We start from the raw sequence: 51,013 nt of genomic DNA on the forward strand, positions 1-51,013 counted from the left end.
AAGGGGCAGCACGACATGCCCAATTAAAAGGGGGTGTCACGCCTGAAGAATTTACAATATCCACCAAAATAACAGGACAACAAGACAAACACAGAACACAATGTTTTGTTGCGACAGGGGACCCAGGGCGTTCTGGGTTTTCTTCCACTGGTGCCAGCTTGCCCCGAAAGTGTCTGAAAAAGAAAATAAACATTCCCCAGCCCCTTGGTGGGGACAGATGATTGCTTAAAAATACCCCTTTCTTTTTACATTTTTTTGGCTGACTGCAGGAAAACGGAAGAATTACCTTTATATTTTGTTTGTTTGTTTTCTACAAAGGATACTTGCTGCATAGGTAGGCAGAGGAGGCCTGTCTATGTAAACACGGCCTGTTCCTGAAGTCTTTCCCCCAGCTCATCTCTAGATGTGAGGGGGGAGGTCATTCAGACCCTGCTTACACTTGGTACTTAAAAACTCCTTATTGTCCCTACCTCTGCTGGCCTTAGATTTCTCCTCCTGTCCCTTCTTTGGCAGCTCAGATGAGGTGGCCAAGTGGTTAAAGTGGTGGGCTGCTAATCATTGTGCTTTGCATGCATGGGTTTGAATCCCATCCTCATCGTGTGCATCTTGTCTTCTCCCCTCCTTCACAAACAACCATCTCCCCTTTGGTACAAGCCACATTGCTTCCTGCAAACAAAAACCTTCTCAGGAACTCAGCCCTCCCTTGCTTTCAATAAAACATGTCGAAATCCCAGATTTCTCAAATAATTCTTTTTGTTCCGTATTTCTTAGTTTTTATCTCAAAAGGTAGCATCCTCATAGTCTCCCCCAAACACCCTGGGACCTGCCCAAATAATTAAAATGCCCCTGTTCTCAGCAAGGCCACGACAGTGACCCACAGCTAGAGTGTCTAGGCCAAGCTGTTCTGAAGGAGGCAACTCAAACATTTTCTCTCCGCTTCCCTTGGCAAGGTCTGACTGGGAAAACAAAATCCCCCACATGGAAAATTTTCTGCTGAGAAACCAATACTGGTCTGTTTGGGGACTTTGATTTGAATGGATTATTATTATTCTTTTCTGATCTCTGAATTATTTCAGTTCAGTCTTTGTCCTCCAGATGTGTTGCCAGGTGTTGAAGTGCCGGGGAGAGAGGCCAAGTCATACCGTCTCTTCCCCTCTTCCAACTTGCTAGGAAGTTCCTCTGCTACGTTGTGAGTCAAGCAGTGTCCATTGTCTCCGGGCTGTCTCGGAGGAGTCCGCATTGTACACGGTTCCTGGGAGAGTCCTTGGGAGCGTGGATACCTTTACTGGGCCAGCAGCTAGTCTGGCTCCTCCAGCGTCGCACCGGAAAGGCTGGTGGTGGCCATTTCCCAGCCTCATCACATATTTCAGTGATGCACCCAGAGCAAAACTCCACCACTTCCCAGACACGGCTAGCACACACCATCCACCCAGGTATTAGCCTTCAACAGATCACGACTTTTACAATGATAGCTCGCCAGGCCGACTCTGTACAAATCCTACCTTAATTCTATGAGAGTGGTGACTATGGGGCTTCCAGGGTGCTGCTTTGAGCACAGCCTGCCACCCCTGGGCTGACACTGCAATGGAGACGTCCCCGTAGAGTCCCTCTCTCCCGGGACAAAGATGGCAGCAGGGCTGGCCTGGGTCACCTGACGTGGGCTCCTGGAGCTCAAGCCGTGGGGCTGAAAAGTGGGGTGCAGATAGCGGGGTTCCTGCTGAAGCCTGGGTTTGGAAACCCTCCCCCCTCGTGGGGCCTCAGAGGTTGGGCTCAAGCCCATCTGTCTCCACTGCCATTTTATAGCCCTGCAGCCCCAGCCCCAGAAGCCTGAGTCAGCTGCCCCGGGCTCTGAGACAGGTGCCCTGGGTGTTTTAATCGCTGTGCAGACATAACGTTAGGATACGTCTACAGTGCAATGAATCACCCACGGCTGGCCCGTGTCACCTTAATCCAGGACAGCGGCTTGGGCTGTAAAGTTGCAGTGTACGTGTCTCGGCTCAGGCTCAGGACCCTGCTCTAGGAGCCCAGGAGGTTGGGCGGGAGTTTGGCAAGTGAAAAAGGTAAAACCGCAGTGAAGTATTCCCCTGGACTCAATGACATGTCTCCATTTCTCTGTCTGCTTTGGGGCAGGGACAAAAACAGGTCCTCCTGCATTCGTTATTTCAAAGGGAGGTTTAGGATTTTCATTCTCAGACACGGTGCACAAAGCAGGACTCAACCCTTGGCGGAAATTAAATGAGCCGCCCACAGATTCTGGCAGCCCCAATGAGCCACTTGGTGTGAGAGCTCGGACCTGCCCCTGTCCCAGAGGGAGGGGGTCATCTGCGAGGGGACTGCACCACTGACCTATCAGCCCTTCACACCCAAACTTTCAGTCACTCTATTATCAGTGCCTGTGAGTGTAATTTAAAAAACAAAACCAGCATCACTGGGCTAGACCAAAGGTCCGTCTAACTCTGTATTTTGTTTTCTGACAGCAGCCAGTACCAGGTGCCCCGAAAGCCACTCAACAAGGCACCCCTGGGAGTTGAACCCAGGATCTCCTGTTTACAAGGCAGGTGCTTTAGCCAGCTAAGCCATGGTGCCCGTCTCTGGCTAACGTATGGTGTCTGCCCACCCCTGACTCCCTGCCAACCCCCCGCACGGCCGGACAAGCGTTGCTTGTGTTGGATTCTGTAAAGCAGAGAAGCAGGTGAAGTTTTGCTCCCAAGGTGTGTGTGTGATTCTTTGGACAAGTCTGCGCTACAAAATTAGGTCAGTGTAATGACATTACTTTGGGGGGTAAAAAATTTAACCCCCCTGAGCAATGCCGTTATACCAACCTAATCCCAGTGTAGATAGCACTGGGTTAACAGGGGGATTCTTCCCACCCCACTCTGCCTCCTTGGCTGAGGCCTGATGGTCCACCTTTCGCTCGCTCCTCTCTCCCCGAGGCCTCAATGCCGGCTGCTCGTGCCTCTCCGCCCCTTACCCCACGGTCTGCCTGCCACCCACACTTCTCTGCCCCTCTCCTGAGACAAACTCTGCCCGCCACCCACACCTCTCTGAGCCCTCCCATGAGACCTGCCCAGCCTGCCACACACTCCTCTCTGTCCCCTCCCCTCACCTGCCCTGAGGACCGCTCACACCTCTCTGCCCCGCCCACGAGGCACCTGCCGGAGGAAGTTGTGGCTCTTTAGTTTCAGTGCCTGAGCATCCTGGGCCCCAGTGGGAGCCAGGCTACGTCTGCACGACAGAGTTATGCTGCTTTAGTTAAAGCGTTTTAATTAAGCCGCTGTTGCATGTCCACACTAGGCTGCTTGTGTCACCGGAGCGCATCCAGGCTAGCAGCTCTTGGATCGCCCCAGAGAGCAGTGCATTGTGGGTCGCTATCCCATTGTGCAACTGGCCGCAGGGTGCTGTGAGAAGGGCTTGCAATGCCTCGTGGGCCGGTACAGCATCACGAGAGGCAGGTTTCTCTATCCCATTGTTCCATGGGCATCCGACTCGATTGCCAGCTGCTTTTCAACTGCCGTGGGTGTGGCGGGCAGAGAGTGTGTGTGTGTTGGGGACAGACAGTGTGTGTGTTCGGGGAGTGTGTGTGTTGCGGAAGAGTGAGTGTGTCGGCACGCTGTCCCTAAGTTCAGACAGCTGCTGGAAGCAACCAGTCCTGAGTCAGGGGGAGGGGGACACCCCAGTCCTGAGTCAGGGGGAGGGGGACAGCCCCGACATCAGCCCCCACTTCCCGCACTGGCTCAGCACAGCCCAGCTGTCTCTGTCACATACACTCACACACACGCTGCTGCCTGCCTGGCTGTGTGTCGGGGTGCAGGAACACGGGGGTTTAGAGGGCCACGGGCCCAGCACTTTTTACCAGCCGTAAGGGTGGACAACGGAGGGGGGAACACGGTGGAGTCTTGGGGGGGACGAGGCGTTCTGTGGCTGTGGCCTCAGGGGGAGGGGTGTGGCGAGGCATCAGGGAGAAGGGGTGGAGTGAGTGAGGGGCCTTGGGGAAAGGGGTGTCATGGGGGCACCACAGTTCAGACGCCGGTGGCCCCCCCCCGTAAGGAAGATTCTCCCACTGTTATTAGTGCTGGTTAAGAAGAGGGGAAAGTATCTGCATCTACCAGCCTTTTATGGCTGTACAAGAATCAGGGACAATACAGAGGAACCCACCTGCAAGTGCCAAATGGCTGGACTGGCTAATGCAACCTGCAGAAGTCCATGGCACACTGGGATATAGAGTCGAGTGTACATCACCATCATTATTGCAAAGGGATAATGATAGGAAGGTTCACAATTGACGAAGTAGTTACATGCAGAGCTCATTGGCTATTCCTGCTCATTAGCGTCACTGTGGACTGAGCCTTTCCCCCTCTCTGTCTCCCTTCTCAAAGATCAGAAGTACCTCGAGCAGGGATATGACTCCTTCACACACCCGCTTAGATTTCAAGATGCTGGGAAGGTGCCTGGAGACTGTGCAATAATCAAAGCTCTGTCCAGTGACGAATAGCCAACTGTGGGCATGTTCCCACCTTAAATCCCAGGCTTTATACCCTTTAAAACAAAGAGACTTGAGCAAATAATTTAATTTTTTGCTTGCTACTGAGCCAAACCGAAATGATAACAACAATAATATTTCCGGTTGACTCAAGGTGCATTTTTTGGAGAAAGTTCCCTGAAAAAGCCTAGCATCAGCTGGAAACTGTCACTTCCCTCATGGTCTTTTGGTTAGAATGGGTTCCATTCCCGGTCAGGGAAACTTTTCATCAACACATATCGAAACAAGCAAGCTTTTCTAGACCCTCAGAGCAGAAATTAGGCACGTTCCCAATGTGGATGGTTTATACAAATAGAGCTGTGCGAATCATTTGTTGTTTTGCTTTCTAGCGAGACAAACCAATAACTTCATCACCATCCTCATCATCATTCACGTAGACCCCAGATGTAGACCCTGAAACATGTAGACCCTGAAACATCATTCACGTAGACCCTGAAACAAAGCTAAAAAAAATTTCACTTTCCTCAAACCAAAATATTTCAGTAAATAAAACAGTCATCCAGAAAACCTTTCGCCCAGGGCTATAGACAAGTCTTTGGAATTAACCGTCTGGAGAGAAGGCTCATTAGCCTCTTAATTGTGGGTTAAGTGGCCGATCGATTTCTAGCCCTCTGTCCAAATGCCCAAAGTGGTGTGCTTGTTTCACACAAAAATAAATGATGTTGAAACCTAACGCTGCGATCACGACACAGCATTGTGATTGTAAGGAAAGGAGAAAATTTCGACGGAGTTCAACAGAAGGAAGGTTTTCTCATCGGCTTCTAGCAAATGCTCAAAGTGCTGACGGTTCTCGGAACTTCCAGACGTATCGGCCAGAATTTTCCAAAGGTCTGGCACTGGCCCCCACCTCTAGAGCCAGATTTTCCAAAGGTCTCAACACACTGAGTGCTGAGCTACCTTGAAAAATAGCTGGTTCAGATCGTGGGTGCTGGACGATATGGTTCACGGTGCAGGAGTCTGAGGTTCACCGTTACCTTCTCATAAAGCTGGATGTCTGGATTCTGCCTCAGCCCTGGTGCACGTCTTTTCTTCACATAATAAGTCAGCGGTAAGACGGGAACACCTCGCTCAAGGGACTCCAGGAAACCTGCAAATTGCTCTCAGGGTGATTGTGTATAAAAATGAACTATGCTGTAGAAGGGCCCTAGAATTGGTTAGAAATATGGCCTCTTGGCCTCCCCAAACAGCTCATAACACTAAAGAAAACAAGGAGTGTTAAACGCATGCTTTTGTGGTGTCTGAGTGGTCTAAGGCACCAGACCTCGAACTTTCTTTTCTCCTCACTTGGGTGTTCTGGAGGCTTGGGTTCAAATCCCACATCTGAAAAGCGACAGTCTTTCAACCCCCAGCAGCGTGTGTGTAGACGTGGGATCGTTTCAACTCAAGAACTAGCACTAAGGGATAATAAATTTATCACTGAAGTGAAAAATGCACTGAGGTGATGGATAACGGGGTTTGTAGAAACAAGCTGGGAAAAACCAGCCAAATAAACGTGACTGCACAAACTTCCCACCTCAGAGACTTGTTGCCGGATTTCTACTGCATTCATAGCCAGAGTCACTTCAAAACTAGCCCCAGAGTAGGCCACTCTGTTTATTGAACCAAAGATGGTTTATTAACACATTGCTCTATACCTTTGAAAAGCATCACTATCTGGAGTATAATTCGATGGTGGATGTGAGCAGCTTTGCCATTTTCTTTTTGTAGCCGGCACCTGCCCACCTCCAGTCTTGTTTTCAGTCACATACCAAGGCAACGTACTTACCAAATGTCACACAAACTTGTCCATTCCTCCCCGTAATCAATCTATCTCCAGAATGTCAAAACGAGGCAGAGCACTGGGAAAGTATCACAAGAAGATCCAATTAAAAACTTGCGTCAATCAAAGCTGAGATGCAGACACAGCCTATGGTACAGCTGGTGAAGTCCCAGGGACACACTCCCGCTAGGGCTGGTTCTGAAATAACCGCAGAAGCAGATCAAAGAGAAGGAGCCCATGTGGGAGCTCTGGGCAGCTGCCTTCTGAGTGCATCACTCCCCTGGGAGGTGTTTCACAAAACACAGCACTTCCCCTCTGGGAGAGAAACAAACTCTCTCCCCACCAGTCACTGTACTTTCCATGGGGCCGTTTGTCCTGAGGGACCTGGATCTCTCGGGCTAGTCCATGGTGACTCATAAAGAGCCATTTGGGGAGCAGGAGTCATCCCAATGGAAATCTCGTCACTTCTTTCTCGGTGCCACCTTCTCAGCCCTGGCTTTGGGTGCTTTGGATTCGGCTTTAGCCTTGTTCTCTCCTGTCTTGATTTTAGGTGGGATCTTGACCACCGTCTGGGTCTTGGCAGCTTAGAACTTTTGAGGGCTTTTCCCTGCATTTTTTGGTCCTGCTGCAGACACCACCATCTAACGACTATTCCTGGAAATGGGATGGTGGCATTTCCGGGGATCCTGGCAGCTCTAACCAGCTTCTAGGTGGCTATTTTCCTTCTCAAAGCCACTGGCTTCTTCTCATGCCTTGTCCTGGGAGCCCAGATGTTGTCTGAATGTGAAGGAGCCAAGATGCTGGTGTCCTTTCCCTCACCAAGGAGTCTTTGCTCATCAGAGTCCTGAACTCCAGCTGGATGTGGTTCTTGTTCTTCTACACAGCATAGGCCCTGGAGAACTGGGATCTGCAAATGTGCATTCATATTATACTTTTGTTTAATTGATGAAAACATAAACTAGACACTTAGAGGATGGGAACTGATTTCAGCTGCTGGACGGGTTAGCTGGGTTTTTATTCTTTTGCACAGGAAAACGCTGAGCGTTCAAATTCATTTCAAGGATCCCGATTCAGTGGAACTCCTGCACATACTGGAAATTGATACAAATATGTTTTCATTTAAAAAAGGCTTCTAAAGGGGTACGTGGATGTAAACAAAGGACGATTTGAGCTGCAGTCAAACACGCTACCACTGAGCTATACCCCCATGACATTTGCATAAGCAAGTCAGTGATCTTAAGGATTTTGAAGGACAGGCCCTGCTCAGAGAGCTCCTCTTCCACTCCCAGACCACAGTGGTTTAATACTGGGGTTCGATTAAGCTTTAAAGATGCATGTAGACACCCCAGTCTGCACCCCCACGGAGACAGCTTCTCCCACTGACATTGCTACCGCCTCTCCGGGGGGTGGATAAACTACACGGAGGGGACAGCTCTCGCCCATCCCCTTAGAGCATCTTCATTAACGAGCCGCAGCAGTGCAGAGGCATTCGTGCGGCTGTGCCACGGCAGCATTTCGAATGTCGCCTTGCCTCAGAGGAAGACCAGACTGGCTCCATTTGGCACCTCGGATGGCAAGACGCCCACACTGACTGCTGTGCGGTTGTGTAAGCGTGTCCATGGCTGAACCGCAAGAATTCCTGCCCGTTTCCCTGCCGGCTGGAGCACGAGGAGAGCGTGTCTGTGGTTGAGGACGTTGCTGTAGATTGTCCATTCCCTGCCTTGACAATTCAGACGGTCCCTGTCCCCAACGTACCCCCAGCACCTCTGTGATTCCAACAGCAGGTTTCCTCTGGGGCACTGAGATTTTTGGGGGAGTTGGTGGCTCCTTTCCTTCCTCGCCCTGGAGGAAACTCAGCTTTTTATTCCATCCTTGATGATTCATGGAATAACAAGAGCGGCATGAAGAAAGAGGAGAGGGAACGTCTCACGGCCGGGGGGAAGGTGGCCGTGTCCCCTCTGTCTGGCCCTTGCCGGAGAGAAGGTTTCACTGGAATTGAATGCCCTGGCTCAGAGGAGAGACACAGGAAGATTTTGCTGTTCATGGAGCCACACAAAGGAAATGTTTCTCTGTGTGGAAATGAGGAGGGAAATGAAACACCCACATGGTGGCACCTCAGGCATAAGGGAACCCTGTAGGATTGGACTAGGATACGTTCTCAAGCAGCATGTTTCTTACTTTACCCATCTGTCAATTTTGATTATTATGGATGGAAATATTTTGCCATCGGGTTGTGTGTTTACACCAAAACTGACAATTACCAACAAATACGTCGTTCTTCCGAGCCTGCCTAGTCTGCAGTTGGGGGGTTTCGAGGGACACAGTCACTCTCCCCAGGCCCCAGGCCAGGCCTGTGCTCTCCATGCTGCCCACTTCCCACCCTGCTGGGATCCTTCCCTCATCCTCCCCCCCCCGCCCCGAGAACTCTGCCCCCCAGCCCCGCTTCTGGGATCATCTCCCCTCCCCTGCTGGCAGGCTCCCGCCCCGTTCCTTTCTTTTCCGGCCTCCCCTCTGAGCAAAAGCTCTGCCCTCTTCCCACACCGGGAATTGAACCCAGGCCACCTGGGTGAAAACCAGGAATCCTGACCACTAGACCACATGGGACTGGCCCTGCTGCGCTTCTCTAAGCCAACCCCTCGTGAGAGCAGCAGTGCCGCCCAGCGGGGCCTGCGCCCAGGGCTGCATGAACCCTCCGGGTGCTGAGGTTTCCCCTCTCTCCATTCCCGGTGCCTGTGATCAGGAACCACAGATCGGGGCTCTCAGGTGCTGCACAGACTGGGACTGAGATTGGACCCCCTCTTGTGCAAGGCGCTGTACAAACCCTGGCCAACACTGGGACACCCATGGGGTTCCCCTCAATTTCCCTCAGCCTCTGCTGCCCAACTTCTTCTGACCCTCCCAATAAACCCACCTTTCCAAACAGTCCTTCTTCCCCTGCCCCCTCTCTTGGCTTGCACACCCCGGGCCCATCTGCTCCCGCCCCCCAGGTGAAGAAGCGATGGAGGCAACTTCAGCCACTGGAGACAGCCCCAGCCAGCGCTGCAGCCCGCCCCGGGGTGCTCTTTGCAAGACGCAGGAAGCAGGAGCGGTGGGTGCTGGGCAGAAGGAGGCAGGAGCCCGGAGAACAAAGCCCAGAGATCGGGGGCGGGGCAGCGCCTGGGGGCGGGGCTCGGGCACAGCTCTGGGGCGGGGCAGCGCCTGGGGGCGGGGCTCGGGCACAGCTCGGGGGCGGGGCAGTGCCTGGGGGCGGGGTTCAGGCCCAGACCAGGCGCTGCTGCTGCCTCCCTGTTACCCGGGAGCCCGGGCTGGGCAGCTGCGGCTCCCCCCTGGGGTCCCTGCTGGGGGGGCCCGTCATTAACCCCTCCGTGCCCGGCCGGGGGGGGCTTTCTCCAGCCGGGACCAGCCCCTGGGCAGCCCCGGGCTCTGCCCGCCCCCAGCCGGAGCCCCCCGATGAGCGGCAGACCCCGGTGGGGGGGGGAGCGCTGGGGGGGGCAGAAAAGTGACTTTCTGCCCCCCTGGCCCCGGGGAGAAGCCTCGGAGCTGCCTCAGCCCCAGCGGAGCCGCCGCCAGGATCTCCCCCTGGCACGGCTGGGATGGGGGGGAGAGACTGGGGCCCTGCAGGGGGGGGTCCCCTGTGGGGTGGGGGTGTCAGGCAGGGAGGGGAAGGTTGCGGGGGGGGGGGTTTGAACTGTCTCTGTGCAGCCAGGAAATTCCTGGGGCAGAAGTGGGGGGCGGGGGAAGGGGGGGAGTTAATTGGATCCTGTCCCTGTTTGTGCCCCTTGCCTCTCACCCCCGATACAAATTCTCCCTAGTTCTTTCCCTTTTCATTATCACACGTGGCTGTAAAATCCAGGGAGATCCCCCCCCCTTCCCCTCAACTGATCCGCTCTCTCGTCTCTCCTGATTCCCCCCCACCCCCGGTCTCTCCCTCGTTCTCAAATGTCCATTTAAAATCTCCTCCCATGGGGGGATTTCCCCCCCCCGCAGTTTTATCCCCAGCGATTTGTCCCGGTGTCGGTGGGAAATTGTTGCCCGGAGCCATCCCCCAACCTGGCTGCCCCCGGCGTGGGGGTGGGAGGAGACGCCGGGTCTCTGCTCGGGAAGGGAGAAGCAAGTGTCCCCCATGGGGACTGCCCGGACCCCGGTTTCCCAATCCCAGCTGCTGTCCCCTACCTACCAACACAGTTGCCCCCAGCCCTCAGTTGCCCCCCACCTGCTCATCCCCCACTGCAACCCCTTTCCCTCATCCAGGGAGCCTTCCCCCTCCTTTGCCCTCTTCAATCAGCTCCTCAGAGGGCTCCCTGCTGCCCATCTGAACGGGGGCAGTGGGGGGGACCATCACTTTCTGTTTATGTGTTGGACAGTCGCATAAAATCCAGCCCAACCGTCCCCCTTTTCCACCAGTTAGTTAATAGCAATATAAAATCCCCTCCGGTCTTGGTGTTTTTCTCTGGTGTTATCCATTGCCTAGTTTGTGACACATTTTCTCGGCTAATCTTATAGAAAATATCCGAAACGTTTGCCTCACTTTTCCTCTAGTTGTCTATTTCTGATTAAATATACCCTGAGATTTTCTTACTATTTCATCATTAGAGAGACTGGGAAAATCTCACATTTACACCTTTTCTCAGATTCTTGAACATGGATCTAAAACGTTTGCCAATGTTGCCCATTTCCGCTGTGTTGATTTACCAAATATTGATGGGAAATACACTCAGCTGTTACCTGATATCAAAAACTGATAGAAAATCCCTCCGATTTCCACCCTTTCTCTTTCATTTCTGAACACTGATCTCAAAATTCAGGTTTTGCCTCTATGTCGTTATCAAATGTCAATTAAAAATCCTCTCGGGTTTGGGGCTCTTCCCCATGTCTCTAAATCCCAGCAACTTCTCCTTCCTTGGGGGGAACCTGTCGCCCTGAGTCCTTCTCCATCCTGGAGGTTGCAGGGGGATAAATTGCCCAGTGATCATCTTTCCCTTCTCCTTTGAGAATCATTTGTTCCCCCCTTTATCTCTGTTAAAAACCTTTACTGATGAAAGAGATCAGCCATGTATTCAATACCCATTAAAGCCAGAGGCCTCCCCCTGTTTGGGGGATCGGTGGTTCCCAGCTGGTGACAGGAGAGTTGGCTGGACCCTTTTCTTTTCCCCAGCCGGCACGGGATGGGGAGGTCCCTCTGAGTGCAGCGTGGGTCCAGAAGTATCCCAAACCCCATGACAAAGGGTCTCTGTGAGGGGTTGCTTCCCACAGTGCTAAGATGCAGCCACCTCTGGGGTGGATCCATGGTGGCCATTATTTGCTGATGACAGGGCATGGAAATTTCTTACCAATTTTTTGGCCCCTCCAGGCCGTCCATTCTCCTGTTAAATAAGAGTCCCCCAGGGCTCCCTCTGTTTGTGTGACTGGCCGTCAAGGGGTGGTGATAACTTTCTATCCACTTATTAGACACTGTGAGGGAACACTGTTGCTGGGGGGGTGCATGTCTGTGTGGGGAGATTGCAGCGGGAGCTGAAGGGGCATTGTGGTAGGGGGAGGCCTCTGGGTGGCTGGGCAGGGGGGACCCTCGTCAGGTTGGTGGGTTCTGGAGGGTTTGGGGTTTCAGGGGGTGGTTGTGATGTGCCCAGCCCTGAGGCTATGGGTCCTGGAGGTGGGTATTGCGGTGGGCCTGTTGGCTGCAGACCAGTGGGGGTGGGGGTCTCTTGGGGAGGGGGGGCAGGGGGTTAGAGGGTACCTGGTGCTGTGCCAGGGGCTCTGTCTGGGATTGCCCAGCTGGCTCCTGGGATCATTGCCATGCCCGGTGCACAGAGCTGTGCGGGGGGGATCCCCGGCGTGAGGTCAAGGGATGCCAGGCAAGCAGTGTGAGGGGTCCTGCTGTAAAGCATCAGGTGGTCCAGCCGGGGGTGGGGGGGTCCCAGGCAAATGGCCTGGCAGATCCTGCTGGAGGGCAGGCAGGGGTCCGAGGCAGGCAGTGGGGGACTGAATTCCCAGAGGGGGGTCCCCTTGGGGTGGTTCCTGGCTGCTGGGGCTCTTGGTGGGGGGAATTCTGGGATTCCCAACCTGGCAGTAACAGTCTGGTGGGGGGTTCTGTTGGCCAGTGGGGCTCTGAGGGGTATCTGGGGTCCCTGGCCAGGGACTCTGGGGGCTGGGTCCCAGGGAATATCTGGTGGGACCCTGGCTGGGGGGGTCTGGGCTCTGGCTACTGGGGGCCCTGGATGGAGGCTCTGGGGGCTGCTACTAACCATGCCACTTATCTCTGATCACCTTGTGCCAGAACCCTGGCTCCAAGCACTGCCCGGCGGCATTCCCCGGCCACGCCCAGTCACCGTGATAACTTTCTATCCACTTCTCAAACACTGTGAGGTGAAATCACAGGTTTTGATTTTCTCCCCCCTTGAAAACTGCAGGAAATTCTGGTTCCATCGGGAAAATTCATGACCCCCAGTCCTTGTCCTAGATCTGGGGGGGTGAGGGAGGTGGGAAGGGGGTTAGCACTGCCACACAATGGTCTCTTCCACAGCGTTCTGGACTCATTCTTTCTGAAATCTGGTTTCATTGAGACCATCATGACTCCAGTCACTGCATGGAAAGACAAGGACTGACTCCCGGTGAACAGTGGGGCAAATGAGATTAGCAATTCTCCCTGTGAGGAGCGGCTCTCATTAGCTGCTCTCCCCAGAGAGCTAAGGGAGGGAAGGCTGCTCATACGCTCTGTCCCTCTCCGCTCAGGATATTGGGGTTCAGCTTCCTGGTCAGACCCTGCAGCCTCCATTGAGATCTGGGAGACCGGGCTGAGCAGCTGCTGCTCCCCCAACAGGGCTTCTGTGCTGGGAAGTGACCTTAATTAAAGCTTCTTCTCTGCTGAGCCCAGGTGAGGACTTTCTCCAGCTGGTTCTGGCCCCCTGGGGCAGCCCTGGGCCTTGCTAATACTAAATTCTCAGCCAGAGATTCCAGGTAACTGAAAGAAATGAAGGGAAAATGCTGGGGTCTGGCCTTAAAATGACTCTACACAAACAGCCCCTCCTCCCCCAGTCATTTCTCGTCCCATTAGCAATTGCAGGATCAAATCCAGCCATGAGGGAGCAACCAACCCAGGAATGGGACTTTCCTACCAGATGGGCAGGGAGAGGGGACAGGGCAAAGGAGATAGGAGACAGACTGAAAGGGGCCGTGGGAGAGAAGAGTTTCAAGAGAGATTTCCAGATCGCTAATCTGCCCAGACAGAGGTAACGCTGCACCCTGGTTAATATCACTTTCATGTGGACAAAATGAGGATCAGAGAGAGGAAAAGCCAGTTCCTGACCCCACATCCCTCCTGCTGGGGTGTGGCTGCCCTGGGGTCAGTGTCCGAGGGAATCCTCGAAAGGGACTCTTTTGGTTCTGCTCTTTTACAGCATTGTGTTCAGAGACTTTGTTGCGGAGTGGTGGGGAGGGAGAAGGGAGGCTTAGAAATGTGTCTGTGGGCTTAGCCTGGCAGGAGAAGCCAGGTCTACGCTGTAATGAAGAGAATATAAAGCATTTTCCCAGCACGGCAGACTGTAGGATGTCTGTCTGTGGGGAAAGGGTCTGGGGGAAGCGTAATGTGAAATGAACTGAATCCTGGTCTGAAACCTCCACAACGGCCCTTCTCGCCCTGCCAGGCTGCAGAATGACGTCCATGTTTTGCTCCAGCTCATCCCGTCCTCCCATGGGACAGGGGAGCGACATGGGTGCAGAGGAGCCAGCTCAGGTAGGGATTATTGGGGGGGTTCTGATTTGTTCCTGCAGGAGGGAGAGGGACAGCAAATACACCGGAGAGGGGAAGGTTTGCACTGTCTGGTTTGGAGGTTGGAGCGAAAATGCACAGGGTGGAGAAAGGGAGGAGGCCAGGGGGTGGCAGACCTGCTGGGAGTTGTTTAATAAGTGGCCTAGATTCGAGGAAGAGACCCATGGGGTTCAGAGGTGGAAATGCCCTAATTTGTGGAACAGAAAATAACCCACCAACATGGGGCTAGGAAAACTGACCAGACTCCCAGTGCTGGAGCCTGACCCGACTAACCAGTGAGATATGAAGGGGGCACCCACCCATCAGGCTTAGGGGAGATTCCCCTCCCTTCAGATCCAGCTCCTCACAAGGAGGAGGGTGTTGGGCTTCCTACAAGAGATCTTTCCCTAGACCCTGCTCGGGGCAGCATCTCCTGTATCAGTCTGTGGCTAGTAGGTGTGTGATGGATCTGCTGGGAGAGAGGAGGGGCTCTCTCTTCGTCCCTCACCCTGGTGTTTCCTGGGTGCTCTGAGCAGGGTGGGGGTGGGCCTCTGTTGACTGCGATCCACCCAGAGTTTCCGTTTGATTGGCTCCTCTCCCCCACGAATAGTGGGGTTGTGAGTGGGGCAGCAGGTCCTGAGTGTGGGGCTCTTGCTCTTTCAGGGGCCGGTGACCTTCGAGGAGGTGGCTGTGTATTTCACCAGGGAAGAGGGGGCTCTGCTGGACCCCGCTCAGAGAGCCCTCTACAGAGACGTCATGCAGGAGACCTATGAGACTGTGACCTCGCTGAGTAAGGGTTCCTGTCCCCTCGGTTCTTGGAGGGGGAAATGAAGAGATGAGGTTCACCCCACCCCTGCAATGCCCCCTCTGCTCTGCCCTGTTCCAGCATCACCCCAGCGTGCCAGTGACACACACACGACCAGAGACCCTCCCCGGCTGCAGAACACTGTGGGGACAGAGCACAGGGGCAGTACCGCACAGTGTCCAATATCTCCTGTTTGCACAAGTAAAACGGGGGGGTTAGGTCCAGCATAACGAACAGAAGCTTCCTACCCCTGGCCTTCTCTCAAACCCTGACCCTTCTCCACCCAAACGAGGATGTGCTTGGGGTGTAAGAAGCAGGCTGCTGGAGTCAGGGCTGCTGGTCCAGGGTTACTGATCACACAGAGACTCGGGGCGTCCTTGAATGCTGGCTGGGGGAATCCAGACAAGGGAGCTCCAGCATCAGAACATTGAATCTCACCCAGGATTACAGATGACACAACTCCTCACTGGTCTGGATTGCCCCCGTGCATGGGAAAATGGCCTAGGTTGGTAGTGGAACTTCCTGAAACGTGGAGGGTGTTGCTCCCCCATCCCCATGTGTAATAGCCACAATCTCTCTCTTCTGCAGACTCCTTGGATTTTGGGCTCCATCATTCCTGAAGTCACATGACCTGATTCTTATGTTTCACATTCTGCTTTTCCAGACTAATTAGAGTCTGTTGCTCCTGAATTGTAGCTTCTAATTTCCCAGTGTTCTCCACACCCAGGGACTTTCATACTCTTTCCCATTACGGTGGACTCACTAGATTCCCTAGTACATAAGAACGGCCACACTGGGTCAGACCAAAGGTCCATCTAGCCCAGTATCCCGTCTTCCAACAGTAACCAATGCCAATTCCCCAGAGGGAATGAACAGAACAGATAATCATAGAATCATAGAAGATCAGCGTTGGAAGGGACCTCAGGAGGTCATCTAGTCCAACCCTCTGCTCAAAGCAGGACCAATCCCCAACTAAATCATCCCAGCCAGGGCTATGTCAAGCCTGACCTTAAAAACCTCAAAGAAAGGAGATTCCACCACCTCCCTAGGTAACCCATTCCAGTGTTTCACCACCCTCCTAGTGAAAAAGTTTTTCATAATATCCAACCTAAACCTCCCCCACTTCAACTTGAGACCATTACTCCTTGTCCTGTCCTCTTCTACCACTGAGAATAGTCTAGAACCATCCTCTCTGAAACCCCCTTTCAGGTAGTTGAAAGCAGCTATCAAATCCCCCCTCATTCTTCTCTTCCGTAGACTAAACAATCCCAGTTCCCTCAGCCTCTCCTCATAAGTCATGTGCTCCAGTCCCCTAATCATTTTTGTTGCAATCCGCTGGACGCTTTCCAATTTTTCCACATCCTTCTTGTAGTGTGGAGCCCAAAACTGGACACAGTACTCCAGATGAGGCCTCACCAATGTCAAATAGAGGGGAACGATCACGTCCCTCAATCTGCTGGCAATGCCCCTACTTATACATCCCAAAATGCCATTGGCCTTCTTGGCAACAAGGACACACTGTTGACTCATATCCAGCTTCTCGTCCACTGTCACCCCTAGGTCCTTCTCTGCAGAACTGCTGCCGAGCCATTCGGTCCCTAGTCTGTAGCGGTGCCTGGGATTCTTCCGTCCTAAGTGCAGGACTCTGCACTTGTCCTTGTTGAACCTCCTCAGATTTCTTTTGGCCCAATCCTCTCATTTGTCTAGGGCCCTCTGTATCCTCTCCCTACCCTCCAGCCTATCTACCTCTCCTCCCAGTTTAGCGTCATCTGCAAACTTGCTGAGGGTGCAATCCACACCATCCTCCAGATCATTAATGAAGATATTGAACAAAACCGGCCCTAGGACTGACCCTTGGGGCACTCCTCTTGATATTGGCTGCCAACTAGACATGGAGCCATTGATCACTACTCGTTGAGCCCGACAATCTAGCCAGCTTTCTATCCACCTTATCATCCATTCATCCAGCTCATACTTCTTTAACTTGCTGGCAAGAATACTGTGGGAGACCATGTCAAAAGCTTTGCTAAAGTCAAGGAACAACACGTCCACTGCTTTCCCCTCATCCACAGAGCCAGTTATCTCGTCATAGAAGGCAATTAGATTAGTCAGGCATGACTTGCCCTTGGTGAATCCATGCTGACTGTTCCTGATCACTTTCCTCTCCTCTAAGTGCTTCAGAATTGATTCCTTGAGGACCTGCTCCATGAAAATCCTGTGAGGTTCAGCACAGACCAGAGAGAGAGCAGGGAAATCAGCCAGGGGATAAAGTGGGTAAATTAATTTCCTGTCGGGGAACTCAGAAGGACCTCAAGGAAAGCACAACACAGCAGGAAATCCTCAGGGGAAAGACAAAAAATACATGCACTGAGTGTGGGAAAAACGTATATGACCAGTCAGCCTTTATAAAGCATCAGAGAATCCATGCTTTGTACCAGCCCACGAGGCATTGCAAGCCCTTCTCACAGCACCCTGCGGCCAGTTGCACAGTGGGATAGCGACCCACAATGCACTGCTCTCTGGGGCGATCCAAGAGCTGCTAGCCTGGATGCGCTCCGGTGACACAAGCAGCCTAGTGTGGACATGCAACAGCGGCTTAATTAAAACGCTTTAACTAAAGCAGCATAACTCTGTCGTGTAGACGTAGCCTGGCTCCCACTGGGGCCAAGGATGCTCAGGCACTGAAACTAAAGAGCCACAACTTCCTCCGTAGTTGGCAGGATTCAAACCTGCACAGGGAGAGCCCGCCGCCCCCCAAGGGATTTCGAGTCCACCACCTTAACCACTCAGCCACAACTACTTGCTTTATACAGCGCTCTCACGACACTCTAGTTCTGTTCTCACTGAGTGATCGTTTCCAATTGTTTCCTCAGACCAGCGTCCACAACACACTCACTGCTGGGCGGTTGTGTAAGTGTGCCCAGGGCTGAACAAGAATTCCTGCTGGTTTCCCTTCTGGCTGGAGCATGAGGAGAGTGGGTCTGTGGCCAATGACGTTGCTGTAGATTGTTGTAAAATTCCTGCCTCGATAATTCAGACAGTCCCTTTCCCGTCATATCCCCAGTACATCAGTGACTGTAATAGCAGGGGGCAGGTTTTCTGTGGGGCACAGAGCTTTGCCAGGGGGTTGGTGTCTCCTTCCTTTCCTCACCCTGGAGCAAACTCAGCTTTTCATTCCATCTTTAATGTGTCATGGAATAACAACAGCAGCATGAAGAAAGAGGTGGGCAGGGTGGGTCTCAGGGGAGGGGCAGAGAGGTTCGAGCAGCAGACAGGGCAGGGGCCTCAGGGGAGGGGCACAGAGGTGCGAGTGGTGGGCAGGGCAGGGGAGGTCGGGGAGGGGACAGAGAGGCATGGGTGGCAGGCTGGGTGGGTCTCATGGGTGGGGCTGAGAGGTGGGAGTGGCGGCCGTGGTGGGTCTCAGGGGAGGGGTCAGAGAGGTGTGGGTGGCGGGCAGACCTTGGGGTAGGGGGCGGAGAGGAATGAGCGGCAGGCAAGGAGGCCTCGGGGAGAGAGGAGCGAGTGAAAGGTGGACCAGCAGGCCTCAGCCGAAGAGGCAGAGTGGGGTGGGAAGAAGTCCTCCTGTTAAGCCAGTGCTATCTACACCGGGATTAGGTTGATATAACTGCATTGCTCAGGGAAGGTAAATGTTTTACACCCCAAAGTAATGTCTTTACACTGACTTAATTTTGTAGGATAGACCTGTCCAAAGAATCACACACACACCTTGGGAGTAAAACTTCACCTGCTTCTCTGCTTTACAGAATCGAAACACAAGAAAGGCTTGTCAGGGCCCAGTGCGGGTTGGCAGGGAGTCGGGTGTGGGCAGACACCATGTGTTAGCCAGAGGCAGGCACCATGGATGAGCTGGTTTAAAGCACCTGTCTCGTAAACAGGAGATCCTGGGTTCAACTCCCAGTAGTGGCTTTTGAGGCACCTGGTACTGGCTGCTGTCAGAAGACAAATAACAGAGTTAGATGGACCTTTGGTCTAGCCCAGTGATGCTGGTTTTGTTGTTTAAATTACACTCACAGGCACTGGTAAGAGAGTGACTGAAAGTTTGGGTGTGAAGGGCTGATAGGTCAGTGGTGCAGTCCCCTCGCAGATGACCCCCTCCCGCCGGGACAGGGGCAGGTCCGAGCTCTCCCACCAAGTAGCTCATTGGGGCTGCCAGAATCTGTGGGCGGCTCATTCAGTTTACGCCGAGGGTGGAGTCCTGCTTTGTGCACCGTGTCTGAGAATGAAAATCCTAAACCTCCCTTTGAAATAACGAATGCAGCAGGACCTGTTTTTGTCCCTGCCCCAAAGCAGACAGAGAAATGGAGACATGTCACTGAGTCCAGGGGAATACTTCACTGCGGTTTTACCTTTTTCACTTGCCAAACTCCCGCCCAACCTTCTGGGCTCCTAGAGCAGGGTCCTGAGCCTGAGCCGAGACACGTACACTGCAACTTTACAGCCCAAGCCGCTGTCCTGGATTAATGTGACACGGGCCAGCCGTGGGTGATTCATTGCACTGTAGACGTATCCTAACGTTATGTCTGCAAAGCGATTAAAACACCCAGGGCACCTGTCTCAGAGCCCGGGGCAGCTGACTCAGGCTTCTGGGGCTGGGGCTGCAGGGCTATAAAATGGCAGTGGAGACAGATGGGCTTGAGCCCAACCTCTGAGGCCCCACGAGGGGGGAGGGTTTCCGAACCCAGGATTCAGCAGGAACACCGATATCTGCACCCCACTTTTCAGCCCCACGGCTTGAGCTCCAGGAGCCCACGTCAGGTGACCCAGGCCAGCCCTGCTGCCATCTTTGTCCCGGGAGAGAGGGACTCTACGGGGACGTCTCCATTGCAGTGTCAGCCCAGGGGTGGCAGGCTGTGCTCAAAGCAGCACCCTGGAAGCCCCATAGTCACCACTCTCATAGAATTAAGGTAGGATTTGTACAGAGTCGGCCTGGTGAGCTATCATTGTAAAAGTCGTGATCTGTTGAAGGCTAATACCTGGGTGGATGGTGTGTGCTAGCCGTGTCTGGGAAGTGGTGGAGTTTTGCTCTGGGTGCGTCACTGAAATATGTGATGAGGCTGGGAAATGGCCACCACCAGCCTTTCCGGTGTGATGCTGGAGGAGCCAGACTCGCTCCTGGCCCAGTAAAGGTATCCACGCTCCCAAGGACTCTCCCAGGAACCGTGTACAATGCGGACTCCTCCGAGACAGCCCGGAGACAATGGACACTGCTTGACTCACAACGTAGCAGAGGAACTTCCTAACAAGTTGGAAGAGGGGAAGAGACGGTATGACTTGGCCTCTCTCCCCGGCACTTCAACACCTGGCAACACATCTGGAGGACAAAGACTGAACTGAAATAATTCAGAGATCAGAAAAGAATAATAATAATCCATCCAAATCAAAGTCCCCAAACAGACTAGTATTGGTTACTCAACAGAAAATTTTCAATTTTGTTTTCCCAGTCAGACCTCGCCAAGGGAAGCAGAGAGAAAATCTTTGAGTTGCTTCTTCCAGAGCACCTTGACCTAGACACACTAGCTGTGGGTCACTGTCGTGGCTGAGGTGGGGGCATTTTAATTATTTGGGCAGGTTCCAGGGTGTTTGGGGACATTATGAGGCTGTTACCTTTTGAGATAAAAACTAAGAAACAAAGAACTCTTTGAGAAATCTGGGTTTTTGACGTGTTTTATTGACAGCAAGGGAGGTCTGAGTTCCTGAGAAGGGTTTTGTTTACAGGAAGCAATGTGGCTTGTACCAAAGGGGAGATGGTTGTTTGTGAAGGAGGGGAGAAGACAAAATGCACACGCTGAGGACGGGATTCAAACCCATGTGTGCAAAGCACAAAGATTAGCAGCCCACCACTTTAACCACTTGGCCACCTCATCTGAGCTTCCTAAGAAGGGACAGGAGGAGAAATCTAAGGCCAGCAGAGGTAGGGACAATAAGGAGTTTTTAAATACCAAGTGTAAGGAGGGTCTGAATGACCTCCCCCCTCACGTCTAGAGATGAGCTGGGGCAAAGACTTCAGGAACAGACCGTGTTTACATAGACAGGCCTCCTCTGCCTAGCTATGCAGCAAGTATCCTTTGTACAAAACAAACAAACAAAATATAAAGGTAATTCTTCCGTTTTCCTGCACTCAGCCAAAAAAATTGTGAAAAGAAAGGGGCATTTTTAAGCAATCATCTGTCCCCACCCAGGGGCTGGGGAATGTTTATTTTCTTTTTCAGACACTTTCGGGGCAAGCTGGCACCAGTGGAAGAAAACCCAGAACGCCCTGGGTCCCCTGTCGCAACAACACATTGTGTTCTGCGTTTGTCTTCTTGTTCCTGTTATTTTGGTGGATATTGTAAATTCTTCAGGCGTGACACCCCCTTTTAATTGGGCATGTCGTCCTGCCCCTTTCGGGGCCAAGGGAAAATGTACCCTAATTCAACCTCTTCCACCCTCTACTCCGCCCCCTCCCTCCAAATTGTCTGTGACACCCCCATCCCCACGGTGCTCTACCCCCATCCAGAGACCTGTGGTTCTTAATGCAACTGGTTTACAAATGACTATCGCTCTGTTCCCCACCGACTGGTCTCTCAGTACAAGATTTCCTAACTGTTCTCAGTTCACGAAAGTACGTGAAAGAATGTTGCTATGGGTAATTTCAAACTCATTTGGATTGAATAGGTGGAAATTAAAGAAGAACGTCCTTAAATGGCGAGCCCTCACAAATTACCTCTGGGAAAGCTGAAACTCATTGCAGGAAGCTGACTCAGTGTCTCGAATCCAAAGCTTGCAACGTGCCCTGGGACTACTGGACAGAGGGGGATTACGACAGGGATTTGCACTTAGCTCAACTGATGGTTGGTTGGAAAATGTTATTCTAACCCTCGATCAGGGATGGAAGGGACCTCAGGAGGTGTCTAGTCCAACCCCCTGCTCAAAGCAGGACCAATCCCCAACTAAATCATCCCAGCCAGGGCTTTGTCAAGCCAGGCCTTAAAAACCTCAAAGGAAGGAGATTCCTCACCTCCCTAGGGAACCCATTCCAGTGTTTCACCACCCTCCTAGGGAAATAGTGTTTCCTAATATCCAACCTAAACCTCCCCCACTGCAACTTGAGACCATCACTCCTTGTTCTGTCATCTGCTACCACTGAGAACAGTCTAGATCCATCCTCTTTGGAACCCCCTTTCAGGTAGTTGAAAGCAGCTATCAAATCCCCCCTCATTCTTCTCTTCCGCAGACTAAATAATCCCAGCTCCCTCAGCCTCTCCTCGTAAGTCATGGGCCCCAGCCCCGTAATCATTTTTGTTGCCCTCCGCTGGACTCTCTCCAATTTGCTTCTGTAGTGGGAGGGGGCCCTGAAAACTGGGCGCAATGCTCCAGATGTGGTCTCACCAGTGCCGAATAGAGGGGAATAATCACTGCCCTCCATCTGCTGGCAACGCTCCTCCTAATGCAGCCCGATATGACCAGTTACCCATATTGAATGCAGGCTCAGCAATATTTGATCAATTGGTTGCTGTCCATTCAGTCGGTTATTTCCTACTTATTCATAACTAATGAAGATGCTCTAAGGGGATGGGAGAGAGCTGTCCCGTCCGTGTAGTTACTCCACCTCCCCGAGAGAGGGTAGGTATGTCAGTGGGAGAAACTGTGTCAGTGGGAGAAGCTGTGGGGTCTACATGTATAGATAAAGTTTAATCAGACCCCATTTTTAAAACCATCCATGGTCTGGGAATGGAAAAGGAGCTCTCTGAGGCAGGGCCTGTCCTTCAAGGTCCTTAAGATCACTAACTCCCCTATACAATTGCTATGGGGGGGGTAGCTCAGTGGTTGAGTGTTTGACTGCAGCTCAAGTGGTCCTTGGTTCAAATCCAAGTGCCCCCTTACAAACCTGTTCCCTTAACAAAAATAAGGGCCTATCCATCCCCATTATGTTTGGGAGTTCCACTGAACAGGGATGAATGGAAACACTAGGTGTTTTCCTGTGCAAATGCATAGAAACCTAGCAAAGAGGTCCCTCAGCTGAAATCAGTTCCACTCCTCTGAGTGTCTAGTTTATGTTTTCGTCAATGAAACAAAGACACATGAAGGCACATTTGCAGGTCCTTGGTCTCCATTGTGTGGAAGAGCAAGAACCCCATCCCCTTGGGAGGAATGGACTAGTTTGTGTTACATTCGGTAAGTAAGTTGCCATTGGGACTGAGAACTCTACTGGAGGTGGACAGGAGTCTGCTCCAAAAATAAAATAACCACGATTTACCAAACTACCTGTTACACATTCGATCCTCTCTTTGTGCACACAATAGAAATTGGGGCTCGAATAAATGGCCACCTTCCTTTAACACAGATCGTTGTTCCTTGTGACTGTCAGATGCCTTCCAATGGCAGCTGTTGAAAGGGAACGTGCTTCGAGCTCATGATCACCCGCAGCGTCTCTGGAAGGTTCCCAACCACAGAGCTGGTTGTGGCTGCCTCTAAGTAACCGCAGAGTCAGTGTAGGACCAGATCGTTACTTGCACAGCATCACTTTCTGGTCTCACTGATCGCTTGGGTAGAAACAGCCATTTCCTGCCTCTCTGTCACACAGAAGGACAATTTTCTTTGCACAGACACAGGAACATCAAGATCTTTCTCTGTCCCTTGTGCAAAGCAGGGTGTCAAATTCCAAGGAACCCTCCTCGTCTGCGATGGAAACAATGGGGAAGCAGGGGGCCCTGGGCACCTCCAGCCCTGGCCGGGAGATGTTCCCTCCCCGCTTTCTTTATGCTGCTGTTGTTATTTCATGGAGTGTTTGGGATGGGGAAAAGCTGAGTTCACTCCAGGTGGAGGGAAAAAAGGACGCTGAGAATCTCAGGGCCTCAGGGAAAACCCAACCCCTGCTACCGGGATCAGTGAGGTGCTGGGGATTTGAGCAGGAAAGGGACTGTGTGAATTGTCCAGGTGGGGAATGAATAACCAGCGACAACTAGATCCACCTCATTAACCACCGACACAGGCTAATCGTGCTGCAGAGAGAAGGGAAACTGGGAGCGATTCTTTGCTGTCAGCCATGGAAACAGTGACCCGAGTGCACTGCAGTGAATGTGCTGGGGAAAGCTGGACTTTACAGGCAAGTGGAAATAGCAGATCCGAGAAACACCTGGAGCCCCCCCCCGCACCACTTCTTCCACCGGGGTGAGGTGTTGAGCGACTCACAGCGCCCCCCAGCGCCGTTCCCTTTCAGCAGGGGGTGGCAGCTCCAGCCAGTCAATGCCGGGGAAAGGGCCGAGTGTATCTCTGCACCCTGAGTCCAGGGCAGGCCCTCTCTCTCCCCCACATAGAGAAACTGGCCCTGCTGCAAAGTGACCCCTACGAACCAGCAACCTCCAGGACAGAGGGTTTGGCCCTCCGAGCAGGGAATGTGTCCCCCATGCTGCCGTTAGGCCCCTGGAGGCTCTGGAAACAGGAGGGCTGTGAGTGTAACCCACCCCAAACACCCCCCATCTGGGGATGTAGTTCATTGGTAGAGCGCATGCTTTGCATGTATGAGGCCCTGGGTTCGATCCCCAGCATCTCCAGGTTCTCTTTTCACGCTGCTGCTTTGCTCAGGCCCAGCAGTCTCCCTGCAGGAGTTTCAGTCCTGCTCAGTGCGGGGCAGGTGCCCATTGCACAGAAGGTCTGTGGGGGTTTCTGCTCCTAAGTCACCTTGGTACTTTTAAAAAGAAAAGGAGGACTTGTGGCACCTTAGAGACTAACCAATTTATTTGAGCATAAGCTTTCGTGAGCCACAGCTCACTTTATCGGATGCATACTGTGGAAAGTGTAGAAGATCTTTTATACACACAAAGTATGAAAAAATACCTCCCCACACCCCACTCTCCTGCTGGCAATAGCTTATCTAAAGTGACCACTCTCCTTACAATGTGCATGATAATCAAGGTGGGCCATTTCCAGCACAAATCCAGGGTTTAAAAAGAACGTCTGGGGTGGGGGGGGGTAGGAAAAAACAAGGGGAAATAGGTTACCTTGCATAATGACTTAGCCACTCCCAGTCTCTATTCAAGCCTAAGGTAATTGTATCCAATTTGCAAATTAATTCCAATTCAACAGTCTCTTGCTGGAGTCTGGATTTGAAGTATTTTTGTTGTAATATCACAACTTTCATGTCTGTAATCGAGTGACTAGAGAGATTGAAGTGTTCTCTGACTGGTTTATGAATGTTATAATTCTTGACATCTGATTTGTGTCCATTTACTCTTTTACGTAGAGACTGTCCAGTTTGACATGGCAGAGGGGCATTGCTGGCACATGATGGCATATATCACATTGGTAGATGTGCAGGTGAATGAGCCTCTGATACTGTGGCTGATGTGATTAGGCCCTGTGATGGTGTCCCCTGAATAGATATGTGGACACAGTTGGCAACGGGCTTTGTTGCAAGGATAGGTTCCTGGGTTAGTGGTTCTGTTGTGTGGTGTGTGGTTGCTGGTGAGTATTTGCTTCAGGTTGGGGGGCTGTCTGTAGGCAAGGACTGGCCTGTCTCCCAAGATTTGTGAGAGTGTTGGGTCATCCTTCAGGGTAGGTTGTAGATCCTTAATAATGCATTGGAGGGGTTTTAGTTGGGGGCTGAAGGTGACGGCTAGTGGCGTTCTGTTATTTTCTTTGTTAGGCCTGTCCTGTAGTAGGTGACTTCTGGGTACTCTTCCGGCTCTGTCAATCTGTTTCTTCACTTCCGCAGGTGGGTATTGTAGTTGTAAGAATGCTTGATAGAGATCTTGTAGGTGTTTGTCTGTGTCTGAGGGGTTGGAGCAAATGCGGTTGTATCGCAGAGCTTGGCTGTAGACGATGGACCGTGTGGTGTGGTCAGGGTGAAAGCTGGAGGCATGTAGGTAGGAATAGCGGTCAGTAGGTTTCCGGTATAGGGTGGTGTTTATGTGACCATTGTTTATTAGCACTGTAGTGTCCAGGAAGTGGATCTCTTGTGTGGACTGGATCTTGTGTGGTCAATTGTTTAAGTCAATACTGTCTCAGATGTTCTGGGGAGAGAATGATTTTGCATTTTTGCAGGACATCAGACCCCCTGGGGAGAAGCTCCTCACAGAAAATGTGGCCCTAGGAGTGTCAGAGAAGGGAATCACTGTTTGCCTTACAAGGTGGGTGACGGAAACCCTGCAGGGACTTAGATTCCTCCAGAGTCTGATGAAACCATTGGTGGGGAAAGTCCAGGGAAGCGGAGGAGGAGAAGGAGAGGTAAAAAGGGCTTGCAGCTCTTGTGCAATCCCCATGCTCCCAGCAGAAGGGTCCAGGGGGTTCAGCACTTTGGCTGCTTGTTGAGGACACAGAATTCAGAAGATGGCAAAGCTCAGAGCCCCGTTACATGGAGTCAGAATGCAATCAGGTCACAAGGAGGGGGAGCAAAGTCCCTCCCTTGCTCTCTATGCCAAAGTTCCTATCAGCTCAATGTCCTTCCCAGAAGAAGGCCCAGGTCGGCTGCTGAGAGGGTTGCAATGGGGTCAATGAAGGCAGAGGAGGATTGTTCCTCCTGGGTTTTCTCTGTGTTGCTCTGTGATCCTAGTGGAGGAAGCTGACACAGCATTTGAGTTTGTTTCAGTGGCTTGGGTTGGGCTCAGGTTGTGACCCTGAGCACAGGGGTTCCTGCCCACTCTGCTCTTAGCCGCTCAGGGAATGGACAAAGGAGCAGCTTCAGAAATTGGACAGAAAATAGCCTAAGGAAGTGCAGCACAGCTGAGAAGAACAAGAGCCTCATCCTCTCCCTGGTGGTCTAGTGGTTAGGATTTGGCGCTCTCACCGCCACGGCCTGGGTTCAATTCCCAGTCAGGGAAAAGTGACTTTACAGCAAAACACCTTAATTTATTCTTCACTTGCTATTTTAACAAATTGACGCTTTTTCCCTGACTCCCCCATCTTCTACGTGATCTTGGCAAGGGCTTTGGAGACCATATCAAAATCAAAGCTTCCCACTGACTAGGAGCAGAATGTGGACATGTTTCCACTGTGCACCTCGATGTCCACAAATAGGTGCAAATTCTTGTTCCCCCTTGCTAGCTAGCCTAACCAATGTTATAACAACAGTAATAGACACTCAGGTTGACCCAAGATGTCAGTTTTCTTGCTGAAACAAAACCAAAAAATCATTTTGGGTCAACCAAATTATTGCAGCAAATAAAATATTCACGCAAAAAACTTTCATCCCACTCTATATACTAGTCTTTGGAAGTAACCATCTCGGCAAAACTGACCATTAGCCTCTTCCATTCCTGAGGTCTAGCTGCTGTCGTGTTCTAAGCATAGATGATGGGCCTTTCACCTGTTGGCCACTGGTTACTACCTTGCTCAGGTAGCTACTGATGAAAGGCAATGTGGTTTAGTGGCTGACCTACTTCTATCCCTCTGCCCAACTAGGGGTGTTTGTTTCACATTGCATGTAAAAATACAATCAATGCATTTTGTTGATACCTAAATATGGGATCAAGCTGTGATTGTAAGTTAATGACAAAATCTCTGCTGAGTTCGACAGAAGGAAGGTTTTCTCATCAGGTTCTAGCACACGATAAAAGTTCTGAAGGTTCTTCGAGCTTCCAGACACATGGGCCAGAATTTTCAGAAGGTCTCACCCCCACCCCTAGAGCCAGATTTTCAGAAGAACTCAGCTCCCAGTTGGGCAATAAACATTTTGGCCAGATTTTCAGAAAGGCTCAATACACTGAGGGCTGAGCTATTTTGAAAACAAAAGGTGGTAGAAGTTGTGGGTGCTGGTTGCTTGGCCATCTGGCCCACCATGCAGGAGTTTGAGGTTCAACATTACTTTCTCAGAATGGTAGCAATCATCTTTTATTCCCTTAAAAAGGGAGCAGGGAGACGACATATAAAAATGGGTTGTGCTTTAGAAAGTCTCTAGAAGTTGAAAGAGATATGCAATCTCCGCCTCCCTGGAAAGTTCACAACAAGTTAAAGAAAACTGAGATTGATAAGTGGCTTGACTAACAGTGACAGGCTGGCCGAGTGGTCTAACGCATCAAACTCAAACCTGTGTCTTTCCGTCATTTGTGTTCTGGGATCCATATGGAGGTGGGCGTTCAAATCCCCTTCCTGATACAATCGTTGCCTTCTACCTGAGAAATAGCCTCATTTCAACCTTTCCTGTAACATTACAACACCAACTGCTTCGTATTCCTATGATAGAAGTTGGAGGGAATTCAAAAGTGGTGCATTCAGGGCACCTAGTTGAGGTCACGGGTGGTCTAGTTATAAGCTAAGGTTGTTCAGTCCTGTCTGGGAGGGTAAGCTCTGGAGAACACGGATCATCTGGAGATTTCTGAGGGGAAGCAGGAACAGCTGATCCAGCCGGCGGAAGACAGCCATCTAGGATCCTAAGGAGATATTTTGGCATCTAGGGACTGAGAAGTAAATCTCAGAACAGAGAGCTGAGGTGGTGCTGATGACTATTTCCTGCGGCTAAGGCTAAATGGAAGTGTGTACATCTAGGAACAAGCAATGTCAGCCACGTATACAGCAACAGCGGGATCTCAACTAGGAGTCAAAAGGTCATTTTACCTCTGTATTTGCTGTGCCCACTTCATCCAGTTCTGAGGTCCCCAGTTCAAGAAGGAGGATGAAACATTTGAGAGAGGAAAGAAGAGCCATGAGAAGGATGAAAGGCTTAAAACCCCCGCCTTGCTGTGATAGTCACAAAGAGCTCAGAAAAGGTTTAGGGGATGACGATCTCACTCCCTAAGTACCTACATGGGGAACAATACTTACTAACAGGCTCTTCAATCTAACAAGACAAATGTATAATGTGAGCCAATGGCTGGAAGTGAAGCTAGACACATTCAGATTGGAAATAAGGCGTGCTTTTTGACAGGGAAAGTAATTAACCATTGAAAATCTTACCCAGAGTCCTGGTGTATTCTCCATTCCTGGAAATTTTCAAATCAGAAGTGGATCTATTTTTTTTAAACGGATCTGTTCTAGTTGAAAAGGAATTCTTCGGGGGCAGGTTTCGGGCCCGTGCTAGACAGGAGGTCAGACTGGGTGTTTACGAAGACCCCTTCTGGTTTTAAAATACGGGAAACAAACCCTTAAATGACAAACGCTTTATTCTGTGAACCAAAAGGAAGCGCTTCCCCTGGCTCTTTTTCTCATTTTGTAAACAAGGGCTTGGAATGTCAACTCTCAGTGAAACTTTGCCTTTAAACTGAATTAGGTGAATTTTCCAGCTCTTGATCCTCTGAGTCCAAGGAAGAATCCCTGAAAAGCAGGTGAGGTTTCAGTTCAGAATTTCATAGGTTAATTTGAGGCCATCCAAGAGTGAACACTTAGGTAGGGAACAAGTGAGAATTTGCTGATTGAGAAAAATTCCTGGTGAAAATTGGCAAAGCTGTGGATCTTTTTAAACATTCCAGTGAATTTACACATGAAGATACAAACAGAGAGAGAAACACAGAGAGAGAAAGAGAAAACCACACACTGCACAGGCCCATGCGGGCATTAACAAAAACCAGACCCACACACAAACCCACACAGCACACAGAGACATATGCACATAAGGGAAAGCCACACAAAACATACAAAGAACAAATCCACACATGAAACATACAGAAAAAGCACACAAGACGAAAGCACAAAAACCACATTCCAAAAGAATACGAAGCAAAAAACAATTTGCCGGCAAAAATCAAACACACGCACACAAAACTATGCAAGGCATCCACAGAAATCACACAGGACCCACATGCTCATCAACCCCACAGACAAAAACCACATGAAGATATCGAAAGCCAGGCAGGGTTTGAGTCTCACAGCCAAGAGGGAGTGCAGGAAGGTGGTTTGGGGAGCAAAGGTTGAGGGGGAAGTCAGGGGCTCTAGAATCACAGGATGGGCAGTGCTCTGGGCTCTGCTTGATGCCTCCTCACACAGGGTGCGGATAGAGAATGGAGCCTTGTAGATCTGTGGAATCTGCCCTGCACTCTGCAGACGAAGAGAACCTGGGTGTCTTCTGAGCCGGAATTGTATTTTCCACCGGGCAAGATGAATGGCAGAAGTCATTACTTAAAGAAAGCTGATGCTTGAACTCACAACCTCAGCATCGCTCCTCTCTAAGTACTAGGAGCTAACCCATTGCACCGCTGGAGCCCAGATGGGGGTGAGGGGTGTATAAGCCAAAATAAATCCACGCTAAAGGCCACATGCAAGTGAGCTGGGTGGTATCCTTCTGTCTGATAGACCTGGGACCTGCCTTCAGCTGCTGATAGGACGGTTGGTGGTTTGAAGCCACCCAGTGCTGGAACTTCTCATTGGTGAGGTTAAGGAGACTTTTAAGAAGAGGAGGAAAGTCTCTTCCATTCCTGCCGAGCTCCATTTGTCTGCTGCGGCCCTTTAGGCTCTCTGCTCCCCTGTTGGGGAGATGCAGAGACGAGCCCCCATCTTGGTGAGTCATCGAGAGGCTGTATCCAATGGAGTGTGTGCGGGAGAGGGGTGGGGTAGGGCTGGATTGGGCTCAAGGGAATAAGGTTGTGTGTGACAATGGGCAGGTTTACCCTATAACAGGGATCGACGCTCTGAGATCGATCCACCGGTGGTTGATTTAGCGGGTCTAGTAAAGACCCTGCAGATTGCTCTCCAATGGACCCCTGTTCTGTAACCCCAATAACAAGAGTAAGGTGTAGACCCCACTGGAACTCAACCTAAGGTACGTCTACTCCAGCTACGTGAATAATGGAGCTGGAGTTGAGTAGCACAGGTAAGCCCCCTAACATCATGGTGCCGGTGACTGACTCGGATGCATCGCATGGGATAGGTGAGTGGCAGCCTGTAAGCCCCCCTCCCCAACAGTCCACACAGCTGCTTGGAGGGGGTCTCGCGAACTCTCGTGATGGCAGTTGTGGGTTCTGGCAAGACAGGGTAAAGGATTTTTTGGATAAATGGGTAAGGAAGAACCAGGGCCCATACTAGGTGCAGGGGTCACCCTGGGATGAGATGAAAAAGGAAATGGAGGAAGTGTTCAGGGACCCAGAGGGATGGGGGGTGGCTGAGGAGCCCACCCTTCTTGGTGTATGGGTCGTGGAAGAAGGTCCCTGCCCATGGGGACTGAATGCCTTCCAGGGAAAGGAGACACTTCAGTCCGCTTGTGAGAGGTTCGAAGTGAGGGTAGCATTACAGGAAGCTGCCAGGAATCTTTCAAGTTTGGTTCTGCTCCAGCAAGGACTGCTGAAGGGTTGTAAATTAGTTAGGGGTGGTGAAAGATGATTTGGCACAACAGGGTTTGAAGTCAAAAGCAGAGTTAACAGATGACCTTTTGAGACATAATTCCCTGACATTACCAGGACCTCCAGTTCTCCCTGGAAACAAGCAGGGAGAACTGGAGGTCCTGGTGATGTCAGGGAATTATGACGTGATTGAATAACAGAGACTTGGTGGGATAACTCACATGACTGGAGTACTGTCATGGATGGTTATAAACTGTTCAGGAAGGACAGGCAGGGCAGAAAAGGTGGGGGAGTAGCACTGTATGTAAGGGAGCAGTATGACTGCTCAGAGCTCCGGTACGAAACTGCAAAAAAACCTGAGTGTCTCTGGATTAAGTTTAGAAGTGTGAGCAACAAGAGTGATGTCGTGGTGGGAGTCTGCTATAGACCACCGGACCAGGGGGATGAGGTGGACGAGGCTTTCTTCCGGCAACTCGCAGAAGCTACTAGATCGCATGCCCTAGTTCTCATGGGTGACTTTAATTTTCCTGATATCTGCTGGGAGAGCAATACAGCGGTGCATAGACAATTCAGGAAGTTTTTGGAAAGCGTAGGGGACAATTTCCTGGTGCAAGTGCTAGACGAGCCAACTAGGGGGGGAGCTTTTCTTGACCTACTGCTCACAAACAGGGAAGAATTAGTGGGGGAAGCAAAAGTGGATGGGAATCTGGGAGGCAGTGACCATGAGATGGTCGAGTTCAGGATCCTGACACAGGGAAGAAAGGTAAGCAGCAGGATACGGACCCTGGACTTCAGGAAAGCAGACTTCGACTCCCTCAGGGAACAGATGGCCAGGATCCCCTGGGGGACTAACATGAAGGGGAAAGGAGTCCAGGAGACCTGGCTGTATTTCAAGGAATCCCTGTTGAGGTTACAGGGACAAACCATCCCGATGAGTCGAAAGAATAGTAAATATGGCAGGCGACCGGCTTGGCTTAATGGTGAAATCCTAGCGGATCTTAAACATAAAAAAGAAGCTTACAAGAAGTGGAAGGTTGGACATATGACCAGGGAAGAGTATAAAAATATAGCTCGGGCATGTAGGAATGAAATCAGGAGGGCCAAATCGCACCTGGAGCTGCAGCTAGCAAGAGATGTCAAGAGTAACAAGAAGGGTTTCTTCAGGTATGTTGGCAACAAGAAGAAAGCCAAGGAAAGTGTGGGCCCCTTACTGAATGAGGGAGGCAACCTAGTGACAGAGGATGTGGAAAAAGCTAATGTGCTCAATGCTTTTTTTGCCTCTGTCTTCACGAACAAGGACAGCTCCCAGACTGCTGCGCTGGGCATCGCAACATGGGGAGTAGATGGCCAGCCCGCTGTGGAGAAAGAGGTGGTTCGGGACTATTTAGAAAAGCTGGACGTGCACAAGTCCATGGGGCCGGACGAGTTGCATCCGAGAGTGCTAAAGGCGGATGTGATTGCAGAGCCATTGGCCATTATCTTTGAAAACTCGTGGCGAACGGGGGAAGTCCCGGATGACTGGAAACAGGCTAATGTAGTGCCAATCTTTAAAAAAGGGAAGAAGGAGGATCCTGGGAACTACAGGCCAGTCAGCCTCACCTCAGTCCCCGGAAAAATCATGGAGCAGGTCCTCAAGAAATCAATCCTGAAGCACTTACACGAGAGTAAAGTGATCAGGAACAGTCAGCATGGATTCACCAGGGGAAGGTCATGCCTGACTAATCTAATCGCCTTCTATGATGAGATTACTGATTCTGTGGATGAAGGGAAAGCAGTGGATGTATTGTTTCTTGACTTTAGCAAAGCTTTTGACATGGTCTCCCACAGTATTCTTGTCAGCAAGTTAAAGAAGTATGGGCTGGATGAATGGACTATAAGGTGGGTAGAAAGTTGGCTAGATTGTCGGGCTCAACGGGTAGTGATCAATGGCTCCATGTCTAGTTGGCAGCCGGTGTCAAGTGGAGTGCCCCAGGGGTCGGTCCTGGGGCCGGTTTTGTTCAATATCTTCATAAATGATCTGGAGGATGGTGTGGATTGCACTCTTAGCAAATTTGCGGATGATACTAAACTGGGAGGAGTGGTAGATACGTTGGAGGGCAGAGATAGGATACAGAGGGACCTAGACAAATTGGAGGATTGGGCCAAAAGAAACCTGATGAGGTTCAATAAGGATAAGTGCAGGGTCCTGCACTTAGGACGGAAGAACCCAATGCACAGCTACAGACTAGGGACCGAATGGCTCGGCAGCAGTTCTGCGGAAAAGGACCTAGGGGTTACAGTGGACGAGAAGCTGGATATGAGTCAGCAGTGTGCCCTTGTTGCCAAGAAGGCCAATGGCATTTTGGGATGTATAAGTAGGGGCGTAGCGAGCAGATCGAGGGACGTGATCGTTCCCCTCTGTTCGACATTGGTGAGGCCTCATCTGGAGTACTGTGTCCAGTTCTGAGCCCCACACTACAAAAAGGATGTGGAGAAATTGGAGAGAGTTCAGCGAAGGGCAACAAAAATGATTAGGGGTCTGGAACACATGACTTATGAGGAGAGGCTGAGGGAACTGGGATTGTTTAATCTATGGAAGAGAAGAATGAGGGGGGATTTGATAGCTGCTTTCAACTACCTGAAGGGGGATCCCAAAGAGGATGGAGCTCGGTTGTTCTCAGTGATAGCAGATGACAGGACAAGGAGTAATGGTCTCAAGTTGCAGTGGGGGAGGTTTAGGTTGGATATTAGGAAAAACTTTTTCCCTAGGAGGGTGGTGAAACACTGGAATGCGTTACCTAGGGAGGTGGTGGAATCCCCTTCCTTAGAAGTTTTTAAGGTCAGGCTTGACATAGCCCTGGCTGGGATGATTGAGTTGGGATTGGTCCTGCTTTGGGCAGGGGGTTGGACTAGACACCTCCTGAGGTCCCTTCCGACCCCGATATCCTAGGATTCTATGATCATTTGGCCAACAACATGCAGCAAAGCACCCAGCTAAGTTGCAGGAATGCTCTACAAGCCACTCCTCAATTGTCCAGAGACACCAGCGTATCTCCCCAGCCCTCAGCCTTGCACCTCAGAAATGTACCATCTCACACGGCTCACGGCCTGCTCTTGAAAAGCTTAAGCTCATTAATGAGTTCGCCACTTCATCAAAAATAAAGGGGACACGCACCAGCCTTTGTCATGTGAGCAACTTTCCCAAGCACTTTGGACAAACTCAGGAGTAAGTATCAAATATTAAAATAAGTTTATTAACTACAGAAAGTTAGATTTTAACTCAGTATAAGTGTTGGTCACAGAGGTCAAAAGTGGTTACATAACACATGGAAATAGACTCTCAGTCTGAACTCTAATTTGAATATACTAAGCAAGAATTGGATCAAACAGCTTTTCTCACTCACTGGTTGCTCCAGGCAATGTTGAGTTCTTAATACACAGACTGAATTCCCTCTCAGCCTGGGACCAATCTCCACAGTTCAAATTCTGAGTCTTCCAGACAATCTTCCAGGTGTTGAGATTGGGGAAGAGACAGGCCACGTGGGGGTGTCTTTGACTCTCATTTATATTTTTTCTCCAGATGCTAGGTAGATTCTTGCTGTGATGCTGGGGTTAGTTAGCCCCCAATATGGAGCAGCAGTTTGCCTCCTGCACCTTGTGGTAGGCGGGCCACAGCTCCTTCACTTTGACCCTGCACTGCAGTGTGTCCCTGTCATGGCCCCTTTCTATCATGCACCATGAAATCTGTGTGTGCACCTCGGGAGTTACACCGCAGAAAGCTGCTTTCCTGTGCAGAAATTTGCCAGTGTAGACAAGGCCGTAGAGGGCTTATATAAGAACGCAAGACTGGTCATAGACTGGGTAAGACCAATGCTCCATCAAGCCCAGTGTGCTACTTGAGAGTGACCAGTGCTAGATACACTGGAGGGAATGAACAGAACAGGCTTGTTGACCTGCCAGGTGAGGGTCTTTCACCTTTATTTTTAACTTCATTGTTGTCAATTCCTACTTATCCTATATCTTACCACCCCTCCCCTGAGGTCTCTGGGCAAATCAGGTGTGAACCACTCCTTTGACACAGACGTGTCCCAATCCAGCTGAATTGAGGCAGAATTTGGGCCAATGACAGTTTGGAAAACGCATGCTTCACCCAGCAGGTTTCTCAAAGTATCCGTTGCTGTGAACCGCATGTCGTGTGGATGTGCGAACCCCAAAGGTAGCAAACATGAAAAAAACACAAAGCCGGTTCTGAGGTTTCCAGAGCCAGGCCTGAGGGTTAAAGAGCTGTGCTCAAAAGGAGAAGGGGCCTCAGCACCTATAAAAATAACTGGTTGCAAAAACAAAACAAAAATTACATGAAAAAAACCAACCAAACAACAACCACCCAGAAAAGCTCCCATCACACGCCCATCACCATTGTAGATCTTGACATCTCCTGCTTAAGGTGACATCTTTGCTTTGCGAACAAGAGCCCTGGGGAACTCTCTGGCTGTTCCCCTCTCACTGGGGAAAAGGTTCCACATCTTGTCTCAAGTAATTTTCCTCCCAACAGAAGATTTATTTTAAAATTTATCCAAATAAATTCCATTTGAAATAGAAATCATTCCAGTCTATACTGGGTCTCTATTCTCATACACGCTATTTCTCTCACATGTTCCCCCACTCTCATTCCTTTGGAGGCAGGTTTTAATTGCAGGATTAGCCACCATTTCCTATGTAGTAGGAGGGGGCTAGAAGAAAACCTGAATTATACTGTAACACTGAAAGTGATCACAGAATCAGCCTCTTACGTTACACTAATAAACTTCATGTGTAATTTTCTTGTTGCTGGTAACAATTTATTCAAAGATTACAAACTATAAACCTTTAGGGCAGTTTTCTCTTAATTCCCATTTTCACCCAGTGAGCTCTGTGTGAAGTCACATTCTACCATAACCTAGGAGCCTTCCATTTCTGAGGCTTCATTTCTCCCTGGGTCTTCTCCCAGAAGTGTGGGTGGAAGGGGTCTCACACTACGTGGGAAGGCTGCATCGTGAGAAAAACCACCTGTGCTCTACTTTCACACTTTCTAATCTTTCAGAGTAGCAGGAGGCGGAGAAGTGAGACAAAGGCATTAGACTCAAGAGTAAAACTAAGAGACCAAACCACAGACTCTGGACTCAGCATTCATGTATCCTGCAGTCTGAACTTGGAATCTGTTACATTCCCTCATTGGCTACCATCATTTAACCAACACGGAAGTGCTTCTTGTCCAGCAAGGCAGCCACTTTGGGACCCATAGGCATGGGATGGCTCTGAAGGAATCAGCTGTTTCTCTCTGTGCTTCAGGAAACTTTGGATCCAAATGGTAGAAGACAGTTGTTCCCAGTTTCATCACGGCATCCTGTAGAAGTGTGAGCAATACCACTTCACTAGGGAGCAGCGTTCTAAAAACAGTTTACCTCGGCCACAGGTCACCAGAGCGTCCATCTCTGGGGTGAAAATCAACCACTCGCACCTGTCATTTCTACCTGAGTTCTTGTCAAATCTTTGACCTGAGTTGTAGCAATTTTACACTTCTCTGGTGTAGAATTCTTCACCAACCACACAACATACCAGCAGCGATACTGAGGTATAACTCCCCCAAATATGCCCTTTTGTTTCTTTAATCTGGTGGCACAGATTTAAATAAGGGACTAAATTCAGGTGCGGCTTAGAATCCCTGTAAGACACCAAATGTCAGGTATCTACTCAAAATAGGAGTCTTCCTGCAGCTCCATCACATTCCTCATGGATTTCATTTCCTACACATTTACAGCATCTCCCAGGAGTGAGCTGAACAGAAATGTCACTTCCATTTTTCCCATCTCTACCTAGATAGGGATTGCATTTCCCAAATAGGCAACATGCACCTGATTAGGAAGGGGAGATCTTCAGGAGCAACCTCCTGCAGGGCATGGGCCACAACTGCTTTGGGAGGCAAATGAATGGGTGTTTGGCTTAGTTCCAAATCATTTACTAGGGAATCCTCTTCCCAGCCCCTTCGGGAAATATTGACCTTTCCAATTGAACAACAGGGGGATTGGGATGGCGATGGAGAATCCCTCTGATTTACCCGATGTTCTTCTGTTGTTACAGAGGGGAAAAGACATTTTTCTCTGTCCCTTCCCTGTTCCTGCTCTTTGCTATACTTCAATATATTTTAAAGGGAGGAAAACGGTAGTAAAAATATCCGCCTTCAGGAAAACCTGAAGCAACAGTGCTCTGATGAACTGTGACAACTGGGAATGAAACAATATGTTCCTGGTGGGGGAACTTGATGACTAACAATTGTTTTTAAATGGGGGAACAGTATAACTGTGATGCTCAGGGTTTGTTTAGACTAGGAAAAGTGACGGAGTTTAGGTCAGGTTAAGGGGAAAGCTAATGCCAACCACTGCACCTCGGCTGCATCTGCACGACAACTGTAGTTGTCTTTTAACACGAAGATCACTAACTTGAGCAGCCAACGCCATGTGCAGTCCTAGAGGATGTACGGCACGGGTAGTTTTTGCCTCAGTGTAGCTTGTTGGGAACAAACCTCTCTCCCCCACCTGGAGCTGATGAACATTCCTGACTGGAGGGACACACGCTCCTTCGACTCAAAAGGAAAGGAGTTGGTAGAAAAGATTACAGGACTGACCCCAAAGAAGGGTGAGCTGCAAAAGGCAGAAGCAGGCAACTCATCTGCGGGAGCTGAGTAACCACGGTGAAGATGGGGCTCAGATCACTGAGTGGGAATTAGCAAATGTGATTTTTTTTAAAAAAACCACCTTTGGCCAGCCCTAGTCAAGGCATTTGTTACAGATCACTCCCATGTGGATTTTCTGATGTCTAATAAGGATTGAGCGCTGATTGAAGCTTTTCCCACACTCAGAGCATGTGTAGGGCGTCTCTCCTGTGTGGATTCACTGATGTGTGATAAGGGCTGAGCTTTGATTGAAGTGTTTCCCACACTCACGGCATCCATAAGGTTTCTCACCCATATGGATTCTCCGATGTATGATAAGGTATGAGCTCCGATTGAAGCGTTTCCCACACTCAGAGCATCCATAAGGTTTCTCACCCGTGTGGATTCTTCTATGTGTGCTCAGTACAGAGCTCTGATTAAAGCTTTTCCCGCACTCAGAGCACATGTAGGGGGTCTCTCCTGTGTGCGTTCTCTGATGTGTGATTAGGGTAGAGCTCTGATTGAAGCTTTTCTCACACTCAGAGCATGTGTAGGGCCTCTCTCCTGTGTGGATTCGCTGATGTGAGAGGAGGGATGAACTGTCAATGAAGTGTTTCCCACACTCAGGGCATCCATAAGGTTTCTCACCCGTGTGGATTTTCCGATGTGTAATAAGGTGTGAGCTCTGCTTGAAGTGTTTCCCACACTCACGGCAGCCATAAGGTTTCTCATCTATGTGGATTCTCTTATGTGCAATGAGGTGTGAGCTCCGCTTGAAGCATTTCCCACACACACTGCATGCGTAAGGTTTCTCACCCGTGTGGATTCTCTGATGTGTGAGAAGGTCAGAGCTCCCTTTGAAGCTTTTCCCACACTCAAGGCATGTGTAGCGTGTTCCTTCCAAGTTCATTCTCTCACGTGTAATAAGGTCTGACTGGCTACTGAAGTTTTCCTCTGGCCTCTGCTGACTCTCACAGGCTTTTGTTTTTTCTGGGCGTGCATAGCTCCCAGAATCATTCCCTTTGGACCTTCCTGAGAACATCCCATGTGCTTCTACTCGCTCAGCATCTTCCTGCTGGGGTTCCTCCTCGTTTTCACTCACCATCCCAACATCTGATGGGAGACAGAGAGAATCCAGACGTAAGTCTCTGCCTGCGCCAGAGAGAAAGGAAATCTCAGAGAGAAGAATGGAAAAAGGGATGAAGAAACCAAAATGCGTACAGGACAGATCAAACCTCTCAGGAGCTGATTTTCCCTTAAACCTTCCCCAGAGGAGAGAAAGGAAGGGATCAGTTCTGGGTCCGTATCTCAGAAGAAATCTCAGGGGACAGCGAGATTGGGGAGGGACCTGCTGCCAGTTGTCAGTCAGGATAGGTGGGAAGCCATGAGTGACCTCTGCCTAATGATTCCACATCTGCAGGGAACAATCCTGAACTTGGAGAGCTCACAAGGTCTTTGTAGGGCATCCCAAATGTTTCCTGTATTCACCGACAGTTTTGGGGTTGGTTTAACCAATGCCTCACCTGAGAAGGCAGCTCTCGGGAGCACTTTTTTCTCAAAGCCATGAAGGTCTGGGACCCACGGCTCCACCCCTCGTTCCAGCTGCGAGATGACGTCAGTTCTGGAAACTGGAAACCCTGCTCAAGGCAAAGAAACCAAGGGAGGTCAGTGGAATTTGTGGGATACTTGTCACAAAGAATATTCCATGCTTTTAAGCCCAGCTCACTTTTAAGTAGTAACATCCCAAGGCCGGCTTCCTTGGCTCAAAGTGTCAGGAGATGATTATTATAAATCATATTCATTACCTTAGTGCCTAAGGGCCAACTAACAGTGGGTCCTCATTTTGCTAGGCACAGTACAAACCGAGAAGCGTTGATGGCCCGTGCCCTGAAGAAGTTTCAATCTAAATAGACAAGGCAGACACAGAATGGGGGAAGGGGTAGAACCCACAAGGAGAGTGAACTCCGTGAAGGCAGAGCGACAGATCTGATCAACACAGGCCTATATCTTGAGACTATCGGATTTAATGTTACGACTAGGGCCAGTGTTTTCCGGAAATTGTCGCTAGGACTGCATTTTTTCCCGAAATTACTCTTCGTTTCTGGAATCACCGTTAATAACTGGAATTGCTGATCAGAGGGTGGGTGGGGTATGCAGGGTCACAACCCCCCAGATTTCTCCCTGGAGACACCCGACTCCTCCGCAGGGCACAGGCTGGCTGCGGTCGAGACTTGCTGCCAATTTCTTCCCTCCTCATACAAGTCTGGGATCAGCAGTGGGACGCCAGGCTCTCTCATCATGCTGCAGAGAGGACGGCACTCACACCTGCTCGCGGCCGTGTCCACACCACCTCTCCCCTGCTCATCTCCCCTGCAGACAGCTGGTTCATGCCCCGTCTCTCCAGCGCACAGCTGGCTCTAGGCTCTCAATGCCCAGTGTCTGGGCCCCACCTCCCCCACACAGCTGGCTCCTGTCCCTCCCCCCAAGGCACTTTCAGGCTTTAAAGGATTAGATATTGCTCACGTTTCTCAATTACTCCGTTTTCATTGCCTGCAAACTCTTGCCCTAATTATGACTGTTATCTGTATATCTAAGCCAGCCCTTGAAAGCATGAATTCTTCACAGACCATGATGCCGAGATGCGCCAGATGATACCAGGAAGGGCTGCGGGATGGGTTTCCTGTGCAATCTGGTATCACTACGGGGTGATGAATGCCAGATCTCAAGGCTGGTTATGCAGAGCTCCACCTTTTGAAGCTTTACCCAATGCAGAAAGGGGTAGTGACAGATTTCCCCTCATTCAGGAGACTGAAGACGACAGACTTTTGGGGGATAAACAGCTGAGTTTGAGCTGACTGAGGGGGGTCTTTCTGGGCTACAAACTCACAGGACCTGATAATCACCAAGAGGTAACCCTTTAAGAAAGGTTTTAATACGCTTTGGAACCGATCAGGGATTCCCATGAGGACCGCTGAGGGAATGAAGGTCAATACGCATGTGGATGCTCTTCTTGTTTTATGAGAAAGGGAACAGGAAGGGCAGGGATATCACTCAATGCAGGATCTCAGCAGTACTAGATGTCAGGATAGCACCATACTGCGGCCCACTGGAAAACATAATCCCAACTACACATATAAAATGATGGGGTCTAAATGAGCTGTTTCCACTCAACAGAGGGATCTTGGAGTCACTGTGCACAGTTCTCTGAAAACATCAACTCAGTGTGCCACGGCAGTCAAAAACCAAAGAGAATGTTGGGAATCATTCTGAAATGGATAGATAAGACAGAAAATATCATATCGCCTCTATATAAACCCATGGTACACCCACATCTCCAATACTGCGTGCAGATGTGGTTGCCCCATCTCAAAAAAAGATAGATTGGAATTGGAAAAGGTTCAGAAAAGGGCAACCCAAATGATTACAGGTATGAAACTCTTCTGTATGGGGAAAGATGAAAAAGACTGGGACTTTTCAGCTTGGAAAAGAGGCAAAGGGGGGATATGAGAGAGGTCGATAAAATCAAGACTGCTGTGGAGAAAGTAGATAAGGAAGTGTTACTTACTCCTTCTCATAACACAAGGACTAGGAATCACCCAATGAAATTATTAGGCAGCAGGTTTAAAAGAAACAAAAGGAAGTATTTCTTCACACAACGCACAGTCAACCTGGGGAACTCCTTGCCAGAGGACGTTGTGAAGGCCAAGATAATAATAGGGTTACAAAAAAAAAAAAAAAACCACCATGAGAAATCTATCGAGGACAGGTCCGTGACTGGTTATGAGCCAGGATGGGCAGGGATGGTGTCCCTAACTTCTGTTTGTCGTAAGCTGGGAATGGGTGACAGGAGATGAATCACTTCATGATTCTCTGTTCTGTTCATTCCCTCTGGGACACATGGCACTGGTCACTGTCGGAAGACAGGACACTGGGCTAGATGCACCTTTGGTCTGTCCCAGTGTGGCCGTTCTTAAATACTAGGGAACCTAGTGAGTCCAGTGCAATGGGAGGGAGTAGGAAAATCCCTGGGTGTGGAGAACACTGGGAAATTAGAAACGATCATTCAGAAGCAACAGACTAAATAGTCTAGAAAAGCAAAATGTGAAAAATAAGAATTAGAATCGGGGTCATGTGACTTCAGGAATGAGGGACTCAAAAAACCAAGTCTGCAGAGAAGAGAGATTGTGGCTATTGCACATGGGGATGGGGGGAGCAACTCTCCAGGTCTCAAGGATTTTCACCAGCAACCTAGGCCATTTTCCCATGCACGGGGGCAATCCGGAGCGGTGAGGAGTTGTGTCATCTGTAATCCTGGGTGAGATTCAATGTTCTGATGCTGGAGCTCCCTTGTCTGGATTCCCCCAGCCAGCATTCAAGGACGCCCCGAGTGTCTGTGTGATCAGTAACCCTGGACCAGCAGCCCTGACTCCAGCAGCCTGCTTCTTACACCCCAAGCACATTCTGGTCTGGGTGGAGAAGGCTCAGGGTTTGAGAGAAGGCCGGGGTAGGAAGCTTCTGTTCGTTATGCTGGACCTAACCCCCCCGTTTTACTTGTGCAAACAGGAGATATTGGACACTGTGCGGTACTGCCCCTGTGCTCTGTCCCCACAGTGTTCTGCAGCCGGGGAGGGTCTCTGGTCGTGTGTGTGTCACTGGCACGCTGGGGTGATGCTGGAACAGGACAGAGCAGAGGTGGCATTGCAGGGGTGGGGTGAACCTCATCTCTTCATTTCCCCCTCCAAGAACGGAGGGGAGGTGAACCCTTACCCAGCGAGGTCACATTCTCATAGGTCTCCTGCATGACGTCTCTGTAGAGGGCTCTCTGAGCGGGGTCCAGCAGAGCCCCCTCTTCCCTGGTGAAATACACAGCCACCTCCTCGAACGTCACCGGCCCCTGAAAGAGCAAGAGCCCCACACTCAGGACCTGCTGCCCCACTCACAGCCCCACTATTCGTGGGGGAGAGGAGCCAATCAAACGGAAACTCTGGGTGGATCGCAGTCAACAGAGGCCCACCCCGACCCTGGTCAGAGCATCCAGGAAACACCAGGGTGAGGGGGCGAAGAGAGAGCCCCTCCTCTCTCCCAGCAGATCCATCACACACCTACTAGCCACAGACTGATACAGGAGATGCTGCCCCGAGCAGGGTCAAGGGAGAGATCTCTTGTCGGAAGCCCAACACCCTCCTCCTTGTCAGGAGCTGGATATGAGGCAGGGGAATCTCCCCTAAGCCTGACTGGTGGCTGCCCCCTTCATATTTCAAGGCACCCGCTGGTTCGCTGGCTCAGGCTCCAGCACTAGGAGTCTGGGCCTTTTTCCCAGCCCCATGTAGCTCGGTTATTTTCTGTTCACCAAATTGGAGCATTTCCACCTCCCAACCTCATGGGTCTCTTCCTCAAATCTAGGCCACTTATTAAACAACTCCCAGCAGGTCTGCCACCCCCTGGCCTCCTCCCTTTCTGCTCCCTGTGCATTTCCTGCCCCGCTCCAACCTCCAAACCAGACGGTGCAAACCTTCCCCTCTCCGGCGTATTTGCTGTCCCTCTCCCTCCTGCAGGAACAGATCAGAACCCCCCCAATAATCCCTACCTGAGCTGGCTCCTCTGCACCCATGTCGCTCCCCTGTCCCATGGGAGGACGGGATGAACCGGAACGAAACGTGAGCGTCGTTCTGCAGCCTGGCCGGGCGAGAAGGGCCGTTGTGGAGGTTTAGGAACGGGCATTAGTTCATTTCACATCACGCTTCCCCCAGGCTCTTTCCCTGCAGAGCGAGATCCTAGATTCTGCCGTGCTGAGAAAATGCTCAGTCTCTTTATTACAGCAGAGACCTGGCCCCTCCTGCCAGGCTAAGCCCACAGACACATTTTTTAAAAACTCTTTTATCCCATGGACCCTTTCAGTCTCTCTGTCTCCTTTTCCCTGTGCCCTCTCCATGCCTGTCTGCTAGGAAACTCTCATTCCTGGGTTGTTTGCTCCCCCATGGCTGGATTTGCTCCTGCAAATGGGAGGAGAAATGGGGTGGGGGGCTGTTTGTGTAGAGTCATTGTATAGTCCCTCACTGCCTGCCTGGGATTTCCCCATTGACTGCCTAGCACCCCCACCTGCCCTCCACCACGATCTGCCAGGCCATTTGCCTGGGACCCCCTCCTCCTCCCAGCAGGACCCCCTGACGCTTTACAGGAGGACCCCTCGCTCTGCGCCAGGGACCGCCCCACCACAGCTCTGGGCACTGGGCATGGCAATGGTCCCAAGAGCCAGCTGGGCAATCCCAGACAGAGCCCCTGGCACAGCACCAGGCAGCATCTAACCCCCTGCCCCACCTCCCCAAGACACCCCCCACCCCCACTGGTCTGCAGACAACAGGCCCCCAGTGATACCCACCTCCAGGACCCAGAGCCTTAGGGCTGGGCACATCAGAACTACCCCCCGAAACCCCAAACCCTCCAGAACCCACCAACCTGACTAGGGTCCCCCCTGCCCAGCCACCCAGAGGCCTCCCCTTACCACAGTGCCCCTTCAGCTCCCGCTGCAATCTCCCCACACAGACATGCACCCCCCCAGCAACAGTGTTCCCTCGCAGTGTCTGACAAGTGGATAGAAAGTTATCACCACCCCTTGCTGGCCAGTCACACAGGCAGGGGGAGCTCGGGGGGACGCTTCTTTAACAGAAGGGAAGCCATGGAGGGCCAAAATAAGTAAGAAAGTTCCATACTCTGTCACTAGCAACTAATGGCCACCGTGGATCCACCCCACAGGCGGCTACATCTTTGCACTGCGGGAAGCCACCCCTCACGGAGACCCTTTGTCATGGGGTTTGGGATACTTCTGGACCCACGCTGCACTCAGAGGGACCTCCCCATCCCATGCCAGCTGGAGAAAAGGAAAGGGTCCAGCCAACTCTCCTGTTACCAGCTGGGAACCACCGATCCCCCAAACAGGGGGAGGCCTCTGGCTTTGATGGGTTTTGAATATATGGCTAGTCTCTTATCAGCAAACATTTTTAACAGAGATAAAGGAGGGAACAAATGATTCTCAAAAGAGAGGGAAAGATGATCATTGTTGCAGGGGGGTTAATTTCCCAACCAGGATGGGGAAGGACTCAGGGCGACAGGTTCCCCCCAAGGAAGGAGAAGTTGCTGGGATTTAGAGACATGGGGAACAGCCCCAAACCCGGGAGGATTTTTAATTGACATTTGATAATGACATAGTAAGAGGGAAACCTGAGATTTCAGATCAGTGTTCAGAAATGAAAGAGAAAGGGTGGAAATCTGAGGGACTTTGGATCCATTTATGCAAATGATAGAAAGGAAAGTGGAAAATGAGAGGGATTTTATAGCAGTCGTTGATAGGAGGTAAAAGCTGAGTGTATTTCCCACCACTATTTGGTCAATGAATAGAGCGGAAATGGGCAACATTGGCAAACGTTTTAGATCCATATTCAGGAATCTGAGAAAAGGTGTAAATCTGAGAGTTTCTTCGTAATTTATAATTACAGAGACAGGGAAAGCTCTCAGGGGCATATTCAATTAGAAGTAGACAACTAGAGTAAAAGTGGGGCAAACGTTGAGGGTATTTTTTATCAATCTTTGAGACGTACAGAGAAAACGTGTCACAAACTACGCAACTGAGAACATGGGATAAACGCCAAGACCGGGGGTGGGGGGGGGGGATTTTATGTGGCTATTAAATAGCTAGCTGGAAAAGGGGGACCGTTTGTCATATAAAATCCAGCCTGTCCAATACATAAAGAGAAAGTGATGGTCCCCCCCACTGCCCCCATTCCCCTGGGCAGCAGGGAGCCCCCTGAGGGGCTGATTGAAGGGGGGGGGGGTGTAGGGCTCCCTGGGGGAGGGAAGGGGGCGGCAGTGGGGGATGGGCAGGTGGGGGCTGGGGGCAGCGGTGCTGCGGTTGGGGGGCAGCAAATGGGACTGGGAAGCCGGGATCGGGGGCAGCCCCAGGGGGGACACGGGCCCCTCCCTTCCCCGCCCCGGCAGAGACCCGGCGTGTCCTCCCACCCCCACGCCGGGGGCAGCCAGGTTGGGGGCTGGCTCCGGGCTACAACTTCCCCCTACACCGGGACAAATCGCTGCGGATCAAACGGGGGGGGGGGGTCCCGGGGTCCCGCCCCCCCCCCCCCCGCACGGGAGGAGAGTTTCAATGGACACGTGAGGAGAAGGGAGAGACGGGGGGGGGGGATCAGGGGAGACGAGAGAGCGGATCGGGGGGAGGAGGGGGGAGTTTACAGCCACGTGGGAGCTACCGAGAGAGAAAAGGGGAGAACTGGGGGGCATTTGTGCCGGGGGGGGAAGGGGCACAAACAGGGACAGGGTCCAAATAACTCCCCCCCGCCCCCCACTTCCCCCCCGGGAATTTCCTGGCTGCACAGAGACAGTTCAACCCCCCCCGGGAACTCCGGCTTCTCCCCCCCTCACCCCACAAGGGACCGCCCCCGCCGTGTCCCAGTCTCTGCCCCCCCAATCCCAGCCGTGCCGGAGGCAGAGAGTCACTTTGCTGCCCCCCCCCAGCACTCCCCCCCGCGGGGTCTCCCACTCACCGGGGCGGGGGCAGGCAGAGCCCGGGGCTGGTCCCAGCTGGAGAAAGCCCCCCCCCCCGGCCAAACGGGGGCAGAGGCTTGGGGGGGACAGGTTGGATGGGGCTGGGCCGGGGGCAGAGGACGAAGAGGCAGGGTGGAGGGTGTTGTCTCGGGCCCCACGCCCGCCTCGGGACAGCCCTGCCCCAGGCAGTGGGTGCAGCCCATGGGCCAGGGGGCTGGCCAGGGGATGGGGCTAGCTGCCGGAGCCGGGGGGGGGGGGGGGGGCACATCTGCAGCAGGCAGCTGCCAGGGGCACCGTGATATGTGGGGCAATTTGGTGCCCCAGAGTTCAGGGTGCCCCACACAGCTGCATAATCTGCATCCGCCTCGGGATGCCCCTGGACGGGACGGTGGGGTGGAAGGGGGGAGGCAGAGAGGGGACGGGGGGGCTCTCTTTTCCCCTTCTCTCTTCACTTTCTGTTCTTCTCCCCCAGCCTGCGGCGGCTCCGCTGAGGCTGAGGCAGCTCCGAGGCTTCTCCCCGGGGCTGGGGGGCAGAGAGTCACTTTCCTGCCCCCCGCGCCCAGCGCTCCCCCCCGCCACCGGGGTCTCCCGCTCATCGGGGGTCCGGCTGGGGGCGGGCAGAGCCCGGGGCTGCCCAGGGGGCTGGTCCCGGCTGGAGAGAGCCCCCCCCGGCCGGGCACGGAGGGGTTAATGACGGGCCCCGCCCAGCAGGGACCCCAGGGGGGAGCCGCAGCTGCCCAGCCCGGGCTCCCGGGTCCCACGGGGGCAGCAGCAGCGTCTGCTCCAGGCCCCGCCCCCAGGCGCTGCCCCGCCCCCGGTCTGCTCCAGGCCCCGCCCCCAGGCGCTGCCCCGCCCCCGGTCTGCTCCAGGCCCCGCCCCAGGAACTGCCCCGCCCCCTGTCTGCTCCAGGCCCCGCCCCCTGGAGCTGCCTCGTGTCGAGTCTCTCGGAGGAGCAGCTGCGGCTTCCCCCTGGGGTCCCTGCTGGGGGGGCCCATCATTGACCCCCCCGTGTCCGGCCGGGGGGGGGGGCTTTCTCCAGCTGGGACCAGCCCCGGGCTCTGCCCGCCCCCGCCCCGGTGAGTGGGAGACCCCGCGGGGGGGGAGTGCTGGGGGGGCCAGCAAAGTGACTCTCTGCCCCCGGCACGGCTGGGATTGGGGGGGTGGGGCAGAGACTGCGACCTGGCGGGGGGGTCCCTTGGGGGGTGAGGGGGGGGGAGAAGCCGGAGTTGCGGGGGGGGGGTTCAACTGTCTCTGTGCAGCCAGGAAATTCCCGGGGGGAAGTGGGGGGCGGGGGGGGAGCTAATTGGATCCTGTCCCTGTTTGTGCCCCTTCCCCCCCCGGCACAAATGCCCCCCAGTTCTCCCCTTTTCTCTCTCGGTAGCTCCCACGTGGCTGTAAACTCCCCCCTCCCCCCCCCGATCCGCTCTCTCGTCTCCCCTGATCCCCCCCCCGTCTCTCCCTCCTCCTCACATGTCCATTGAAACTCTCCTCCCGTGGGGGGGGCGGGATTTCCCCCCCCCCCCCCCCGTTTGATCCGCAGCGATTTGTCCCGGTGTCGGGGGAAGTTGTAGCCCGGAGCCGTCCCCCAACCTGGCTGCCCCCGGCGTGGGGGTGGGAGGAGACGCCGGGTCTCTGCCGGGGCGGGGAAGGGAGGGGCCCGTGTCCCCCCTGGGGCTGCCCCCGATCCCGGCTTCCCAGTCCCACTTGCTGCCCCCCAACTGCAGCACCGCTGCCCCCAGCCCCCACCTGCCCATCCCCCCCTGCCGCCCCCTTCCCTCCCCTAGGGAGCCCTCCAGCTCCCCCCCCCCCTTCAATCAGCCCCTCAGAGGGCTCCCTGCTGCCCAGGTGAAGGGGGGCAGTGGGGGGGACCATCACTTTCTCTTTATGTATTGGACAGGCTGGATTTTATATGACAAACGGTCCCCCTTTTCCAGCTAGCTATTTAATAGCCACATAAAATCCCCCCCCCCACCCCCGGTCTTGGCGTTTATCCCATGTTCTCAGTTGCGTAGTTTGTGACACGTTTTCTCTGTACGTCTCAAAGATTGAAACAAAATACCCTCAACGTTTGCCCCACTTTTACTCTAGTTGTCTACTTCTAATTGAATATGCCCCTGAGAGCTTTCCCTGTCTCTGTAATTATAAATTACGAAGAAACTCTCAGATTTACACCTTTTCTCACATTCCTGAATATGGATCTAAAACGTTTGCCAATGTTGCCCATTTCCGCTCTATTCATTGACCAAATAGTGGTGGGAAATACACTCAGCTTTTACCTCCTATCAACGACTGCGATAAAATCCCTCTCATTTTCCACTTTCCTTTCTATCATTTGCATAAATGGATCCAAAGTCCCTCAGATTTCCACCCTTTCTCTTTCATTTCTGAACACTGATCTGAAATCTCAGGTTTCCCTCCTACTATGTCATTATCAAATGTCAATTAAAAATCCTCCCGGGTTTGGGGCTGTTCCCCATGTCTCTAAATCCCAGCAACTTCTCCTTCCTTGGGGGGAACCTGTCGCCCTGAGTCCTTCTCCATCCTGGTTGGGAAATTAACCCCCCTGCAAAAATGATCATCTTTCCCTCTCCTTTGAGAATCATTTCTTCCCTCCTTTATCTCTGTTAAAAATGTTTGCTGATAAGAGACTAGCCATATATTCAAAACCCATCAAAGCCAGAGGCCTGCCCCTGTTTGGGGGATCGGTGGTTCCCAGCTGGTGACAGGAGAGTTGGCTGGACCCTTTCCTTTTCTCCAGCTGGCATGGGATGGGGAGGTCCCTCTGAGTGCAGCGTGGGTCCAGAAGTATCCCAAACCCCATGACAAAGGGTCTCCGTGAGGGGTGGCTTCCCGCAGTGCAAAGATGTAGCCACCTGTGGGGTGGATCCACGGTGGCCATTATTTGCTAGTGACAGATTATGGAACTTTCTTAGTTATTTTGGCCCTCCATGGCTTCCCTTCTGTTAAAGAAGCGTCCCCCCCGAGCTCCTCCTGCCTGTGTGACTGGCCAGCAAGGGGTGGTGATAACTTTCTATCCACTTGTCAGACACTGCGAGGGAACACTGTTGCTGGGGAGGTGCATGTCTGTGTGGGGAGATTGCAGTGGGAGCTGAAGGGGCACTGTGGTAAGGGGAGGCCTCTGGGTGGCTGGGCAGGGGGGTCCCTAGTCAGGTTGGTGGGTTCTGGAGGGTTTGGGGTTTCGGGGGGTAGTTCTGATGTGCCCAGCCCTAAGGCTCTGGGTCCTGGAGGTGGGTATCACTGGGGGCCTGTTGTCTGCAGACCAGTGGGGGTGGGGGGTGTCTTGGGGAGGTGGGGCAGGGGGTTAGATGCTGCCTGGTGCTGTGCCAGGGGTCTGTCTGGGATTGCCCAGCTGGCTCTTGGGACCATTGCCATGCCCATTGCACAGAGCTGTGGTGGGGCGGTCCCTGGCGCAGAGCGAGGGGTCCTCCTGTAAAGCGTCAGGGGGTCCTGCTGGGAGGAGGAGGGGGTCCCAGGCAAATGGCCTGGCAGATCGTGGTGGAGGGCAGGTGGGGGTGCTAGGCAGTCAATGGGGAAATCCCAGGCAGGCAGTGAGGGACTATAAAATGACTCTACACAAACAGCCCCCCACCCCATTTCTCCTCCCATTTGCAGGAGCAAATCCAGCCATGGGGGAGCAAACAACCCAGGAATGAGAGTTTCCTAGCAGACAGGCATGGAGAGGGTGCAGGGAAAAGGAGACAGAAAGACTGAAAGCGTCCGTGGGATAAAAGAGTTTTTAAAAAATGTGTCTGTGGGCTTAGCCTGGCAGGAGGGGCCAGGTCTCTGCTGTAATAAAGAGACTGAGCATTTTCTCAGCACGGCAGAATCTAGGATCTCGCTCTGCAGGGAAAGAGCCTGGGGGAAGCGTGATGTGAAATGAACTAATGCCCGTTCCTAAACCTCCACAACGGCCCTTCTCGCCCGGCCAGGCTGCAGAACGACGCTCACGTTTCGTTCCGGTTCATCCCGTCCTCCCATGGGACAGGGGAGCGACATGGGTGCAGAGGAGCCAGCTCAGGTAGGGATTATTGGGGGGGTTCTGATTTGTTCCTGCAGGAGGGAGAGGGACAGCAAATACGCCGGAGAGGGGAAGGTTTGCACCGTCTGGTTTGGAGGTTGGAGCGGGGCAGGAAATGCACAGGGAGCAGAAAGGGAGGAGGCCAGGGGGTGGCAGACCTGCTGGGAGTTGTTTAATAAGTGGCCTAGATTCGAGGAAGAGACCCATGAGGTTGGGAGGTGGAAATGCTCCAATTTGGTGAACAGAAAATAACCGAGCTACATGGGGCTGGGAAAAAGGCCCAGACTCCTAGTGCTGGAGCCGGAGCCAACGAACCAGCGGGTGCCTTGAAATATGAAGGGGGCAGCCACCAGTCAGGCTTAGGGGAGATTCCTCTGCCTCATATCCAGCTCCTGACAAGGAGGAGGGTGTTGGGCTTCCTACAAGAGATCTCTCCCTAGTCCCTGCTCGGGGCAGCATCTCCTGTATCAGTCTGTGGCTAGTAGGTGTGTGATGGATCTGCTGGGAGAGAGGAGGGGCTCTCTCTTCGTCCCTCACCCTGGTGTTTCCTGGGTGCTCTGAGTGGGGTGGGGGTGGGACTCTGTTGACTGCGATCCACCCAGAGTTTCCGTTTGATTGGCTCCTCTCCCCCACGAATAGTGGGGCTGTGAGTGGGGCAGCAGGTCCTGAGTGTGGGGCTCTTGCTCTTTCAGGGGTCTGTG

The 51,013-nt window shown here is 52.0% G+C and overlaps 1 protein-coding gene and 5 non-coding genes across 6 annotated transcripts; 3 read left to right on the top strand and 3 right to left on the bottom strand.

The window, feature by feature from the left end:
- Positions 1-2,512: 2,512 nt before the first annotated feature.
- TRNAT-UGU (transfer RNA threonine (anticodon UGU)) lies at positions 2,513-2,586 on the bottom strand. The gene has a single exon. It is a non-coding gene; the product is annotated as a tRNA-Thr (tRNA).
- A 6,245-nt stretch (positions 2,587-8,831) lies between these two features.
- Positions 8,832-8,903, bottom strand: TRNAE-UUC (transfer RNA glutamic acid (anticodon UUC)). The gene has a single exon. It is a non-coding gene; the product is annotated as a tRNA-Glu (tRNA).
- Positions 8,904-22,657: 13,754 nt separating this feature from the next.
- TRNAC-GCA (transfer RNA cysteine (anticodon GCA)) lies at positions 22,658-22,729 on the top strand. Its single transcript has one exon. It is a non-coding gene; the product is annotated as a tRNA-Cys (tRNA).
- A 1,601-nt stretch (positions 22,730-24,330) lies between these two features.
- On the top strand, positions 24,331-24,402 carry TRNAA-UGC (transfer RNA alanine (anticodon UGC)). Its single transcript has one exon. It is a non-coding gene; the product is annotated as a tRNA-Ala (tRNA).
- Positions 24,403-26,595: 2,193 nt separating this feature from the next.
- TRNAE-CUC (transfer RNA glutamic acid (anticodon CUC)) lies at positions 26,596-26,667 on the top strand. Its single transcript has one exon. It is a non-coding gene; the product is annotated as a tRNA-Glu (tRNA).
- An 11,106-nt stretch (positions 26,668-37,773) lies between these two features.
- Positions 37,774-39,352, bottom strand: LOC141978990 (uncharacterized). Its single transcript, XM_074941444.1, has 2 exons — positions 39,244-39,352; positions 37,774-38,872 (listed from the first exon to the last, which is right to left on the bottom strand). Exon 2 carries the CDS (start codon positions 38,823-38,825, stop codon positions 37,959-37,961), a length of 867 nt encoding a protein of 288 aa, XP_074797545.1. The 5' UTR covers positions 38,826-38,872; positions 39,244-39,352; the 3' UTR covers positions 37,774-37,958.
- Between the last annotated feature and the right edge of the window lie 11,661 nt (positions 39,353-51,013).

The sequence above is a fragment of the Natator depressus genome, chromosome 28 (genome assembly GCF_965152275.1).
Source record: "Natator depressus isolate rNatDep1 chromosome 28, rNatDep2.hap1, whole genome shotgun sequence".
NCBI lineage: Eukaryota > Metazoa > Chordata > Testudines > Cheloniidae > Natator > Natator depressus.

Bases quoted from the DNA above. Each gene is read 5' to 3' on its own strand.
- LOC141978990 (XM_074941444.1), bottom strand. From the start codon at position 38,825: ATGGTGAGTGAAAACGAGGAGGAACCCCAGCAGGAAGATGCTGAGCGA.